Genomic DNA, 72,089 nt, shown 5'->3' with positions numbered 1-72,089 from the left:
CAATTCCTAAACACATAATACATGGAACTTTATGGCACATGCAATAGTTTTGGTAATGTGTAATGTGAATCCAGGCTGGATCTCTTTTTGAAGTAGTTAACCTTGCATGGAAAACATACTGGCACAATTATGGTGCCCTGTCTACGGATGCCACTAGACACTGACAAGGACCATCCATATAGCAACAGGCCTTACAGTTTTGGTGTGTGTGAAGTTTATTGCATACTAATATGAGCTGTACACTTAGGGGGCTTTCACACTACCTTGTTTGGTTTGGACTATTCAGTTTGATCCGAACCAAAATTGCAGGTTTGAAACCTCCCCCAGACCACGGTTTGAACCAAACAGCCTGAATTTTTGACAAAAAAGAGGTAGTCTCAGTCCGGATCAACCTGAACCATGGTTTGGTTTGTTTCTCGTGAGAAAGAATTTTCTGGATGGTTCAGACTTTCAGACCATTTACAGGAAGTTCTGGTGGTTCCTGTGTAAACGAGAAATAATCAAAAGAAGTCAAGAGTTAGCAGAAGAAAATGAGCACGGGGGGAGAGGAGGAGGAGGCAACCTTTTTAATTGAAATATGGTCAGTAATAAAAATTCAAATTGAAAAAACGCACAAAAATGTCATCACTTTCCAAGTATTTTCAGGGAGGATGAGAGCGAGGGGAGAATGAAAGGACAGGAGAGCAATACCACCCAAAGATTAAGAAACTGCAGCAGCAGTATACAAAGGTGCCCGATGCCATGAGAAAAAGTGGTGCGTCGGCAAATGTGAAGGACAAATGTCTTTTTTATGACGACCTGGATAGCATTCTGGGCACTCGCCCAACAAGCTCACCTATTAAGGTGGTGGAGTCTTCCCCAACTGCCTCAACTTCAAGTGAATCTTCTGGTGTGCCAGAGAAAACACTTGGCAACATTAGCTAACTACTCGACTGAGTACCTGTGCTTCTCATTTCTACTGTCATAAAGCATGTGACCTGTTTCAAAATGATACAGATTGAACCATGTAAGGAGAAGCAGAATTTTGTAATTTATCTTTAGTTATGCAGTTTTAATTTATTTTACTGAAGAGCACCCAACACTTTTAACTTGGATGCTGTATTTAGAATGTTGTGGTTTTACTTTTCATTTGACCTCCTATTAAGTATCGATTATCTTTTATATGGCCAAGTCTGTTTGGAGCTGAAAAGAAAAACATTTATACATATCTTGTTCTGCCATGTGTCTCTGGTGCTAAGGTTGATTACTGAAAGTGTCATTTAACATTCTGAAAGTTATTTTATTTTTCTATTATACATGTTGACCAAATATAACAGTGTATCATATCTCTCTCACAATCAAACAACATACTGAAGTGAGATCTAATCACAAACAAGATAAACACAACTTACCAAGTAGATCAGTGAAATAATGATTATTTACTATAGTCTGTTGCAAAACATAACAGGCAATAATGATTGTGTTTCACAACAGAACAAGCATTAATGCAACAGAGTGCTGTTTTCCCCGTCTGCTCCTTCAACTGGACTCATTTGTCACCCCACTGAACTCTACCAATACAGACTATTATCAATGCGGTTCTTGCCCCCCGTTTGAAACACTGCCATACAGTAAATGCAATGAATCTCGTCCCTGTCAACCCTGCTGTTTCACCCAATGCCTCCCTGGCCAGCCCTGCTTCATCTCCATCTCTTGTGTTTGGGTTGTTGAATATTAGATCACTAGCAAGTGAGTCTCTCTTCTGTACTAATTTCATAATGTCTAAGCTGTTAGATCTGTTCATGCTAACAGAGACTTGGCTAAACGCAAATGACTGTGTTGCCCTGAATGAGGCTTTCCCTCCTGGTTTAAAACCCTTCCAAGAGTGTAGGGTTTCAGGTCACAGTGGTAGATTGGCTGTGATGCATAGAGTCAATTTTAAATGTTCTTTTTCATTTTATGGTAAATGGCAAGGCCCACTATTTTTGTGTATTGGATCCCCAAAATCTTTTTATTATCTCTTTTATTATGCCCCGCTTCGACAGAGTTTTGATTTTAGGTGATTTTACAGTTTTTTACAGATGCTTACACACAAAATCGTTACATGTCACACAATTTTTGAAACCTCAAAGAGCAAGATTACACACCAAATCTACAAAACCATAAGCTATTTCTTAGCCTTTCACTCAGTTTTCAATTGCATAAATAACTTTTTTCAAAACACTACATACAATTCTCTACATAGGACACTGCCGCTGGCTGCCGTTTAGTGGGTATTAATTGTGTTCTTCCCATTAGAGATTCTGCTGTTCATGCAAACCTAGCTGTGTGACTGTGAACCAGTGATCAGTCCGTCTCGCTGTTGGGTTTCATATCATCGTGTTTAGTATAGAGTGTTTAGAGTGTTTGTATTTTCTAGTGTAGCCCTGTCTGTTGCCTGTCAGAGTGGCTTCAGTCAGTGCAAAGATCCGTTTGTGATTCATGTTGTTGTGTGATAGTGCACCAGGTGTTGGACACTCTTAGTTTGAGTCAATTCCTTAAACACAAACTTAAGACCGGAAGTGCTACTAGCGTTTACAGTTAGGGGTTTAGGAGGCAATTTTTGTTTTGTTCTTTAGTGTAACAAGAGTATTTCTGAGCGAAAAGCTATTTAAATCTTTGGATAAGACCATCTTTTGTTTTATTTGTTTAATGGCTGTTTGTCAGCACCTGTACAGCTCTTCTATTGTTGTATTTCTTGTGCAAGTGCTCCCACGATTAATTAAAACACATAACATTCACCAGATCCATTCCAGTTGTCTTTTCCATTTCAGGAAGTGACATGCTTTCCTTTTCCGAACACAGACAATCAAAATTGTCTTGCTACACTTCTTCACCAGGTCACACACCCACTCCTCACATGTGCAAACACTAATTGCTTAAACTGATCACTAACCAATCACTGGTTTAGTATAGGTAATTGAAAATAGTGTAAAGGCCAGATAATCTGTTTTGAACAATGGATGCTAAGAATGGACAGAGAGCAAGGGGAGTAGGAAGGAGAGGCAGTGGACGACAACGAGGACAAGTCCAAGGAGGAAGAGTTGCAATAAGAGGATGAGGAAGAGGAGGATGGGGAAGATAAGGAAGAGGACTAGAGCAAAGAAGAGAAGGAAGGAGAGCCATCTCTGATGAGATCAGAACCACGCTTATTGATGATGTGAGAGAAGCTGGACTGAGAATCCAGCCCAACTTGAGTGGCTTTACAGTGGTTTCCATAATTCGAACCTTCAGTAATGAGAACAGGTATGCAACTATCTAATGATTATTTCAGCATTACAGTATTGTTCTGTAAAATGTGTATTACTGCATAGTTTTGCAGAAAGATTTGTAGCTCTAAGCCGTCCATTTACTGCACTGCATCGTATGAATGAGGTTCGTTATCATGTTGTACTACAATATTTTCACATTTTTTTACAGTAACTTTACTGCACACATTCGCACTGATTTAGAAAAAGCAATCATGGAGGACGAGGACACATGTTTACAGATCTTCAAGAGACTGCAATTACAAATATGGTTTAGCGAAGTAATAAAAGATCATATCTCGAATAATGAAACCATATTCAACAACATCAATGCTGTAGGCCTGTTGAGCACATCCTCCAAGGTCACCGATGACAACCCTTCTCAGCAGAGAGTCCTTGTATCCGCCTCCACCTCCCTCAGTGACTAGCCAACAGTTTTCAAAAAGCCTTTACCACTGCATCTTTCCGTAACAATACCAACAAAGAGAACTTGCATACAGAGGAATTATCTAACGATTTCAACTATACATGTATGGCTATTCTTGATTCCATAGCGCCCGTAAAAACTGGAAGTGAAATCAATCCGTAGCACCCCTTGGCTAAATAACAGTATTAGAGACATAAAGATGCAACAATGTAGACAAGCTGAACAAAAATGGAAAACAGAAAGATTGGTGGTTTCAATTGAAATTATAAAAGAATTCATGTCTGCTTTTCAAAAAGCAGTTGAACAAGCCAGGTCCTTTTATTTCTCCAACATCATTGCAACAAACCACCTAATCTCAAAATTATTTTGAAAACCATTTAATCTATAATAAACTCTCCTAGCCAGCAATATGAAGCCACCCCCATGATATGTGAGCACTTCCTAGTTTTCTTTTCAAAGAAAATAAATGATATAAAATGACAGATTGGCTGTTGTCACTGGGGAACAGGGCCGGCCCTGAGAGTTATGGAGCCCTAGGCAAGATTTGAAATTGCCCCTTCCTCCCCATGCCCAATGACAAAAAATCAAACAGTGGTTGGGGTCATCACTTCTCAATCCTCAGGAATTGTTTAAAAAGTTCAGCAGCCAAACTCACAATTATAGCATTATAGATGCCGAATCACTAATCATGGTCCATAATGAAGAAGTGTGATCAGCCTCCACAAAGACTTGTCACACTACACATCATAAAAAATTGGGAGACCAAACCTAACCTGGGATCTGGGAATGTGTCCACCCATAAACTGTGTGCCAACCCAGATACTATTTTCTTGCATTGTAGTAAATTTATGGAGTAATTTTCTTGAAATGCAAGAGCATTGGTTTAGTTTAAATGGTGGAGGGGACAGAGGAGGGTCTGGGTGTCCTCCCCCAGGAAATTTTAAGCATTTGTTACCTCATTAAGTACGTGGGCCTCAATCCAACCCCCCTTCTGACATTAGCTTCTGACATTTCAAAGGAGACCAGCATAATTCTCGTCTCCTTTAGGAGTTATTCCTGATTAATTTTGGGTATGTTCATTTTCCTGGAAACGGGGGCAAATAGCTGGTAGTTTCCAACAGTTTGAGATCCTTTCTATGTGCAATTTAAAGGATATAATAATAAAATTAAAGCCCTCATGGAGTACTGCAGATGTTCTACCTGCCAGATTCCTTAAAGATGTTTTTAACAGCGTTGGTCCCCACAATATTATCTACTGTAAATAGTTTCAACACATTCTGGTCACACATCTCAATGCGGCATAACTGACGCTTTCAGACAGTGTGACAAAGCGTAAGGATTTTACGCTAAAGGTACCCTTCAGCGGCCATATGAAACACCCCTGTTTCCTACGTTGCAGCAACACAAGGGAGGCTAACCCTACCTAGTGCAGGTCACAGCACTGAAACTGCGCTCATCAAAGTTACAAATTACCTTTCACTTCCTGCAGATGCTGGCGATTGCTCCTTATTGATTTAAGTTCAGCATTTGACATGGTTGACCATTCTATTTTGTTGAATCGTCTTGAAAAGTGGGTTGGAATCAAGGACACGGCTCATATCCTATGTTCAAGGCTCCATCCTTGGCCCCTTGTTGTTTTGGGTGTATGCACTGCCACTGGACCAAATCATTCACAATCACAGGATCCAATACCATTGTTATGCTGATGATACTCAGATCTATGTCCCCATAAAAGCAGCAGGTGAAGTCGATTTTAACCACCTTTCATCCTGAATGGGTGATAGTCCTGGACGTCCCAAAAACCTTCTCCAGCTTAATGACAATATAACAGAAGTCATTATTTTTGGCCCCCCAAAGTCAGTCAATGTTTAACAAAAACATCTTGGATCCCTAGCGACAAACATCAAACCTGCAGCCAGAAAGCTGGGTGTAATGTTTGACCGTGACCCTTCTTTTGAAAAACATGTTGCAAATGTTGTTCAGTCTTGTTTTTACCAGTTAAGAAACAACTCAAAAATCAGGTCTTTTCCCTTTCGATCTTATCTCGAGAAAGTAATCCATGCGTTTATTTCAGAAAGGTTGGATAATTGTAATTCATTGTATTCAGGGCTAAGCAAAAAAAAACGATCTCACGACTTCAACTATTACAAAACGCAGATGCTCAACTTCTAACTCCTCCCTTCACTGGTTACCTGGTAGTTTTAGAATAGATTTTAAGATTTTATTGATTACCTTTTAAGCACTTCATTGTTCTGCTCCCAGCAGCTACATTGCTGAAATGCTGCTCCCCTATGAGCCCGAGCGCAGGGCTCTGTTAGCTCTTCCAAAGTCCCTAGACTAAAGTTGCCCGGAGTTTTGCAGTCAGAGCCCCTCAACTCTGGACTGCTCTGCCTGAGAACCTGAGGCTTACAGAATCGATGAACTCTTTTAAATCACTTCTCAAGATATACTTATATAAAACGGCCTTTTATTAATTTTAGTGCATCCTTCCATTTCTATATTCTATTAGTCCATTTTAATTGAATTACTGTTGTAATTTTAAATTACTTTATTTAATTTGCCTTTTAAATGTTGCCAAAATAATGTCCATAGCTATAGATTTAAAAAAAAATGAGCACATAATGCATTCCTAACTCTCACTACCAATGATACGGTCTGCAGGGTCTGGTCTTGCATCACAATCTTAAACTTCATTTTTAATATATTATTAATTTTGACCCTGACAAAAATTGTGAAGGGCACAGCAGGCGAGGATGATGTCACTGATTAAGGCGACACGACAATCACATTATTTCAATAAGCACCTTCCTTTTCAAGCGTCCAAAAGCCCTCTCCACAGTCATTCTGGCTTGACTAAAGCAATGATTGAAAGCAGATTATTCCGATATTTGTCCCCCTGCCTTCCGGTTACGGCTTTATTAGCCATGGTAGGAGTGGTAACGAGGCATCTCCTAGTATCACAAGAGGTACCTTCACATCCTAAATGGTTTCTTGCCATCCTTCCAAGGAAGAGTGTTCCATTCTGCCCTCGTTCGCAAAGGGATGACTTTGAGAACACATGGGCATCATGAACCCTCCAGGCCAGCCAATGTTGACATCCCAAAATGTCATACTGTGGTCCACAACACCAGGATTACTGAGTTGAAGCCTTTGCGGTTGTAGCGGTCAGCTGGGTCGGGAGGTGGTGCCGGGATGCAAATATGGGTGCCATCCACAGCTTCTGCACACTGCAGGAACCCCCACCTGTCACTGAATCCCCTGACTATTTCTCTGACTTCTGCAGCTGAAGCCATTTCTAGATACTGTGTCTTTAGTGTGTCATCGGTGACAGTGACAACTAGCTAGGTAAAGACACAAGCACTTCCCATTCCCACACAAAAGAGGTGAGCGTTTGAATGAATACTGTCACAGAGATGATGGGAGGTGTTTCTCATAGAATGAGGTTAAAGTATTTAAAAGAAATCACTGTGAGCTAAAACCTCTGATTTCCTCCTGTTCTCAACGCTCTGTTTTGAACTGCTTTGGTTTCCAGTGTTTCTTTTTTTAATATAGGTGTTTTCTTGTTTTCTTCCTTTTTGGAAAGCATGTTCTCAGATACATATATACATACCTAGATAGATAGACTGCAGAGTTCTAATGGGGGCTTTTACCAAAGATAGTTATGTTTAAACAAAACTATATTTTGATTTTCATAAATATCAACATTTATGTATGAATATATTTTTAGCAGTGAGGCAGTCAACACAAATGATAGTTTATCCTCAGCGTTTCTGCTTAATAGTTGTTAAAATACCTACATTTGTCTTTTATTGATATTTTGTTCTCCTAAGCCACCTTTGTACGCATTCATTCATTGATTAAACCACATTATGTGCACTTAAGTCATACCATATATTGTTGCTGCTCAAACACATATACTAGATTAAGATGTACACAGAAGGCTTACTTCTCTCAAATATTGCTCACAAATCTTTCAAAATCTGTGTTAGTGAGCACTTCTCCTTTGCTGAGATAATCCATCTGAACGTAGTCTTAGATCTTTGAGTTCAGCTTATGATGAATGGGGGCAAAAACAAAAGTGTTACGTTTATAATTCTGTTCAGTGTATATATACATATATAAGAGAACAGTGGCTCACAAGCCCCTTAGCTGGCTTCAGGGTAGCTGGCCAATCTGAAGAGGGTGGGATTTTAGGGAGGGAGGGCAAATGGCTTGTTTGAGACAGAGGATGAACTGAGGGCTGCATAAAGGAGCAATGCAAACTATTTCAAGATACAATCACCACAGCGGGTACAATCATCACCTCTGTCAGACCACCCAGTATAATCAAAATTGACGCGACTCACCTATGAAGCCTCATAGTAATCCACGATCGATTATATTCCAACAAAAATGGTCTTGTTACGTTGTCAAAGGTCCAGACAATCCAATACAGTAAAAATATTTAGTCCAAAATACATTATTCCATCAGTAAATCCCCAGGGACTGCTGCCGCATCGTTTCACATTTGCCGGCAGATGTGGCTCGTATGTGCGTATACCCGTAAACAACTATGATAGCTTGTATTCAAATTAGCCGCTGAACTCTGACCTTTCCACTGACACCGAATCCGACCCAATAGGAGCTCACATGTCCGTTTCACAGCCTACAATAGCCAACGAGAGCCCGCGCTGTAAGGAAGGGCCAGCCCCAATTATTTCGTGGGTAGGCCGAGCCAATTGCAAGCAATCATGCCAATGACTGGCACTTCATGTAGCCAATAAAATTCTGACAATAAAGATATCCAGCTTTAAGTAGGAAGTTCATGATCTACCAGCAAAAAACACATCTGCGTCGAGCTACCGGCTGATATGGAGCGATGCAGCAGCAGAAAAAAATTGTTATAAGACATAACAAACCTGTGTAAAATAATAATGTTTCATGCTATTGGTATGAAATTTAAATCAGGACTAGGTAAGGCTTTATCCTGTGGCCCTACAGTGTTTTCAGGTTAACAAGTCCCAGCTATAGTTGTCTGCATGCATTTGTTAGCAAGCATTTTCAAGAGGAAATGAAAATTATATTAGTTTTAGTGTGTTTAAACGTATATTAATCAGTTCCAGTAACACTTACAGTCATTCTTTAGGTTAGACACTCCAGAGTGTTATCTTTCGGAGCCCAAAACCATGCATATACTCCCAATAGTTCAAGAACTACATTCAATTTACTTTGGATATGCCTTGAATAGGCATTTTGCATGAATTTTACAGGAATGTAAAGAAGCTAACTAAAGGTGTGTTTTCATGTAGGTTAAAAGTAAACGTCCCTGATGGTGGAGAAGTTGGTGAGCAATGGAAACCGCGTGCATTAACTGTAATTTACTTGACCACTAAGCCTTCCGCTCCACTGAAGAAACTAAAAATAGCAGCAGTGTAGATCCGTGTAGAGCCATGAGGAGACTGAAACTCAAATTAATAGATGAAACCAACATAAACGCCATAGTTCCATCGGAATGTCCACAGTTTTATTTATTTTTTTGGATGGAAACCTGGTTGTGGTTGTTTTATTGTTTGTCAATCAAGAGTTTAAATGACAGCATGCACCATTCACAACATCCTAAACAAAGTGAACCAAGTGGGAAAAAGAACCAGAGTTTGAGTGAACACACATTACACAAGTTAGATATGAATGCACAATCACACTCAGTGAGGAGCAGGGGAAGTTAGTGCCACAGTCTGTGAGCAGCTGGCCTCTAACCATCTGCCCTCTTGTCCTTTCATTAAAATTAACATTTAATTCCTTTCATAATCAAAATTACAGGTCTGCACAGTCTGTCTATGCATTCAAGCAGGGGCAATAGTGATTGCATTCATAAGCCAGAATTTGATTAGATAACCGAGTTGGGTAATTAGACCAAGAGAGACCTGACTTGGTTGTAAAACTTTCTTTTCTGACCACTTTGTTGTGTTTTGTTAACAACATTTGTTGGATTGGAAACACATTAGGGAACTGGTGGTGGAGGATGTATTAAAGAGGTCATATTATGCTCATTTTCAGGTTCATAATTTTATATAGGGGTTGTACCAGAACAGGTTTACCTGGTTTCATTTTCAAAAAACACCATATTTTTGTCATACTGCACATTGCTGCAGCTCCTCTTTTCACCGTGTGTTGAATGCTTTGTTTTAGCAATGGAGTGATACATCTTGCCTCTACATGATCTTTGTTGGGAGTTGCACATGCACAGTTCCAAGGTAAAGACAACTAGCCAATCAGAAGCAGAGTAGGGCGGGTTGTGAGAAGCCGGTAGACGGCTTCAGTTCAGCTGTACATGTTCCTCTTACCAGCTTAGCAACTTGGACTGGAGCAAGAGTTTCAGAGTGGTGAGTTATTAATCTAAACATCTTTCATCCATAAAGTTTTAACTGAGCTCTGTCTCTACATCACAGGAACAACTTTCTGTCCATTGACTGCCTGGAGGGCAGCTAGTGTTTGGAAGGGAGAGGAGAGCTGTGTGCTGCAGCTCAGAGTGTATTTCCACTGATGTTTTTGAGGGTGTGTTGGACTAGCCGATTGGCGAGCATTATGACGCACATTTTGTTGTGACATCACAGGCATTAAAGGGAAGTGGCTAGACAAAAAAACGAGCTGTTTTCAGTCAGTTCAGAGCAGAGTTTTCTGTGGGAGATGGGAACTCCCTTTGGGCTGGACTTTGGGCTTTTTCACTTTGCAAACCTATTACATGCACAAAAAAGAGATGTAACTCAATAAAGGAGAGGGAAAAAGCCAAAAGAAAGAGTATAAAAATAATATTCTTAAGTAAAAGTACTATTACTTTGATTAACTTTTACTTAAGTACAAGTAAAGTTAACGGTATTAAAATCTACTCAAGTAAAAAGTGACTAATTTAAGTTTGAGAATGTTTGACAGAACCGATTAGACTCTGGAGGGCCGCACTGGACTGTATGAAGTCATATCTCTATTTACATTGTGGTAATTTTAATGGGATATCATAAGTGTTCGTATAGTTGCTCCAGAGGCCTGAGACCTCTGACATATGTAACAATTGTAAGTCGCTTTGGATAAAAACGTCAGCTAAATGAATGATGTATATGCAAATGTAGTATAGTAAATAAGTAGTTGCTAATGCCAAACAACATTGTCGTGCACCAATGACTTTTTGGCTATTTGGAGCAAAGCATCTTACCAAACTATGAAAACTTATTTTTAACCACCAATGGAAAAGTAGGCTATTATTTAACTGACCTCTACATCAGGGGTCCTCAACTAGAATTTGCTCAAGGGCACAAATTTTTCTAAGCAGACACTTTCTTAAATAATTGCCATATTACTGTTTAGTATTTTCAAGTTTTGCTAAATGAACGTTTTTATTAGCTTATATCATCACTTTATGCTGCACACAACTTGAGTCTGTGAACAGCAAAAGTGAAAGGAGTCGGTTACCTGGCTGAGAAGGTGGAGGTGTGCAGCCTGTCGCCTGCAGCTTTTCATCTAACAGCTCACTGTGTCTTGTGCCTGTTGCATCACTCACTGCAATATGTCAAACTGGTCTGCTGCAAGAAAACTGATGGTTGCATTTTTGATGAATGAGAGTGGTCATCGCTAATCTAATTTACAAAACAGATTGCATTTCCTGTGACTACTTCAAAATAAATAACTTGTGAAATGTTCAGTTTGCATTAGCAGTAACTTAACACAGCATTTCTTCAGCTTACACTGCATGATAAAGAAGAAAAACACTCAATTACAGTAAAGTCAGTAATTGTAATGTGTTACTTTCCACCTCTGCGCTTGTCAACCTTGCCACTCGCCAGGTTGAAAAGTACGAAAGTTACCCCTTAAAGCCCCTAAAAACTTTAATAAATGAACAATCCCTTAATCCTCTATGGTACGGTGTTGCCTCTGGGCAACATACCCTTTTTGCCCTAGTACACCTCCACCAAACATCCCAAAAGATGATGCATTACTTTAAAAGAGTTGCAGGGCCTTAAGGAAAAAATAGCAGTGTTAAAATTTGTGACGTGATTCTCTGGCGCCCATTAAGAATCCTTTTACTGCTGCTTTTGACATATGGCTCAGCTCCATATACTCTCTGCACTAAACTGCCCTCAAAACATATTTTTATGACACTTTTTGACCCAGAAAAATGATATTCATAATAATAGGTAAGTAAAGTTTCATTGTTAGTTGTTTAATATAATTTATTTGATAATTATATAATGGAAAATAGTTGAAATGCAAATGTTGCCTTGAAGCAACATCATACCATTATGGAATCCTGCCATGCAATTTTTTCATTAGGTTTATGTACTGAAGCATAACAGTTAACATAATTTTATTTTACCTTAATTAATTCATTAATTATACATTTGATAATGTTGGTTGTAATAACACTGTAATAAAGTATTACACTGGATATTTTAATCTTAAGCTTTGTTATCCTGCCTGCAGAGCACATGTTTATTTTAACACATTGTCCTTCCATTTAGAGGATGAACACAAAGTTTTTCTATGGTTCATTAAAGAAAAGGGCACTTCCAGTTGATGGTAGTGAGGATGAATAAGGATTCAGTAGTGAGGAAAACAGTGAGTTTCTGGAAATCCTGTTAGAAAAGTAAGAGTGATTGTGAGGATGAGTCTAAGAACGCACATGAGGAAAAGAGTGAAGAAGAGCAGTGAGGATAAAAGTGCAGTGACAGGTATGAGTATAAGACAGGGAGGAAACCTATGTAATAGCTTCTTTTCACTTATTGATAATGTGATGCATTTTGTTGACTTTCTGTGTTTTGTCAACTACAAAAACTTGTCAAAACAAGTATTGAGCCAAATGGCACCAGAAAACTGAAGAGACACATTTAAACAAATTATGACAAATTATGAATTGATAGAAGGAAGCTCTGTCTTGATTTTAGTTTTTGATGTTTAGATTTAAAGATTTTTATTGTAAACTTTGTTGAAATATGTGTACGCTCTTTTTTGCATTCATTCCTATAGGCGGTTCCATAATGGTACAATGTTGCCTGAGGGTAACGTTGTGACAAACAAACCTATGTAAAGAGTTTATTTTTTATATTTACACATTTAAATTGATTGTATTTTAAACTGGTAAAGCCACTGAACATTTTCCATTTTCATTGATTATTTTAAGAAATTTTATTCAAACTTTAAATAATAACTCTCTTTTTCTATTCTTTACCATTATGGTACAGTGTTGCTTTAAGGCAACGTACACCAAATTTACCCCCAAAATATATATATTTTAAATTTCTGGTCCATTTAATGACAAAAAACACAACAATAATTTTATGCGTGCCATAGAGGGTTAAACAAGTTAAACTTTGAAAACCAACATCGTTAAGTAAAATACATGAATAGGCTACTTTAACACTCATAAATGCTTATTTGCTTCATCTGGACTTTGTGCGTGTAATCTGACATTGAAAGTGCTAGCAACATAAACAATTAAACAACCCCACACATGATTAAAACGTTGCTGAATCCTAACAGGTGCAAGTCATGGTCACAGTTCTGCTGTAAGGAGCAGCCCCGTTGAGTTCAGGTGGGAATCAACCGGATTAGGTAAGGTTTATTTTGAAAGAGAAGACCGGAAGTTGTGAATCGTTTTGCTCCCCTGTGTCGATTGACTATATATAACAGAATTATTACTTAAGCCGGGATGATTGACTTGATGCTGCACACCGACGTAGGCTCGGACAGGTTGAGGCTGAAGCACAGGAGTATTTTAGAAACTCGCTCTGTTCATCATCAGGACCCCAACAGATTGCTCAACTGGAACAGATTAATTGTGGGAAATGCGCTCAGCATGTTTCAGGATGACTAATGACCGATGATAAAAAGGTGAGTAATGAACCAAATCTTTGTTTCATTAGGAAAATCTGTAATATAAAACAAAACTGTTTAGAAGCGTTATTTCCCCCACTTTTCCAAATGTTTTCCGTCTTACTTTAGCAGTTTATGTTAGATTGATTCGCTAAAATGTCCCTTACTGTATTCTTATTGTCTAGTTTAGCCTATATATACATTTAAAGTTGATATAAACTAGGTAATAGGGTGACCAGACGTTCTGAAAATTTCGGGACAGTCCCAAATAACGAGCAATTATCCCGATTCCTGTCTGGTTTGTCCCGAAAATTAGACTTAACATGAGTTTTGATTATAGCCTAATTAAACATTAAATAGGCTACTGATCATTGTGTGGTTCTCAGGCTCCAGCGGGGTTGCAGGTTATCTGTACATTGTGTTATAGCCATAAAGAAACACTCGTGCTCTTTTCCCCTTTTTGTTTTCTTGTGGTTTGTGGAAGTTACAGTCGCGAGGACAGGGAAAGTCTAGCTTCAGGCAGCCGCGGCGGAGAGATCTGACACGCGCGTTGCGCAAACAGCTGTGACAGACACCCCTTATGAAATGAATAAAATAATAAACTAGGTAAAAGATCATGGTTTACCCATGTTATACCCACAGTTGTTGTGTTTTTCCTAATGACAGACAGGCGACCTCATGAACTAAAGTAATTCATTTAATTTTAGCGTTGTGTTTTGATTCTCACGTGTTTTAATGGTCATTGACACTGAACATAGCCACGCCCCCCTCTCACTCCCTATCCGCAACATGCAGCAGGGCAAGGATGGCGATTACATTATGGCCTATCTTTTGTTTTGTTCTCGAGTTTCACCTCTGGGGTACAAACAGGTAGCCTACTCAGTCAGAGAGGAAGATCTGCAAACAGCGGTTGAAATGACATTAAACACATTTTTCGGGGGAAAAAAATAGTTTTGTCAAATGTTCATGCACGGATGAAACCTTATAAAGTTATGAACGCTTGCGTTTTTTTCGGGTTGACTTTATTTCCTTATTGTTTGGGGTCCCACTAGGGTGACAAGACGAGAATAGGTGAAATTCGGGACAGGGTCGGGGTGGGCGTGGCACCCAGTAGGCTACATTACATTCAGTCTCATCGAACAGTAAAACCGTAACACCTCAAAATCTCTCGAAAATGTATTATTTTGTTCATGAAGTCATTTTGTAATTTAATTCATTTCATCAGTGCGGTGCCTCACATCGCATCTGTCTGCGCAACGCGCCTATCAGATCTCTCCCTCTCCGTGGCTGCCTGCACTTCCCCAGTCCTTGCGACTGTAACTTTCACTATGTTTATCTACAATACAATACAAAAAGAAAGGCGAAAGAGCATACTTTGTGGCTATAACAACTCTGGTGTCACGATGTCCCTTGCAGTCCCTGCTGTAGCCAATGGACAGCCTGAACAGTGTCCAACACCAAAAGAATGCTTCATAATGACCAGTAGGTTATATAATGTTTTATTATGCTATTACAGGTTTAGTTTGCTTTTAATTTGGGACTGTCTCGAATTTTCTGGAGTTGTGAAAATCTAAGATAATAATAAAATACAAAATAAAAAAAAATCCTTTTAAATACGCAGGAGGCCCCCTGTGCAAAAGTTTTAGGCAGGCGTGGAAGAAATGTTTTAGGTTTTAAAAATAGGCATGTGAATAGATTGTATTTATTTATATTTATCTGACGCTTTTGTCTAAAGCGACTTACAATTGCTATACATGTCAGAGGTCGCATGCCTCCGGAGCAGCTAGGGGTTAAGTGTCTTGCTTAAGGACACATTGGTGTCACTGTGGATTCAAACCCAGGTCTCTCACACCAAAGGCATGTGTCTTATTCACTACGCCACCACCATTTAGTTACCATTTATCAATTAACAAAATGCAAAGTGAGTGTACAGAAGAAAAATATAACTCAAATCAATATCTGTGACCACCCTTTGCCTTTAAAACTGCATGAATTCTTCTAGGTACACTTGCACAAAGTCAGGGATTTTGTAGGCATACAAACACATCAGGTGTATGATTAAACAATTATACCAAACGTGCTAATGATGGCCACTACAATATGTAAGTTGAAACACAAAAGTGATGGTGTGGCCCCCACAGAGCCCTGACCTCAACATCATGTCTGTCTGGGATTACCTGAAGGGAGAGAAGCAAGTGAGGCTGCCAAAATCCACAGAGGCAAGATGTTTGGGCGATAAGTCAATGTTGACTATTGATTTCACAAGTGAATCAGCAGCCTCCTGGGTGAAAGTTCTCTATGTCGTCCCTTTATACTTTGAGCGCTTGTGCCAGTTCCAGGCTGATAGACAGATGAGTGCAGCACACACCGCTGCACACATAGTTATTTTGTGTAACTGACTTGATTTGCTGTTAACGAGGCTCGCCACGACACAATGTTTTTTACCCAAAGAAAGAAAGAACTTTTAAATTTAACAAATAACATCTGCCAAATTTACAAGAAGGCACAAATAATAAAGAATTTGTTGTAGAAAGCTACTCTAATGCCTGAGCCACTAGCCAACCTATTAGCCCAAGCAGGTGCAAATAGAAACATTTCACTGCTGCTGTTTATACAATCACTCAATAAATAAAGCCTACTGGTAGTTGGGTTATGAGTATTGCAGAGTTTTGGGGAACTGTGTCTAAAAACTCCCAATGGCTGGGAAATGGTTCCAATTCAGCTGGCAACTGAAAAACCACTTAATGTCTGCTTTTATGTGTGGTAAAAGATGTTTTGCTTTTTGGCAATTCTGAGAGATTATCATCAAAGATAGACTCGAAATAAAATCAAACTCTTTTTGTTTGAATGTTGAAAATAACATAAGAAAATGAAAAATGAAAATGCCAATCAGGTCAGTTTCAAGCATGAAATGTCAAATATCATCAATGTTTGGATTTAGCAAAGATAAACGTGAGGAATGCTTGAATCTGAGCAGAGATAGTCTCTGATGTATATTCAGAAACTGAAAGGATCATTTTTAGGCCTGATTGTCCCGAAACATGTCACCAAGCCCAAAAGGTGCACAAATAACCAGCAACCAGACAAAGTGCAGATTGTGCGTTAACACAGTTTAGTCTTGCTCCTTGTTTTATTGCCTTTGTTAATCTTCAATTCATCCCTAAGAACCAACAATAACATTATAATAATTAACATTTATCATTGCCCAAGTCATAATATTAAAGTAGCACAAGTTATGTTGTTGCCTATAAAATAAAATGTCCATAATCACAGTATTTCAGCCATGAACACCATGTTTTCTGGGTGAAAAGCATATTATTTGTATTTTTCTTAAAGCTGCAATCTTTCAAACTAAAGCAAAGTTGGATGAGAAAAAGGCGTTTGGAAAGTGTGCTGTTGGTTTAAGCTAGGGTAGACAATTTATTTCAGAAGGAGTTTTTGTTCTATTTGTTGAAATTCTCTTTATATCCTGACAGCAATCAATAAATCAAATTCTCTGGCACAAAAATGAAGAGAATCTGTGGCTGTCACAGAACTGTAATAAGCATGGCCAGTCATTTTATTCCGTGTGAAAGGCATACCTTGCCTTTCGCCCGATGTCAGCTGGGATTGGCCCCAGCCCCCCCGCGACCCTGTACGCAGGATAAGTGGTTGACGATGGATGGATGGATGGATGGATGTATAGCACATGCTTTCTTTTTTCTCCTTTCTTTTTTATATCTCACGTGTGTGATTTTTGGTGTATTAGTAATTTAAGATATACTCTCGCCAATCATGCAAGGTGAAAGAGTTTTGGTCTGGTTATTAGAATTTGCTCCTTTCATTGAGAAAGAGGGAATTTCGGAAGTGTAGTTTAATGTGCTTCATGGAGACTTGGCTACACCCGGATATTTATGACCAGTGTCTCCATCGACGGCTTTCAGAGAGCGGGAAGCGTAAAGGCGGGGGGCTTGCCGTTCTAGTTTACAACAGATGGTGTAATCCCGGTCACATTATGGTTAAACAACTTATCTGCAGCCCGGACACTGAACTGCTTGCTGTGGGACTCCGGCCATATTATTTACCACGGGAAATCTCACATGCCTTTTACATTCCGCCCTCTGCCAACCCGATGTCAGCGTGTATTGTCATCCTACTACTCCCTCCTCCTCCTCCTCCTCACTGTCCCCCACCCTCCTGGGAGACCCCTGTTCCCCCGTCCTCTGGCTCTCAGGTTAACTGCCTCCTCCAGCCTGACGACTCCTCCCCTCCCCCATCTGTGTCCTCTGTGTGCCTCACTGCTGACCAGGTGAGAAGACAGCTGAGGAGACTCCACTCCAACAAGGCTGCAGGCCCTGATGGTATCCGCCCCGGGGTGCTCAAAGCCTGTGCCCCCCAGCTATGTGGAGTCCTTCACCATGTCTTCAACCTGAGCCTGTGTCTTCAAAGAGGCCCTGTGCTGTGGAAGACATCTTGCCTCGTGCCTGTACCAAATACACCACGTCCTAGTGGCTCCTAGTCAGACTTCTCCAGTGCTTTCAACACCATCCGGCCGGCCCTGCTGGGTGAGAAGCTGACAGCGATGCAGGTGGATACCCCCCTCGTGTCCTGGATGGTTGACTACCTGACTGGCAGACCACAGTATGTGCGCCTGCAACACTGTGTGTCAGACAGCGTGTTCAGCAACACCGGGGCCCCGCAGGGGACGGCCCTCTCTCCCGTCCTCTTCACCATCTACACCACGGACTTCAACTACCACACAGAGTCCTGTCACCTTCAGAAGTTTTCTGATGACTCTGCTGTGGTTGGATGTATCAGCAGGGTGAGTACAGAGCTGTGGTGGGGGACTTTGTCACATGGTGTGAACTGAACCATCTGCAGCTCAACGTGACAAAGACTAAAGAGCTGGTTGTGGATCTAAGGAGAGCCAAGGCACCAGTGACCCCTGTTTCCATCCAGAGGGTCCCTGTGGACACTGTGGAGGATTACAAATACCTGGGAGTGCACATGGACAATAAACTGGACTGGGCCAAGAACACTCAAGCTCTCTACAGGAAGGGCCAAAGCCGTCGCTATTTTCTGAGGAGGCTGAGATCCTTCAACATCTGCCGGAAAACGCTGAGGATGTTTCATGAATCTGTGGTGGCCAGTGATATCCTGTTTGCTGTTGCATGCTGGGGCAGCAGGTTGAGGGTAGCAGATGCTAACAGGCTCAACAAACTGATCCGCAAGGCCAGTGATGTTGTTGGGGTGGAGCTGGACTCTGTCAGTGGTGTCAGAGAGGAGGACGCTGTCCAAGCTACATGTCATCTTGGGCAATGTCTCCCACCCACTCCATGACGTGCTGCTCAAACACAGGAGCATTTTCAGTGCAAGACTCATTCCCCCAAAATGCACCACAGAGCACCACAGGAAGTCATTCCTGCCTGTAAACATCAAACTCTATAACTCCTCCCTCTCAGTGGCTGACACACGGGCCCTTAGTTAGTTATTAAACTGGACATTATAACCTGCTTCGTGCAATATAACAATAATTCTTTAATACCATAACAATTCTTTAATAATGTAAATATTGTAAATACCCACACATTTTTATCTTATATTTATACTCATATTTATACTCTTGATTCTACCTATTTTCCATAATGTTTTTCTATTCCTGATGCCTTGATAAGTGTGCAACTGTGACAAAAGAATTTCCCCTTGTGGATCAATAAAGTATTTCTGATTCCGATCCTGATATTGTGTTAGTCAGTGTATTTGGTTGAGCTGCATATTAACAAGAGAATAACATAAGCCAAAGGGCGGACTTGTAGTCTGTTAACTACTAGAAGATAAGGTCCTCTGGTAGAAAAAAAAAGGATTTTGAGATAAATGAAAAGGTGTAATATTTTGAGAATAAATTCATAGTACAATAGGTTGTAACGAGTCGTGCATGTTTAAGTATTTCCTGGCAGTCTCCAGTTATTTAGACTCAGACTAAAAAGATGGAATGGAGTGTGTCATGTTTTCTCTGACCGCTAACTCTGTGTCGATGCTGTCTCTGCGTCCCCCTCGCTTAGAGACACCTTTGCTCTGGGACTGTCTCAATGCACCTGGATGCTTCCCACTGAAGCAGCTGTAAGCTGCATTTCATTGGAGGCGGTGAAGTTAACATTTGTGTCAGTATCAGTACAGTCCCAAACTGTTCTGTGTCTGACGGTCTGAAGGTGATAATACAATATCAGCACAGCAGCACTTAGGCTAATGCACAGCAGAGGATGAGGCAGGTCAACTTTATAAACAAAATTATGACTTATGATGATTTATTCACATTAAATTCCAACTTTAGTTAATTAAAATTATAATTTTTTTCTCAAAATATTATGACATTATTCTCAAAATGTCAAAGAACACACATATGGGGGGTGGAGTTTGAATGTGTAGAAAGTTTTAAACATGAGCAGAAACACAGAAGGTATTAAAGTCCAAGGTCTTATAAATTAATTCAAATGAATCCGTTTATCATTGACATGGACATACTTGTGTGTTGAATTGTCACCTGCAACCTGAATTTTTCTTTCTTCTCATAAATTAAGACATTTCCATCATAAACAGATACAGAAAATGGTACAGAAAAATTCCACAATGCAGGAAACAAAGTTCAAGTCCAAAATTTCATCAGAAAGCACACTAGATCCATCATCTAATGCGTCCCCTCTAACGTTGAAACAAAACCTACGCCCTTGAGACTGATGAGGTGATGAGAACATTTCCTCTATATATTAAGTAAGGACAGCTCGAGGCTGCAGGTAGGTTTTTAGAAATTGAAGTCTTGAACCCAAGCCACATAAACCTCCCCAAAAAGTGGACTGGAACCAAAAAACAGTCCAGTAAAGAAGTATTATAAGTACTGACTAAAAGACTGAGAAAGTGACTCTGGGGTTGGGATGATCGCAAACATTATTTATGCAGAAACTTACACTTCAAGGGACAATATACTGGCAGGACTGAGTTGCTAGAGTTGATAGATCTCTCCAGGGAAGCATTGCCCTTTTCTGGCCAGGAGGATCCTTTCCTGATTAGTCAGAAAGCTTAGCTCGTGTGAGGTTGCCATCTGCTGGTCAGGAGGACCAACTGCAACCTTTTCCCTCCATAACCAGCTAAGCTCCAGGCAACAGCAGATTACTAACGCCTCGACAAGGGAATGAAAAACACATAACAAATTTATCTTTGGACATGGATCTCTCTGGAGATGGAACGCTTTCTCCGTTACTGTTAAAGTCTCTGGGTACGCCTTGGCTGATCTGCAAAAAGGCCATAATGATATGAGCTACATTATTCATCAGTGGAAAGCTTAACAGCAACATGACACATGAAAATGCTGGATATCCTGTCTGCCCTTAAACATGTCTTTACTGGGATGCAGGGACAAAGACAGCAAGAAATAAAGATCTGCTTAAAACAGCATACAGAGTATCTCAGGGTGCAGTTCATAGACACTCCAGTGGAGGTTTCATTATCACCACATTGAGATGAGAAGGACATTAGAGATGTAACAACTCTGCTGGCAGCTACTGTCACACAAGCAGGAAGAAATGACAACATTTAATGAACAACTACACAGGTTAGCACCATTAAGGAACAACATCTTTTTGTCTCCGGTAGTCTGGATAGGGGATATCCAGGGAGACCTGAGGGGAAGGTTAATGGAGAAATCTAAAATACAGTTTCCTTGTTTTGGCAGAACGGGAAATTGCACTGACCCTCTTATGTACCTGGAACCATGTCAGAACTATCTGGCTTTAAACACCCCACTAATGATGGCCTTCTCACTACTCTTCGCAATGGCGTTTTTGGCACAACCCGTGACTGCTAGGATGTGGTCAGGTTGGAAACAATGGATACCCTGGAAGGAAGCTCAGCCAACAGCTGGAAAAAGACAAAGAGAGAAGTAATCACAGCAGGAAACACGCCGGAAATACCCCTGGCCACCAATAGAACTCAGACTGCATTGACATCCACCAATCTGAACTACAAATTTCCCACTCCTGTAGCAGCTAAACAGGCTTAACCTTTCTGTTGGCAGTGTAAAAGATCCCATTCACCATACAATTGTACAAAGTTGTGATGGAAATACATTGTAGAGAAGCTGCAGGATTGTACCTGTACTCTCCCAGTGGTAGTGCTTCCCCGCGGACCTGGTCTGGATTTCCCATGCCTCAGTGAGCTGCAAATAGATGTTGAACAGAATTTGTACACTGGAAAAAAATATTACTTTGAAAAGGACACTAACAACTTTACCAAGTGCACTGGGATGGGCTTGTTGTCCTTTCACTCTGCTAGTGACCCTCAGTGGGCTGTCCATCCTGCCTTCAGCAGCCTGGATGCAGAGCTGTTGCACAAAGCAGTGGAGGGAGCTCAGTTGGGTGAAGAAGGAAAGAGTCAGTTATGCAATCTGCTACTGACAAATTCACCTCCTCCTTTGAAGCGGTTTACTCATTTCACGCTGGGATGTCTCGTGGCAAAAACCATCATCTTAACGGGAAAGATTAAGGGTGAGAGACAGAGCATGAAAGCTGCTGTCTCACTGCAAAACAATAGGCGACCAAATTTTAAATTTCTACCCAAATATTTGGGCCACATTGCATGCATCAGTGTTCAGCATGAGGCAATACAGTATTGATGCAACATAGCTGAAAACACACTGAAAGCATGAGACCATTGCTTGTAGTATTGAATTTACTCCTTTTGTTTCTGTCTAATTATTGATGTTTTCTTTGTGAGTTACGAAAGGAAATGCTTAAAAGGCTTTGGATCACAGCCTTTTAAGCTTACTTACTCAAAGCTCACTCTTTATTAGGGGTGTACATCTTCACTGGTCTCATGGTTTCGATTCCTCGATGCATCACCTCAAAGGTGGGAATTTCTAGGTACCTCAATATGATTATGAGTGCTACGATGCGATTGTAAAACGAACAGGATAAAGATGTATTTTTGTCACTGTTTGACTATTTGGTACTTTTAAAGCAAAGTATTTGTAACAATCCAAAGAAATAGGTAGTAACGAAATGCAGCTATTTAATATTACATCATTTAAATATAGCGAACATTGCATAGCATTATTACTGGCCTCTGCTGCTGCTATTTTTATTTCTGAGCCTGCTGTTATTAGTATGGAGTCAGATATGTGTTGAACTACGCACTTTACAATGCTCCCGACAAACCACGTTCACTCCACCTAAACATATCTGTTCCTTTTTTTGGTCTCGTATAGTGTAGTAATATGTTTGTGTCTTGTCCTGTAAGTTCATTATTGTCATCTTGTATTGAGCAGCATGTGCCTTGAGAAACGGCATTTCGTTCATTTGTGTACTCGATTTGTGGATGAATGACAACAAACCAACTTTACAGCAGCCAAATAACATCCTGCTCAGCTTCCAGGAGTCTTTAGAGGAGAGGTTTGCTAGCGCTAACTGCCTGTTGTTTTCCTCTAGTAGTTGGGAAACAACAGACAGACTTTAATAAATGGACACGCTGTGACCTACACTGTACATTTACAGCCAGACTGAAACATAGCGCTCATGTTTTCCTCTGCTCGTTTTCACCGTCAGCTACTGCCGCCTGTCACGTAGTTGTTCTTTGAAGAATGAGCAGAGGACCCTTGCCAAGCGTTACCGCACTGCACAGTGTGCGGGTGAAAATCATTAACGTGAGTTACGCATTGACTTTACTGATCATGTGAAAGTTTAGTAGCAGCAGTCACTCAATCTATAGCTGCTAAACAGGGAGAACTACACGTCTCCGTTGTGTGCACCGCACAGATGGTCCGGAGCTGCATTTCTTTTCAAGCCTTTTTCGTTCTGTCAACATTACGTTATCAATTAACCTATTTGTCCAAAATTTACATTTTATTCATTTAGCTGACGCTTTTATCCAAAGCAACTTACAATTGCTATACACGTCAGAGGTCGCACGCCTCTAGAGCAACTAGTGGTTAAGTGTCCTGCTCAGGGACATTGGTGGATGTGTCACAGTGGGGAGTTGAACCTGCTCTTCTGAAAACACCTAGCTGGGAGCGCTAGGGTGCGTTCTGATGGCGCAGTGTTTTTTTTCAAGATGCTGTGGTTGCTGTGATACATAATTTCTGTGGAGGTGATGTGCTGCGGGTAGGGTAGCCTACTTAATTTTACTGAATGTAAAAATGTCACCACAAAGCATGTAGGCCATGAAGAGAAGGATGAAACATGAGAGCACAGACTGTCCGAACGTGGATTCAAGAGATTTTGCGGGCGAGGAAACACCTCGTCGAGTAGGCACATTGTTTCATTGAAGATCGGATGTGCTCTGTGTGGTGTCGGTCCCGCCTCTCCTGCACTGTGATTGGACGGCTGGGTAAAAAGTGACAGTGACGAGCGCAGCATTTTTCCCAAAGTTGAACATTTTTCAACTCTTGACAACCGGAAATATACGCTCTGCGCTCTGTCCTCAGCGCCCAGCGCGAAAAAAACGCTCAGCGCCTTGTCACGCTCCTGGTGTTTTTACTAGCTGGCGCTCCCATTGGAATGAATTGAAAAAAGACGCTGGCTTCAGAAAAAAACGCTTTGGTGGACACGGGCCCTTATCCACTGCTCCATCACTACTACTACTACCACTATTATTGACATTTGTTAATCGATTCATAATCGTCCAAGTCTGCATTGCGATACATCTAAAAATCAATTATTTTCCACACCCCTACTCTACACCTCATGTGACTTTAACCACCATGAAGACTGTCATTACAACAGCCAGGAGCACTAACAAACCAAGCGATATCCATCACCTTGACAACGATCAAGCATTGGTAAAGTACCTGGGAATCCTTTCAAGTCCGTTAGAACTGAAGAAGTCTCTTAGTTGAGAGATGAAAAGTCTTCCAGTACCTTTAACCAAAAGGATGACCTGGACGCAGAAGTGTCACATAATTGTGATTGGCCCCGGTGCAAATATTTTTCTTGTGCCCCGTGCCCCTTGCCCCAAAAAGCATGTTCGTGTACACTGGGGCGCACAGACACACAACAACTTCACGCAATTGCAAAGTTGCAGACTTTGATCAGCACCATGGACAGCAGCCAAAGTGCCCAATTACAAATCTTACAGCCGGCCCTCAACTCCTGTCAAACAACTGAAATAACTTTAGCCAGCCTACAGTTCTAAATCAACACAAAGTAGCTGACACAGTGTGTAAATAACAACAGAACAAATGTACAATGTACAGAACAATGAAGAAAAGCACAGCCTACCCATTATGCCAACACAGTATGAATGAATGAATGACAGCATCTGCTCACAGACCATTTGCCAATTTTTGCTCTCAAGGGCCCTTGTAATCAGCTCGGCTCAGTGCAACTGATATTTACGGAACTGCCTGGATGATTGAGAACCCTTACAGAGTATATGGAAATGGAGTTTAGCGACATGCATTTCATGCATGTGTGAGAGATTATATAGTGAAAAAGAAAGGAGTATAGTGGTAACGGAAGCGTGAGCGTGATTTACATGTGCATACAGATTGTCATGGCTTTTGTGACTTAACCAGGGACTCTGAAACAAGTAGCGCTAACATTTGCTAATACATAACAGCTAATGTTAGGCTCTGTGTGATGAATCGACGGCTGAGAGAAACAGACAATTGTAGTTTGGAAGTTCCAGGTCAACTTGTGAAAGCACTGCTAGTTTGACAAGCAGTGAACAGCTTGTCATAGGTGTAATACAATTGAAATGAAACTGTCATCGCTGCGCTCCATTGACACAGTCGTTTTCTAGCTTTCTTTTGCTGTATTTTTCCAAGATCTGGTCAAACACTGTTCCAGCGGTTAAAAGAAACAGTACAATTTATTCTCTTTCCAAAACCTAAAACAAATCCAGAAAAATGTAGCTATGGATTGTTCCTAATGTAATGTTAGTTAGCTATCAAACTTACTAGTGAATGTAACATTGTAAAGTTCTACTGTTCTGCCTTGTAATGATTGCAATAGTGAATAGAGACCTACCCAGCTGTAGAGACGCAGTGAAGATCCTGAATATCGTTATCGTTTGTCTCAATCGTCAGGTGATGCGTTGGTTTACTTTTACTCTGTGATCAATTGGTCAGTTTGAGTCAGTCTGACAGCCTGAATACAACCTTCAAATGAACAATGGAACTGCAAAACTGTCTGCTTCTTTCTGATATCACTTTTTCCAGAAATGAGACAATATTTCTCCAGGGAGTGCAGTAATAGACTGTGGCAGCGCCTTGCTAAAAGTCCGACAGGTCGGACAGTTTGTCGGACTTAGCAACAGTAATTAAGGTGGGCCTGGCTTAGCGAAGGGTCAAGTATCAATACTTTATTGCAAATATGTTTATGTATCCTTTATGTAAAACCTATGTTTCGAAGTAACTAAAATCAAAGTTAAACCTGAACGCTAGGAAGGTTTGTATGAGAAACAATGATGCTGGATGTGGGATGAGAGTGGATATTAATTAGCAGTGATTATAAACACTAACATTCATAAATCCTACAGTTTCATGTCCTGTTCAAAGGCACTCTAAAATGAATTTGCTAATTTTAGATGTTTTATACATGAAAAGAGTATTTTGGTAAATTCAGCATTGATAATTGCCAACAAAACACTGCTTAATGTTGACTATGAGGCAGTCTATTAAAAAAGCTGCAGACAGAATAGAAATGACAGGAAGTGATGAGAGAGAGAGAGAGGGATGTGAGACTCTGTCTCTCTCTCTCTAACAGGGGGTGATTCTGTATTTTACGGGACTCTAGGCAACCCTAGCTGTTACTGAAGCCAAGAGGAGTAACTTGGACCAAAACACAGACACTTCACTTTGATTTGCGTTATAGGTTTACAGTGTTGTATTTCCTATGTTATAATCAATGAGTGGATTATTGACCTTTTTTACAGCAGACATTTTGACTTGCCATTGTAGGAAATGCACAGGTCTCACTACTAACATTAGTGATGGCTCCGTTATATTTAGTTGTCCCAGTGAGTCATGACAGTGATAGTGAGCCAGCATGCACAGGGCTAGGACCCTGAAACTGAAGCAGCTAAATGGAATTTAGCCATTTTTAGTTTTTTTTTTTTTGCATTTCCTACTGTGACATGTCAAAATATCACCCATGAAAAATATGCACGATGGGTTTCCTTTGTTCTTTTCTTGAACCTGCACAAGTGAGATAAACCTAAACCTGAGACCATGTCCTCACTGTAGCGATAAAAGGCTTAAAGGCTTTAAAATAATAGCAGCAAATGACCTTAATTTGGTAAGAAGTAGTGAATTCACACTCACTTCCAGCTATCAAAAAGTTTCAGTATATCATAACAGAATTAAACTTGGATGTTTTATTACGGGGCACCACCCTATACAGGGAAACTAATTTAATTGCTTATCAATTAATCATATAGTAATTAAAGTTTCAACTACTTTAATGTAGATCTGAAGGTTGCTACAGAGCTCTTGGCTTGGTGTACAGTGACCCAATACTTCATACACACATACCCCACAAATTCATTAGAAACAAAAGGTTTATTAAACCATACACTTGACACAACACATAACTACTAAGCATAAACATTTGTTAAGCAATACAACCATGAACAAATATGGATAAAGGCAATGAATATGCACATAACTATTGACTACTGAACAGAAGAGTAGCCCATGATCATACAAAGGCAACCAATACAGCCATTAAAACATGCACTGAATACCACATGAACAATGAATTAATTGATAGATGCTTGAATTAACAAGCCATTAATATGGTGATGGACAAAATCTATGACTAAGCAAACATAATATCTAAGTCAAATACATTAAAATGCATTAATAAGTGGAAACAGGAGACGAGTAGAAGGAACCATTAAGGTGAGCCTAAAGACTGAAATCTAAGGCACAGCTGAGAGGTTATTGGTAAGCACAAGTGAAATACTTTACAGCTCCCTATCATGATTAGGCCTATATTGAAGAGAGATCCGACTCTTGTAGCATCAGTTCCAATATCACGGAGAAAGTTTTTTGTTGTACTTGAGTTTTTAGTTGACCATGGAAGAAATTGTTCTGGAGGAGGAAGGAAGAGTAGTGGCATATTGCTGTAGGGGGCTCTGAGGCGTTCTCAGATGCTTTTGGTCCCACAGAGAATTTTGATTAGCTTTTGATTTGTCCCTAGTCGGCTGTCTCTGCTCCTCTTGCTCTCAGCGGGCCGCGGAGATTCTCTTAACAACTGCCTGGTGATGGCATTACACACACAGCGTCTGCCAGATAATAACTTGTTTGTAAAATACGCTCTGGTCAAAACGGTGGTATTGTTAGGATGCAGGTGCGGAAGCAGCCGCTTAGGAAGGGTATGGGAGGAAAACTGACAACATGTGCAGCTCAGTGGTCTGCAGGCTTTTTGTGAGGTTGACCAGTTAATACGCCGTGGCCAAAACAAGAGGACAAGAGCCTGAGCAAGAGGCTGCCTCTTGTTTTTGTAGTTTTGTGGAAAAGAGCAGTGGTGTCTATTATCATGTCATGGCGTAAAGATTTCATTCCTCCCATTCTGTACCCTTTCTTATTTCAATCCTTACTTTTTTTTACTTAAAGAATCAATAAAGTTTATTACATTTAGTTCTCCTAATGTCGCACTCTCAGTTGCTGATAGCAAATACATTATGAATGTGGTTAATCTGGCATCATGTATAGCCTCTTTTATAGATATTATATGTTGTGCATCATTGTCTCATCGATTATTTACATGATGAAGAGTAAAATCAATAGTTAGTTAAACAAGTGTACACACACACACACAGGGTATGTGACTTTGTGGCATTCAAACCAATTTTCTGGTTAGACATGCAAACATTTAGCTGTTTTACTTTATCTACTCAAAGAGTCTAAAGACACCATCTAGGCTACAACCAGTACCGTAAGGACAGAATGACGCAAAGGTTAATACAAAATATCAGCTAACCTTAGACATACTGAACAGTAAGAAAACAGTTGAGATCTGTTTAAAATAATCTTTGAAATATTGTTTAAGGAAGCAAGTATGAAACGGTGTGTCCCAAACAGGCATGCTAGTAAACAATAGTTTTAGGTCCTTATATCAAATAGAGAGCCATATATTATAAAAGGTATCATGCCCATCATTCTTTCACATAAAGAAACACTTTCTGTTAGTCCAGGGTAAATGTGATGAAGCACACTAAATATATCAATTAATGTACATTTCAAGTCTGCATTGAAGTCAGTATTTCTGTCCCTTTTCTTCTTTTTTTCACCTTCTCTCTTTGCCTAAATCTAACCAAATTGCAACATCAACGATGTTTCTGTTTCACAACGCTAACCACTAGTTTTATTTTGAAAGTCTAACTGGACGTTGCACTTTTTTTTTTTTTGCTAACTTTACTGTTGAGCCCTTCACGTGAAAAACAACAAATGAAAAGGGCTTCCCAGGACTTTAAAAAGTGACGCGAAGGGGTCTACTTTTTCAGCTCACTAAAGAAATCGCAATAATATATTATTGTGAAATAAGTATTGTGATAATATAGTATCATGGGGCTTCTGGTGATTCCCACCCCTAGTGACAAGTGGGAGTGAGAATGTTTTTGCTAAGATCATGGGACAGCCAAGGTTCCAGGGGAAAGGTTTATCATCTCTCTGGGCAGACTTATATCCTCCATTATCACATCATCACCATCTTGATCATGTTGCATCACATTCATCATTTTATCAATAGGGAAAGTTGCAAAATGTGTCCCTTTTCTGCTAGAGTGATGTAAGGGAATCTCTTGTTAACACCTTTCACATTTGTTTTTGATTGCTGGTTTGGGTGATGTCATGATGTAGAGCATACCATCCATCCATCATTCCATGGGCTCACGCCCGTTGGTGTCCAATGCATTCCCGACAGTCCACCTCCATGTATCACAGTGTTGTGCCATCCACCTGAGTGTGTGGATATCTGTCAGGCACCATTCCTTGATAGTGTCCAGCCACTCTCTGTTTAGTCTTGATGATCCATTTATTGTGCCAAACACCATATTTTTCACCAGTCGATTCTGTTCGTCAGGTCATGATATAGAGCATGCAGGTTTGTTAAATTTGAGATATTTGGGCTAATGAATTATTCTATACCTGTTTGTAAGCCTATGTGTTTGCATTTATACAGTGCCTGTCTAGGTCCATTTAATTTTATTTATATAGTGCTAGTTCACAACAGAAGTTGTCTCATTGCACTCTTTGTAATACATAAATTAGGGCGGCTGTGGCTCAGGAGGTAGCGCAGCTTGGTTGTTAATCGGAAGGCCGGCGGTTCAATCTTGGCTCCCCCAGGCTGCATATTGAAGGGTCCTTGGGCAAGATACTGAAACCCAAATTGCCCCTGTGTGTGGATGTAGTGTAAAAGCATTTACATTTAGTAGCTTACCTGATGCCTCCGTGTGGGAAGTGTTTGCTGTTTGACAAAGCAGCTTCACTGACTCAGTCTTTTCCTGCACTTCACAGGACCTTCCCCGCTGATGGCAGTGATGGAGAATGAGACGTGGCCGCACCCGTCCTACATCCCTCATTATCTTCTCCGTGGTGACCCTTTCGCCTCAAGACTCTCCAGAGAGGCGGATATCATTGCAGCTTTTTACATCTGTGTCATAGGTCAGTCCCTTATTGTGACGGATGCTGTCTCTTCATCTCTTCATAAATTTCCTCATTTCCCTGAAAGTGACATCAAGTGTTGCTACAATCAGGCTCAATCATGCCAGTGTTCGAGACAGTGTCAGCAACATCTCACCGCCTCTTGAACAATACTGTGTCATCACTCACATCCCTTAAACATATGATAAAATGTAACTTAAGGTTATTTTCTGTGAATTTGGGCAAATCAATTATATATTCAAGAACTCAAATTAAGTCATTTGAGAGCACAATTTAGCTGTCTTCATCCATGAAACCAACTGGTCCCCTACAAAGAGAAAGTGGTAGGATCTTCCTTCAACTGGTTACAATCAACCTGTAACAAAAACAAGAAGAAACTTCTCTATATCTGCTAAATTAATGGCAAAAATTCCTACTGCAAGAGGAACTAGAGAAGCTTTTATATCAACCAGTCCTACCCACAGAGAGAAGAGTCTGAAGTAAGCATATATTTTTCTTTTTGTCAGGGCTGAGTGCTGATGCAGGTGAGGTGGATGTGTGGACCCAAATGCAGACACCGACATAACAGGATGCAGTTATTGTGATTTATTTAAAATGAAACTTAAACAGGCTTACGTGGAAGCAAGGCAGATGTCCAACAAAGGCTGAATCCAAAAGTAACATATTCCAGAAACAGGGTAGAGTAATCCAAAATACAGCGGCAGGACAGAACCCTCAACATACAGCAAGGACACAACAGAAGTGAGGGCTTAAAACTGACAGAGCAAATGAGCAGGGAGGAAGCGAACAGGTGAAAGACACGAGGGACTAATCAGACACAACAGGAACAAAGCTAGACATGAGCACCGGATACTGACGATTACAAAATAAACCAGGAAGTAAAACTCACAACGACACACAAGGGTGATGTACCATAATAAGACAGCACAGAAACAACTGACAAAACATCAAGAGCAGGCACAAGAACACAGAGGCAGTTATTGATAAGCAGTGGTGGAAGGAGTACTCAATTTTCATACCTAAGTACAAGTACAGATACCACACAAAAAATGTTACTCAAGTAAAAATAATAAAGTACCTGGTTTTAAAAATACTTCAGTAATCAAAAGTAAAAAGTACTACACATTCAAATCTATTGATCTTACAAAACGCAATCTGTCTTTTTAAATGCACTCAGACAGACTGGAATATAGCATTATAAGTTGTAGCGAATCACAATAAGGAAAACTGAATCAAAAGAGGAACAATGAATATTTCCTATATGTAGGGGGGTTAATCTGCGTTATTGCTCTGCTGTTGTGGTGGTATCCCCTTCAGCCCATCTGACAGACACAGAACCCCCTTTGGGAGTTTGGGTATGTAAGAATGAGACAAGGAAGTGGAAACCAAAAAGTAACTGAAACACTTATGTTCAGGCAGAAATCTCACCACAAATCGACAAAGATGTTAACTTCAGCACCTCTGATAAAGTGCACCTCACAGTCCCAAACAGAGCAAGGCTAGCTTCAGTTTTTAGATGTTCATATAGCCAAACTCTACCAGCTACATAACCACTCTGTCACAAACTGGCTGCGACTCACAGCCCCAAAACAGAGCCCAGTCTGCTGCACAGTCACACCTGACACCACAATGCTCTCAATGCTACTTTCCTCCCAATGTAAGAAGCCTGAATAGAAACCTCTTCAAGAAAAATCTTGTGCCGGTTTGAACAGACTACACTAACTCAGACCTCATGAAGTCTGGGGGCCAATCTGCTGGGTCATTTGGTGGAGCAGCAACTGTTCCTTTAGGGTCAGAGCTTCTTGATTTCTATCACTGCGGATGCCAGTGTCGCATCAGCTGGGCGAAGTTGATTCAAGCCAAGACGGCTTTATCAGTTTTACATTTGTTTTTCACTGCTGCTCCATTCTGGTGCGCTGCATGCTAATACTGATGTAACGAGGTCTGGTGCAGAATGTTAAGTGAAAGTAAAAAGTTGCACCAACTACAAATACTCAAGTAAAGTACAGATACTGAAAAAAAACTACTTAAGGACAGTTATGAAGTACTTGTACTTTGTTTCTTTCCACCACTGGTGATAAGTAGCCTACAAGAAGAAATAGCCATAACCATGACACTTTATATAAGCATTTAGTGACTGTGCTAAAGTATGCTTCTTCTTAGTGCCTTCTTGGAAAGTATGCGGGCTGATATATCAGTATGAAATGTATCATATTTGCTTTTAATATCTTTTGGCGTTTGGACTAGTATGATCCAAAAGAACATTTTCTTATTATGCAGTTTACTGACGTCAGTTATTGACTGCAATTATAGTTCAACAGACAAATCAAATTTGTCCTTGACCTTTCCTGGAAATTAAATCCAACTGGAGACAGCTTCACGTAGGCAGGGCTACAAAGGGGGTAATTGTTGAGAATACGCTTGGTAACAGTTGAAGTTTGGAACTGACAGTTACGAAAGTGACACCATCACCTTACTGGCTTGAACAGTAAAGTTAGTAAAGCAACATTAGTATTAACACCTTTACAACCTCAAACCTCCAAAGTGTGGGAGCATTTAACTCTTCCGTCAGCCAAAAAAGTTGGCTGGCTTTGCAAACTGCAGCATTTGCAATGCTGGAGCATCCAAAGAAGAGGCATGCTGGCTAGACTCGTATAGTTAGCTGACTAGCTAGTTTAATGTTAAAAGCCATGCGGGCAGAGTGAGCTAATCTGACCAGTGGCTGCACAGCTAACAGAGCAAATAAAAGCAGTTAGCTAGCTGTTTACTAATTTCAGCAAGTAAAGCTATCTGTCCATCAGGAAACTCACAGAGTTGAGGCAGAGCAGCAGAGGACATCAGAGAGAAAACTGGAATATATTTTCTCTATATTTCTAATATTTCTCCATCAAATATGAACCAGTTTCACCAAAATCAGGGGGAAAAGTTGTGTTTTTGTACAGTAACCAGTGGGGCCCGGTCCCAGAAACACTGTGCTTCAGCAGCTTCACACTGAGATGAAACGCTGAATTAATACAAGTGCAGAATGAGTGACATTTTAAAATAGTTTTCCAAATGACAAACCTAAATATCATCAAGAATACCTACAAAACTTTGATGGGCCAGGTGCTGCCATATTGGTGACAGTGCAAATCATATCATATAAAAACATTCAAACATGGATTTTGCAAATCTATGTTTCTCTAAAGATACACTGCTCTGACAACGCATACTTATCCTGTCTTTATTTTCCTAATTGGCATTGAAGTAATTAAAAAGTAACTAAAAGTAATCAGGATACATTACTTTTATTTACTGGTACTTGTATTACATGACATTTTTAAACAAGTAATTAGCAATTGTACCAGATTACATTTTTAAATTAATCCTCTCAACCCTGTGATCACCGCACCCACCGTGGCACCTGGTCCTGTTGTTTGGACGGGGTGAATCGTGGTCCGTCACTCATCAATCCAAAAAACCTGTCTTCATTTTCCAATGAATGTATTTATATCAGATGTAACACATGTTACCAGTGATGAGCAAGTTACACAGAAAATGTAACAAGTTACTAGTTATGTATTACTTCTTTAAAAAGTATAATAAGTAATAATTTAATGAATAAATACCCTTCCCCCCAAACAAAGCAGTCTCTCACGACTTTTTAACTAATATCATATTCATAACAGCAGCAAGGAGTGTGGTTTTTACAAAACATATAACGTTTCTTGATGCCGCCAGCTGAAATAAAAAAACATGGCAAGTAAATCCCAACTTTTGAGATACTGTCTGCACATTTATAAGAGCAGTATTTAGCGGGTCACACAGAGTTTACAACACTAATGCATCTTAGACTGTGATACAATAATACAGATGTGGAAAGAATGCCTCTCTCCCTCGTTGTGCCATCTTTCTTTAGCTTTTTGGCTAACATCAGGTCCGGTGCCACTGACCTGCTGAGCAGTCGCGCATTCACTTTAAGGACGGTGTGTACAGTAACGCAGTAACACAACATTACTTTGATTACTGGCTGTAGCACTGTAACACTGAGAAAAGTAATTACTGGCCAACGCCTACCAATACAGAGGAGTATCTGTGTGGAGTATCTCGATGCGAGTTACCGTTTTTGCTGGTAGATCATGAACTTCCTACTTAAAGCTGGATATCGTTATTTTCAGAATTTTATTGGCTACACAAAGTGCCAGTCATCGGCACAATTTGTTGCAATTGGCTTGGCCTACCCACGAAATAATAGGGGCCGGCATTTCCTTACAGTGCGGGCTCTTGTTGGCTATTGTAGGCTGTAAAAGGGACATATGAGCTCCTATTGGGTCAGATTTGGTGTCACTCGAAAGGTCAGAGTTCAGAGGCTAATTTGAATACAAGATATCGTAGTATGTGTCATTTAGGGCTAAATATTTTTATTAGATTGGATCGATACTATGAGGCTTCAATGGTGTCAATTTTGACAGTCTGACAGAGGCGCTGATTGTACCCACTGTGGTGGTTATATCTTCAAATGGTTTGCATTGGTCGAATCATGTGGATTTTAGCTTTCAAACGGTGTATCATATGAGTATGAAGTTAACATAGCAGCTGTGTGCGCAAACCGAAAGCTGCCGCCAGGACCTGACGGCCCGTGAGCTGGCCGTTGGAATGTTAAGAGATTAACAAATGACTGCATAGGACCACTGTGACAAGTCTCTTTTGGACAACGTTAGTCACATACCTCAGAACGACTGAGCACTGGTCTTGTGCCATTAAGTCCTGTGTCCTGCATCCAGCTGGACAGTAAAACATTACAGCTTTTTTCTGGATGTTGTTGACACATGCAACTTTTTGCTCTTCTCAGTCACGTTACTGAGATGCTCTTTCAAGCACACATCATACTTTTCCAACAGAATTATTAGTTCCAAAAAATTCCGTGGTCGAGGCTTTGGTTGTCCAAGGTATATGCAACCTCGTTCTTATTTCCTCTGTAGCTTCGGCCCCTACTGTCTATAAATCGTAAGACCTCCACCACCTGTTCGAAACGCCTCTTCTTGACCATTATCTCTGTCCGTTCTCCAGCGCCAATGTCTCCAGTCTGACGTTCCAGTCACGAAAATACAACTGAGTCAGTTGCCTTGCAAAGACCAGGCTGTCTGTGTGGGACAAGTGTGACGTTCATTACGCCAGCTACTTCCTGTTTGCGCCACCTCTATCGGTAAAAACCTTCTTCACCAAAGGGTTTTTGCATCTTGTTTGGGGTGTTAATTAAAAAAACGCCTGCGTCATAGCAGGAGGGTAAAAAAGTCTACAACTTCTTCTTCCTCCCTGTCTCTCTCCTCCGCTGCTACTTCAACACCCTGGCTTGACTAGACAATGACATAAGGAGAGATGATTACAGTTAATTGGGTGGGGTATTCAAACGATTATATTCCTTGACAAAGATGTGCAAAAAGCTAAAATTTTAACAACAGCATACTGGTAATGAGCAAATAGATATTTATTCAATTGATGCATGGAGCTGTTCCATCTTATTTCATTGGATACTAACTATTCAGCTCATACAGATATCAAGTATCCGAATATTGATTAAGACTGCTGAATGAAAGCTGAATATAGGTTTAATGATTAATAGGTAGCCTTTTTGTTTTATAGCGATGTTGAGAGAGGTGGAATAGACCTGTGTATGTGATAGGGCAATGAAATCAAGGGTGTGTTGGTTTGTTTGGGGAGTTTGAATTACAGTGGACCTCTCTCGCCTGTTCATGTGCCAACCATGTGACTGTGAATGCATAATGGACAGTAGCATCAAACAGTTTGAACATGCTGTAGGCGAAGAAAGGTCTGGAGTAGGCTACATGTTGGTCTTTGTTACAGTAATTCTCAAGATATAACGATATGATAATAGTCGTAAATAAACCTTAAAATAAACACTTTGTTGCCTGTTGCTTTTTCCAGTTAACCCTAACTTAATAACTTTATTAATATTATGATATATGATGTGGACCTTGGTCACTCACTGCTAAGCTAACACTAACGTTAGTTAACATTAGATTAGCCAGTCAAAGTTGTTGCCAGCATTAGGGAACTATGGTAGGCTACAATAACAATGCCAAATACCATTCTGGCGTCATTCACACTTCATTGTATCTGAATTGGAGATACGGTTGTATATATAGACTTTATCTCACCAGTAAAACTATTTGAAGATGTGTTTGGCCATACTGTTATAATACAGCTAGCATATTTTCTATTTGCTTGAAAACAGTAATTAATCTTTACTTATGGTCTCCTTACAAGCCTTTTTCCAGAGCTTTGACCTTCATCTCACCGTCTTCCTCAGCAGACAGTATTGTGTGTTTTAATCTCAATGCAATTTTAAACACTTTTTTTATTCCATCTAAGCATCTTCAGTAGGTCTAAATCTCAGTGCTGGTGCTGTAACAGGTATCGTTTGAAAGTCTTAATGTCATTCGCTTCAAACCTCCCATCTCATCAACACGTGCACACACGCACAAACACACGAGCACACTCCTACACATACACTGACTCACATGAAGTGCTTGTAAGGAGCAGGATAATCCCATAGAGACCTCATGAAATCAAAGGCCTGACAAGAGCATTTTAATCTTTGTATTGGTTTGTGTGAACACAGATCCCACGCAAACACACGTTCACAGCGGAGGTCTGCTCACATGATTCATATCAGCTGTGGAATGTAAATGCACTGAATGTGAGCAATCTTAGGCTTATGTGCTTCTGCTTTCAGTTTTTGTTATCATCTAGCTTCTTCTGTTGTGTTGTACCCCTGGTATAAATAGGCTGTTATCTCTGTTTCTCTTTCCTCTGTTTAGCTATTTAACCAATACCATTTTTATTGTGAAAAACAATAGGCAGCAGTATTATGCGCACAGATACGCATGTGGCATGCCCCCCCCCCCCCCCCCCTTCTGTGGGAAACACTGTGTCATAACAGGGTCTCCTAGCAACCCTGGTTGGTGCCTTCATGGAGACACCAAATCAACCCACTGGGAATTTAAAGCCTTGATTTAACAGCAGGGCTGGAAGAAGAGAGGTTATGAAGAATTGTTGTCTGGGTATAGGTCAGTCTCAGTCACGTTATATTGACAGTAATGAGAACAGTTAAGCAATCAGAAGGCTAAATCAGTTATGCAGCTATGTGAAACTGGTCATGGTTTGACTTTCCTTCTTGGTGTGAAAACTATTTTCTACAACTTAATGTCTCTAAAACAAAATATTTGTGGATAGACATCAGAGTTCCTTCAAAAGGTAATATTTAAATGTTCTGCAAGAAGGACCAGTAACGCCTTTCTTGCTTAAGGAAACTTCTATCTAATGACATTGTTCTATAGAGCTTTTCCTGAGTTTGTCATCTCATTTTCTATTATCTGCTGGTATGACAACGTTGGGACTAAAGAGAGACATGCCCTGGCTAAGATTGTTGAGGTGGCAAGTAAAATACCTGGGCAACACAGTCTCACTCCCTACTCGTCAAATGTCTGACGTATGGTCAAGGCCCTTTGTCATCGCTTTTTAAAGACTTGGGTAGCCCTTTTGCATCAATTATTGACGTTTAGGGATCCACAGTCATGTTAGCAACGCTTAGCAACAATAAATATGCAATATCCGGTTACACTTTCAAGATAAAACGTAACGTCCGGGTTCTGGCCCTCTATCCACCCCAATCACCTCCTTACTTCGTCTTTTCTCTTAAATATCATACTTGCCTTTACCATCAAAAACTGACACAACAGGGCTTCCCTCAATACGTCGAACTATGACGTCAAAAGGATCCCTAGTGCGTCACAAACTGACGGTTATGGCTCTTGACCAAGCGTCCATATGTGACGACTTGGGAGTGAGACCAGGTTGACCTGGGGTGATATATATTGTGCCCATCCTCCCAATCCTAATTCAGAGTATAAACTGTTACCTTATGGCCTACACCTAAAGGTCTCTATTGCCATGAAAAACAGTTATAGGAATTCCTTCATCCATGTCTCCATTCAAGCCTTGAATACTAATGGCAGGAGGAGGTAACTGCTGTTGACTTTACCTTGGTGACTGGGAAGGGGAATGGTGGATATGCTGAAGGTGATGATGATAGTGGTGTTGGTAAATGTAAACGCTCTGTATTTGTATAGCGCCTAAGTGTTCAAACAGAAACTAACATTCACACACATTCTAGCCCAAGAACACTTCGACATTCAGCCTGGAGGAGCGGGGGATTGAACCGCCAATCTTTTGATTAAGAAGCAACCCGCTCTACCTCCTGAGATGACAATATTTATGTTTTTTAATATTGAAGTGCAGACTTATATAGATATGTCATGTTTTGTTATTGTTTGATAGATATTCCATGAGATTGAGAACTTAATAATAGTTGCAAACGTAAAAAAATGAAGCATCTCCCAGAAAACTGCAGATCTGCTGATACTATGTTCTTTTACATCAAGGTTTATCTTGTTGCTACTGCATTTGAGTAAAGCAAATTTTAGGCTTTTGATTAATATCTTACACTTCACTGTAACTTTTACTTTTCTGTTTTATGTTGTTTTTATGTTCTGTGCCCTTTTACTTTTTTAATTATATTTTCGTCTTTTTTTATATTGCCCTTTTCTGCTTTGTTTTATGTAAAGCACTTTGTGAAATGTGCCCTACCATTCACCTTGCCTAATTTTAATCAATTAATTAACTAATACATTATTTTTCAGTATGTGTGGACTGCACAGTAAAAATTTCATGTAAATCAAATGATGATTGTCACACAAGGTTTACTTCTTGCTGCCAATAGGTGGCACAATGACTCTAACTCAGACTCAGACCAGGACTCTTGTCAAGCACATAAAATTTGGAAGGAGTCAAGTTACCACAGTTACTGTCAAACCAGTTAGCACTTAGAAAAATCTAAATTTGCAACATATAAAAGCCATGTGTCTTTATTTATCTTTTGGCACTGACCAAAGTTTGTGAAAGTACAGAATGTTTAAATGGCGAAAAATTTCATATTCAAATCACAATGGCGACTTCTGGTTGGGTTCAGGGTATAGCTCCAAGAGGCTTAGAAGTCAAGAGATGAAACATCTGCCTCACAAATATTGTAAATCTAGTTAAAATTTTGTACTGAGTGCTTTTGAACCTTTTTTTCACAGCCATGCCCAGAACCATATCACACAACAAAATCCACCCTTTTGACGTGTATGCCAAGTTTCGTAAGTTTTTGAGCATCCCTAGCTGTTTAAAGGCTAAGATGTCATTAGGGAGCACTGTGGAGCTGACGTGCCACCGTCAAGCCCAAATGTGACATCAAATCGTAATATTAACTAGTTCAACTAATGATGATCCTAAAGGCCTCAAACACTTGTATAACAACAGTTTACACAGGAAATCCAAAATGGCCGCAGTTCTGTTAGATAAAAAATGTGTCTTTTATGAGTGTAAGACCTTAGGGTTTAGGTCGATCATCTTCATCAACAGTTTACCGAATTCTGTTGGCCTCTCAGGTTCTGGCCTAAACTGGTTCAGGACTTATTCATCTGACAGAGAATTTATTGTCACCATTTTACCATTCCTCTGATAAAATGAGAAGATCTTATAGGGTTCCTCAAGTCTCCATTCTGGACTGCTCAATCCGGGATACATCATCAGAGAGTATTGGATTGATTTCCATAGCTATGCTGATGACACGCAACAGTATGCTTCTTTATCCCCTAATGACAGCAGTGCTAGTGATACGTTGCTTTCATGCATTGATCACATCAAACTGTGGATGTCTCATAATTTCCTACAGCTGAACAAAGGTAAGACTTTTATTGCTTTAATTAAGGACCAAAGATAGCTACTGTACTTGAACTTTAAATCCCTGACACAAAATAACAAGCCCCTAATAAAAAATCTTGGTGTGCTTCTGGACCCAGATCTAAAGCTTAAATTTCATATAAGGTATGTAGTAAAATGCCTTTTCCACCTCGGAAATATGGTAAAGTACGCTGAGAGACTTATCCATGCTTTTACTACCAGCAGACTCGACTTTTGCAATGTGTAGTAGCCCAAATGTCATTGCTAGTTTCCAACTGACACAGATGTCATTTTCACTTCTAGTGCCCACATTGTGGAAGTAGCACCCATAGGAGTGTTGGTCTTAGAATGAGGTGTTGTCAGGGATTGCTATCTTGAGGTAGCAGAAAGTGATTGCTCTAATGACCAACAAAAACCTGGTCTAAAGTATTTCCCTGCTTTTTAAAGGGCACATTATTCAGATAGTAAGATGGGCCTGCATAGGTGGGTTCTAGTGATGTGCACATCACAGTTATATCCTCGGATCAAGTGATTAATAGCGGGTTGGTTGTGGATGGGTGAGTCCTCCTCTTATTAGGAAAAATGCTGTGCACATTTATGCACAAGGTACAGCAACGTACCTTCATGGATTATTTAAATCTCCCGAAATACCAACAGGATCGGTCAGGATGCACTGACAGCAGCCTCTCTAATTTAAAGTAAATCGTTAAAGAAAACAATCACACGTCAATACAACACCCAATAAAGAAATCCCCTGGAAGAGAGAGATGTGACCCATGAACAATTTCTCGTGGTCTATAATAATGCGGCAGAGTAAGGAGACCTTTTATAGAGGAGATAAGCGTATTTAATGTGGATCTATCTATCAGTCTGTCACTGCTGTTGGAGACTCCAGCCTGCAGTGTAATTCCTACACTTCACATATAAACCACAGAACTGTGGTTCACATCAGGCTTCATGATCAAAAAAAGTTTTATATCACGTCAACACTCACACACTGACTTTCTCGCTTGTTCACATGAGCTTTATCTATTTCTCTGCTGCGAGTCTACATCACACTTTTTTTATTTATTTGTATTTTCTTATGATTTTGATAATGTGCTATTCATGCAACATTTAAATAGCAATGCACCAAGGTACAAGCACACCTGGCTTTTAAAGGGAATGGCAGATGACATTCTGATTGGTTTATTGCATCGGTTTATCTTCTTTGGTTTTCCCAAAACACATCCATGACTAATCAGAATAAGAATCAGAATCAGAATCAGCTTTATGTGCCAGGTATGTGTACACATACAAGGTATACAGTATAATAATACAGGCATACAATAATAAAATTAGACACAGGCTACAGTATAAAGAACACAATATATACACACTATAAACAAAAACAATATAGATAGATTGAGACAATAGTGCACATTCACATACATGTGAATAGTGCAATAGAGCATAGTGCAAACTATTATGTGCAGGAGTTATGAACTTGAGGTAGGTGGATTTGGTATACAGTATATAACATATACAATATTAATGAACAGCTCTGAAATAGCGAATGAAGAATAAATAATAAGTTGTAACCAGTAAACAGGTGGCTGATTAGAGACATTATTACTGGGTCATTGACTAATTTGCAGACTTAAGTACAACCCTTTTGAACCACGTGCCTGGTGCACTGACCATTTTTGCCACCGTTAAACTACCAAAATTAGATTTAGAAATGCCCTAAATGCAACTGCGGCATGTGCTTTACACCAATAAATAAGCTACAAATCAATCAGAATGCTGCAGCACAGGTATTGAACAACCTATGAAACTATCAGACTTATATAATCTTAACAAATATCTATCAGACTTGCTCTTATTATATGTTACCAATAGAGGAAAGGAGGAGACAGGCTTGGTCAGAGACACATCGGGGTAAATCTTCATAGAAGCAAGTCTCACCGCCATTGGGGTTTATAACACTGTCAATAACAAAGGGACCTACAAAACGAGGTGCCAACTTGGTTGGTTGCGAGCTGCTGCGTGGATCAAATATACCCAGGCTTTCCTCCAAATCCGAAGGCACCTATGCATTTTTGCATGTACAGTCAGAACTGCAACTTTGACCTCCTGGATGGGAAACAGGGTAGGATGAAAACCAGGTACAGTGTTAGTGGCAGAGCTGGTAAGGGAGTTGTGGGGATAATCTACCCAGCGCAGATATTTGCTCCAGAAGGAGAGGTGACAAGCCGAAATGCAGTGCCATCTCCATGTCCATCTGCCTGTTGTGGATGGTACCCCAAACAAAGGCTGGAGGTGGCTCCCAAAGCCTGACAAAATGCCTTCCACACTTATACCCTAGTTGGACACAATGTCTTGAGGTATGCTGTGGATCCGGACGTTGGCGAGAGCTTTGTGAAATAAAAGGCTGGAAGACAGACACCAAGCTGGCATTTTTTTTGTTGGACTATTAAGTAACAATTCAATTTTTCAAATCTCTGATCATAAGTAATGCAATCATAACAAATGCATGTGCAGAGCTTCTCAGCAAATCCTGTATTCTTAACCATAGCTTTATTCAATGAACATATTACACTAAATCTTGACCCATGTGTTGCCATTGAGAAAAACAAAGGTTTTGAGAACTGTGTAAGATAAAAAAGTAGGCTAAATTATTTGAAATTAAAGCATTTCAGTTAGAATAACATTTGTTATTTTATCTAGAGGAAAAGGCTATGCTTATAATTTTAACATATACTCTTTTTCAGTCAGTGTGTAAAAATGAACTAATCAGAGCAGCAGCAACAACGAGATAAGTTAAGTGGCAATCAAAACACAATAGATAATATTATCAAATATAAAAGCAGCTTCATAAAATACGGGGAGAGAAACAGATTGACAGAGGAAGAGCCAGCATGATATGCAATTCATTTTTTGTCAATTGAAATTCCTTGCGTGGTCTCTTTTCCCACATGGCTTCATGTGGGAATGTGCCAACAGTCCAATCTTGGCTGAGGGTCTATATTTGTGGTTGGGGTTTTTTTCTGGTGCAGTGCATCATATGAGTGCATGGAAATGAGGAGTGGTACAGTACACTCATTGTGTTATTTATGAATTGAATTTGCCTTTTTACTTCAAGTGCCCTGTAAAAAAGATATTTGCGCAAAACAAACGAATGGGAAGCAGCTGATAGGACAGCAGGTTTTTGACTGAAAGGATAATTACGTTATTACTCCGGGCCAAGAGTCATTTTTTAGAAAAGTGTAAAGGAAGAAAATGAGAACGGATGTTTTTACCTTTCTGTTAATGAGCTGGTCAGCGGTCAGATTGTGGTAGTGATAGTGGTGTTATACAGAAGCTGTCAAATAAGAGAATGCACCTGCATTCATTTGTATGCTGAAGAAGGACATGAGAACTAGAGAACACATTAAGATGATGAAGTGTATCTTTAGCCTTGCTCTATTGCTCATTTTACAATAATAAATGTAGGTTGTGCTGGTTTAAATTGCTAAATAATATTGTGTGTAAGATAGTGGTAGTCAACCTAAATTCAAGCATGCTTTACATGCTCTGTACCAAACTCCTCAAGTTTAGTTAAAACTGGCATTCATCAAATACACTCACCACACTATGAGGTTCACCTTGCTAGTCCCAGGTTGGACCCCCTTTTGCCTTCAGAACTGCCTTAATTCTTTGTGGCGCACTTTAAATAAAGTGTTGGAAACATTCTTCAGAGACTTTTGTCCATATTGACATAATAGCATCCCGCAGTTGCTGCAGATTTGTCGGCTGCACATCCATGATGAGAATCTTCTGTTCCACTACATCCCAAAGGTGCTCTATTGGATTGAGATCTGGTGGCTGTGAAGGCCAGTGGCATACAGTGAACTCATTATCATGTTCAAGAAGCCAGTTTTTCAGGCGTTAAGGGGTTCCTTAACGCCTGAATTTTTTAAATTTTTTTAATTTAACGCCTAACCTATACAAGTACGGAGCATTTTACAATCAAAAAACAAAAAAAATTATTTGTTTTCATTTGCTTTCAAGCTGATGTTAAATTAAGTGAAGATTGTTAATTTGTCTATAGAATAATAGACAAGATATAAATTCAGGTATGTGTAGGTATGATGCAAATTAGCGACAACAGGCATAAACGAGAAACCAGGGCTTTCAAAAGGTTGAGGATGCAAGGATGTATCCTGCAAGGATGAGGTATGATGCGAATTCGCGACAATTGGCGTCAAGGGGTTAAGATGATTTGAGCTGTGTGACATGGTGCATTATCCTGTTGGAAGTAGCCATCAGAAGATGGGTACACTGTGAACATAAAGGGATGGACATGGTCAGCAACAATACTCAGGTAGGCTGTCGTGTTTACGCGATGCTCAGTTGGTACTAACGGGCCCAAAGTGTGCCAAGAAAATATCCCCCACACCATTACACCACCAGCCTGAACCGTTGATACAAGGCAGGATGGATCCATGCTTTCATGGTCTGCCCATTCTCCTCTGACATCAACAAGGCCTTTTCAGCCACACAACTGCTGCTCACTGGATATTTTCTCTTGTTCGGACCATTCTCTGTGAACCCTAGAGATGGTTGTGCTGAAAATCCCAGTAGATCAGTAGTTTCTGAAATACTCAGACCACGTCTACATGCCTAAATGCATTGAGTTGCTGTCATGTGATTGGCTGATTAGTTATTTGCATTAACAAGCAATTGAACAGGTGGGCCTAATAAAGTGGCCGGTGAGTGTGCTACACATACTGTACTTACAGCTGTGCACAATCAACACTATGTATTGTACAATTAGTGAAATTTTTTGGATATTTTACAACTGAATGGTTTATGAAAATATAACATGCTGGATTCAAGCATTTCCCAATGAGGTATATCTATTTAATCATCTATGATATTTTATAAAGTGTTTATAGTACATAGGCACTTATATGGTGGCTCTGTTGCAGGTCTGAACAGTAGAAAAATATACGTACAACAAACAACAGCATTTAAGAGGTGTGGTTCACCTGCAAAATATCATCAACACATGCAAAACAATGCTCTGCTTGCATCATTCACTGCTGCTCCTTGCCATTCCATTATGTGAAAGAACCGGGTGCTTGTCATAGAAATTGCGTATTTCACAGTGGAGAATTGAATAAATAAATGCATTTTATCAAACAGTTGTCTTTTGGTATTTATTAAAGTAGAGAAAGAAACAGAGTACTCAAAAATAATTCAGCTGGGCCAGAGGTCCCACATCCTAGACAATGTGGAGCATCTAGCCCCGAGCAGAGCAGTGCATAAACATTTAAGACAGTAGAATATTTGTGTTGTCTACAGAGGAGCCTTTCTCAGTCTTGAAAGTCAGATTCACAGTGTGTAAGTGACAAAATAATAACATGATTCATACACAGCTGTGTGAGAAAATGCATTTTAGGGCCACAAAATAGGAGTGGAGAGCAGTTTCAACAATGATGACGCCAGGGGCAGATTGGCCATTAGGGCGATTGGGAATCGGGAATGTCCATTTCAGGCCAAACCGACCAGGGGGTCAGGAGTTTTTATATTTCAGTTTATAATGTATTACTTTATGATCCGCGCCAGCCGGTTCAGCTGCAGAGAACGCTGCCTGTGTGTCTATCAGACTGGTCCAAACCAGTAGCCTATACTCGGACTGAAATCCTCGTATTTGCTGAAATCAAAGGAGTTTACTTTCCATCTGGGGAGAGTTCAATCTCAAAATGTTTTGTCGGGCTGAACTCAGTCCTGGGTTGTGTGATAAGCACAACAGAGACAGTAAATGAGATGAAAAGATAGAAAGAGGGAAAAAAATGCGTTGGGCCCAAAAAAGAAGAATTAAGAAGAAAAAATATTGGCACACCAGACAGGTGATACAGGACCCTGCACAGCCAGAAACAGGTGCATGATTAGGAGGCTAATGCTTTTATTTTATAGGCTACTGAAATTATTTAGCTATGCATTTATGGCTATATCTTTATATATCCTATATTATAAACAACAGTTTGCAATGGGTTATCACACAAAGACAACATCCTTCTATAGGCAAGGAATCTCTATGTTTTTTAGCTCTTAAGGTCAGTGGAGGTGATGCAGAGAGACAGGGGGAGGATGACCTGTCAATGAGTAGGAGGAGGAGGAAGAGAAGGAGAGAGGAGGAGCAGTAGGATGAAGAGGTCAATGGGACCAGACAAAACAGTGACAGGTACAGGGGCAGTGTGCATGGTGGGTAGGCAAAAATATTATGCATAGATAGAATTCATTCAATTTATATTTATTACTGATGTTCTTCTCATACATATGTACACTGTACAATCAGTAAAGCAGAGTGGGGTGCAGCACAACGGAAGCTGAGCCAGGGATAGGCCTACTCAGAGCTGTAGATGAGAGATTTGATTTTTATGCACACACACACACACACACACACACACACACACACACACAACCACAGCTCTATTTTATGGGAATGAATTGTAGTTTTTGAGTATATTTAAGTATTTTAGCAGTCTGACTGACCACCTGGTCTTGTTCAGTGCAGAGCTGCCTTGCTTATACAAGCTGAAGAGGCAGGTGTCCTCCTGAAGTTTCTTGAAGGTCTTCAGCGTAATCTGATTGACTGTATACAACAAAAAAACTAACATGTATATATAATCATTGCAAATAAATATTTCTGCATGCCCCCAAAGGTCGCTCGCATAAAAGGCCTCTCCACCTCAAAGTCCCGGGCTGAATTTCAGTCCCACTACACCCCTGGATGATGCCTTATAGAATCTGTATGCAGATTCCTGCATGGGAATCAGGTGCTTAGTACAGCTTGTTTATTCAGTAATATAATGTGCACATTGGACATCCGTGTGACAAACCTTTCAAAGTACAGTGGGCATCTGAAGTCAATTAAAAAAAAAACCTCTTCATCCTGTTTAGCACCCCTCCAGCTGTCTCCATCCTTGTTCTCCTATGCCTAAAAACAGCCCTGTATATGGCTTTGCTCATCAGAAATCAGCCCTATACTGTTATCAACTTCCCTTTTAAAGGCCTTGTTAGCACAATTGTTGTAGACAATGTGGAGCAGGTAAAAAAGGCGAAGGTGAAGAACTGTCCACCTGTTTGATGTCTAAATGAGAAAACTGCCTCTACATCAACCAGAGGAATCATTTATGAAGGTGATGCTAAAAACAACTATGACCTGGATGACACAAGAGTCTTACCTTATAATGAAGACAAATAATTAAATTATTAAGCAAGATGAATAATCTAATATTTATATGGGTGGTGAAGGCCCCTGAGGCTATATTCTGGTTTATTCTGTCTGAATCTGTCTGAAGCTTGTTTGTGTCAATTTAATGGAGTTTTATAGTGTGTTTGTCTTTGTTCAACTGCTTGAATTGTTTAACTGCTTGCACAAGAACAAGCACACTGTCACAGCAAAAAAATTATACATTAGCTGTCAAGAATTGACACTGTTGGTCAGAGGCGTCGCACTAAAATTTGGACCCTGTAGATAAGCTTTCTCTATGGGCCCCTCCCTGCATCCATGGCTATTAGTTCTAGTATCAGTCACCTCGCCCCCTCTTAAAAAGGAGAGAGACTGAAGTGAAATTTTGAACTCAAACACATATACCACAGTACCACAGTCATGGTCAGACTTGTTAGCTCCTTACAGGTAATGTACAGTTGGTCGACTGAATGTTTGCTTGCTTCAAAGAACCGTGGCCAGTCATGACCCTGTTTCTGGTTCACCACTTTTCCTTCCTTGGACCACCAGCTGATTTTTTCCCCACTTTTCTGTTGTCATCAGTGGAATTATTGGCGGACCTGGACTCCTTCTTATTATGTTATTGTACTCTGTGACTTTAACAAAGGTAATCTCAGCCACGAACTCCCCAAATACAGTTTATTAAATGTCTGACCAGAGAGGAGAATATTCTGGATCACTGTTACACTACAGTAAACAGTGACTTAAACAACATCCGTGCTGCCCTGGGACACTGTAACCACCTTGTGGTCCACCTGAAATTAAAGCTCTGTGCTCAGAGCTGCTACCAACAGTCTAGATGAACATGCAGAGGCTATGACGTCCTACATCAGCTTCTGTGAGAAGTGCTGTATACCATCGCGCACCAGGGGGAGTTATGACAATGACAAACCCTGGTTGACAGCTAAACTTACTCCCTTGACAGCTAAGGTTGGAAAAGGACAAGAAGTGTTTAGGGCCAGGTTTAGGGAGTCCAAGTACAGGTTTAGCAAGGCGGTGTGAGAACACCAGTTCTAAGCTAATGATTCTGCTTCTGTCTGGAGGGGGCTCAGACAGATCATGAACTACAAACCTAAAGCCCCCCCACTCCATTAACTTGGGACTGGCCAGCTAACTGAATGAATTCTACTGTCACTTTGAAGAAAATGACTCCATCAGTCAGCTCTAGTCCACCAGCTCCACCTTCCCCACCTCAGCAGAGACCTGTGGCATTTCAGAGGCTGCATCCTAACCTACCTCCTCCATCCCGGAGAGGGATGTCAACAGACTGGTCAGGAAGCAGGACCTCCTCAAAGCAGTTGGGCAATTGGACTCTTTCTCTCCATCCAGTCTGAAGCACTGTGCTGATCAGCTGTCTCCGGTGTTCACCTTTTTAAAACCTCACTGGAGACATGCCATGCACCAGCCTGCTTCAAATCCTCCACCATCATCCTTGTCCCCAAAAAACCAAGGACCACTGGACTTAATGACTGGAGAACCGACCTCTGCGGTAGGTAATTCATTTGAGCGCCTTTTGTTGTACCACCTCTGATCCATACTGGGCCAATAGGTCTGTAGGCGAACTGACTTCCTATCTGACAGGAGGCAGCATGAGGAAGTTCAATCTGCCCAAAGATAATGATGGTGCACTTCTACACCGCCATCATTCAGTCCATCCTCACCTCTGCATCATCACCTGGTGTGCTGCTGCTACTGCCAAGGACAAGGACAGACTGCATTTGCTCTGCAGAGAAGGTGATTGGCTGCAATCTACCATCCCTCCAGGACCTGTATGCCTCCAGGACAGTGAGGCGAGCAGGAAAGATTGTGACTGACCCCTTCCACCCCATTTCCAAATAAGGGCTGCTTACTTTGAGACAAATTTCCTGATACAAACCAACCAGGCACACTAATATTCTTGTGACATATCTTTCATGTATAGTATTTTGTTAATAGTTTAATTTAGCCCAAGAACTAATGCTGCATTCATGTCATGTGGGACAAAAGAAACACTGACAGGTAAAGTGATGGGGGACGTTTGTATGGTCACAAATTGCAAGCTTTCAGGCCATTAAATCAATAGCTATTGTTACTGAGATTGCAGATCTAAGCAACAATTTACTCACTAAATAAATACTAAATTAGTTGTCTGACGTCAGAGTTGGTGTGAGTGTAAAACCAATGTGCATGATGAAAATAGCATTATATTAGGATTATTTACTGAGATTTATTAGCTTTAAGAATGTTTGCTTTTCACACACTTAAATTTTTTTTACTACTGAGTCTGACATGATCATGTAAATGAACAATAAACTTTTCAACATGCTTCAATGCATTACATTATCAAAACGATTATAACTGTAATAGACTGTAATTTAAATAAATGAAAGTAGTGAATTAAGAAAATGGTCATTAAAACAATTTCAAATAACTGGGAGAATGCATTTACATAGAAATTTGTTTTAAGGCCCCTCAATAAAGACTTAACTAACTTAACGAGAGGAGATTTAACCACTAGCCAGAGGATTTTAAGCAGTCATCAAGCTGATACCAAAGCTTTAACTACCAGCAGTAACATTTTGGAACAATACTGACTGTAGTCAGTTCATAGCTCACTTGCTAAGACCAGAACCTAGTTGTTGCAGTAATGAAGCCTGGAGGAGATAAAAGCTCCAACTACCCTCTCTAGCTCTGTGTAAATCAAAGAATAGACCCGGTCTTACATATATCATATCTTATTTGAATAAAACATGATTGCACCACTTTAGTTCATTGAGCATCCTAGGACTTCCTGTTTCACATGTCACACAGCTGAATGGCTACCCAGACTAGACATCAAATCAGTGAACTGCTGAAAATCTTTCAACATGCAACACTTAATATCAGAAACTCATGATCTAATACTACATTGTAGTACCAAGCTATATTGAGACATAGTCCTCTTATCCCGGTGTTTAAGTCAGATGAGCTATTCCATGAGTCGAATGCCTGCACTCCCACAGAGAATGATTTCCCAGCTGGACAACAGCTTTATAGATTATCATTTTTGTTTTGTGGTCATCAAATGTGCTGTGCACAGTCTCACAGCTCTCATTAACTTCTCAGTAGTTTCCGGCAGCAGCAGGCAAAACTGCTCTGACAACACATTGTGTGCTACCTGCCCAGCACCAAATGCAGCCAGACAGAGTTAGAAAATAGCTGGTGAAAAACATTGAACATGTAAAAAGTAATGCTAAAGAGCCACATTTTTTTTGGAAAGAGGTAATGGAGACCAAAACAGATGAAGGAGACTAAATATTACATTTGTTAGGTAAATAGGTAAATGCTAACACATTAGCTATACAACAACGTCAGACCTGCTCACAAAAATGGCTGGTGATCTTTCACCTACATAAACACAAACATGTAACCTGAGAAAGAATTACTCAGGAACGGAGCCTACTTAGGCATAAGTAGAACTCCACCTAGAACTGTGTAGCTAGCTATCCTCAGCAAATGTAGTCTGAAAATAGCGAGCCAATTAATGTTTTGTATCTAACCAATGCTGAAGCATGGTCACACTAGGTATGAAAATAAAGTTACATTAATGTTACTACAAATGTAAGATGCTGGTTTGGTCACAGAGAAAACATATCCCCCATTGTCAGACTCAACAGTCACCCAGACTTTATTCTCTTCTCATGTGTGCCATTCTGTGGGATGGTAGAAGTTTATTATGCTAGGATTATTGCACTGACGGTATGCTTCCTGTTCCTGCCCCACTTCCATCTGCACTTAACTCATTTTTTGTTCTCAGTTTGATATCCTTGAATTACTATTTTGCCAAGTTTTTATTTGTATGCCTCCTTTATCTATTTAAACATGCCATAATCCATTTTTACCCCTCTATAAATTCAAATTCATTTGGTTTTTGCCCCTGAAACCTCACAGTAAGCTTGTACAATGTACTGGGCTTTTTAAGGAATATACTCACTTTTGTTGCCAGCAGTTTAGACATTAATGGTTGTATGATGTGTTATTTTGAGGGGACAGCAAATTTACACTGTTATACAAGCTGTACACTCACTACTTTACATTGTAGCAAAGTGTCATTTCTTCAGTGTTGTCACATGAAAAGATATAATCAAATACTTACAGAAATGTGAGGGGTGTACTCACTTTTGTGAGATACTGTATAATTGTGCGGATATAGGATACAGACCATAGAAAGAAGGTATTCCCTGTCTAATTAGCCACATGATAAAATGCACCTGTGTCTGCAAGGTAGCTATAAAAGATTTTAGTCTCTTTCTGTGTTTGCTGTTTTTTAGTTTTACAGTTTATCTACAGACACAGACAGTTATTTTAGTTAAATTAGCCACATGAATAAATACACTTGTGTTTGTAGCCTACCTGCACTGTTCACTGACTTCTGTGTAGTATGTCTCTGCTAAATTACATTGTGCTTAAAGACAACAGTATTTACATATATCACTCAAACAAAAAAGTAACTAATAAATCTTATGCATATAAATAGAAAGTGTAGTACCTGTGATTGGGAAAGTATTACTGACTTTAACTACCAGCTGAAGCACCCACAATGCATTCAAAGTTATGCAGAAACATGTGTGACTAGTATCTCAGAAGTGCAAATAGAATGTTTCTCAAACTCTCTCTTTCCCTCCCTCCCTCTCTCTCTCTCTCTTACAGGAATCATGTCTGCAACAGGGAATGGCTATGTCATTTATATGACCATCAAACGCAAGACCAAGTTAAAGCCTCCTGAGCTCATGACTGTTAATTTAGCCATCTTCGATTTTGGCATATCAGGTACCGGTTTATGTGTGCACTTACTGTATAGTTGACCAACAAGGTTCATTACACAAAATTCTGACTAAAGCTTTACTGCATCTACAAACATTGCTAACTGATAGAGCTATTTATCGCATTGTAAATAAGCCTAAAGTTAGTAAATAAAAATGATTGAGGTTTGTGATTGACAAAAGAACAATTTATGATGACCTAATATTGTAAATGAGATTGTCGCCACACTTTATGACATTTAGACCTCTGTAGTGAATGGGTCTTCACTGTGATGTTTTCCTGCGCCGTTATGTGGGTCACGTAAGTTACATCGACAGACTGGGGAGACACTGACTACCAGAGTATGGGTAACACAACAAGAAATCCAAATTGAACATTACGAAGCCAATAGTGGCATATCCATACTAAAGTAGCTAGCTGCTACCTTGCACCACTACAGGCTAGTATGAACATATCGCTCCACATTTGCTTTCTACCGTTTAATCGTTTCTTGCGGTGTAAATTATTATTGACATAATAACGGTGGTACACGGGATGGTAATATGGATCGCGTTAGCTGGTGACCCATATGGGTCTGGCCACTGAGAGGCTGCGCTTAGAGGGGCTTGGTCTCTCACAAGAGGAGATCACCATCCAGGGAGAGAGAGCGGCACCTGCTGTGCATACACTGCTGTGTTTCAGCTCTGGTGCGTGCCCCCTGCCCTGTGTTCTTATATTCCTGCAGCTTCTATTGGACAGAAGGCTGGCTTTCCGTACGGTGAAAACCTGCGCTGCCGCCATTTCTCCCTGCCACGAAGGTTTCGATGACAGGAAGGGCGTGTGCAGGCACAGGCCTGTTGCACGTCCAACAGCTTGGCAGTGGTATCTGGCGCTGGTTTTACGCGCCCTGTCCAAGACTCCCTTCAAGCCCCTGGAGTTTTCTCCGTCTGCTTTTGGCACTGACAGCTGCCAAGTGAGTCAGCGATCTGGCTTCCCTCTCTGTGGCTCCCTCATGTCTTAGAATCCAAGGGGACGGCAGCTTGGCTGTCCTGCGCCCTAACCCTGCCTTCATGCCCCAGAGCATCACAAGCTCCTTCAGGTAAAGGGTGATTACTCTTCTTCCCTCCTCCTCACAGGTCAGAGGAGGTAGCTGCATCCCTTCTCCTCTGTCCGGTGCGCGCACTGTGATGTTATATTGCACGCATGGCTGCCTGGTGCCGTTCCCAGCGCCTGTTTGTGCACTACATAGAATAGTCTCTGGGTCTCCCGCATTCAGCACAGCGCTGTCTCATTGGCTTAGTACTCTTGCAGAGGTTTTAAGGGCCATTTCACTAGCAAGGACCATAATCAACGGGTATGATTAAATGATTTATTGAGTAACGAACAGAAGATGTATGAAGCCTGCAGTAGCTGAATAGACATTAGAAAGCGTTGTGGGGAAGCTACGATAGGGAAATCCGCCGTAGCACCCGGGCACGACGGACCCCCTATAAACCTATGGAGAGGAGGAAGGAGATCAGGAGGCAGGACAGAGAAAGGGGTGGGTGGGAGGGATGCAGGATACGAGGGCGAAGGGGAGGACCTAGGACATGTGGGTATTTATGGAAATGCTGGCGATGACGCGCTTGATGTGTGGTCCCGCTCCTGAAACTCTGCTAATTAGCACCAGTTCATGATTAACTGTAAATTTAGCAATGTGAGAAGGAAATTTGTCAATTAGCCATACTTAAATCTGGTCTCACCCTGCCTCATGACATTGCTCATGAACCCTAACTACTCACAATACAGGTGGTCAGGTTTTTAAAGTAATGTTGACATAAATATGTCGACTAATGAAAACCCCAAAATCAGTATCTCAGAAAATTTGAATATTGTGAAAAGGTTCAATATTGAAGACACCTGGTGCCTAATTAACTCAAAACACCTGCAAAGGCCTTTAAATGGCCTCTTAGTCTAGTTCTGTAGGCTACACAATCACGGTCCAAAAGACGACCATTAATACCTTGCACAAGGAGGGCAAGACACAAAAGGTCATTGCTAAAGAGGCTGCTGTTCACAGAGCTCTGTGTCCAAGCACATTAATAGAGAGGCGAAGGGAAGGAAAAGATGTGGTAGAAAAAAGTGTACAAGCAATAGGGATAACCGCACCCTGGAGAGGATTGTGAAACAAAACCCATTCAAAAATGTGGGGGAGATTCACAAAGAGTGGACTGCAGCTGGAGTCAGTGCTTCAAGAACCACCATGCACAGACGCAGGGCCGGCCCTGGCCAATTTGCTGCCCTAGGCAAGATTTCACCTGATGCCCCTGGATTTTTGTTCATAAACTTACACAGAAACAAACTGCACAGGTTTGTCTTGTTTTTCTTTATTTTGAAAATATTTTGGAAACACAAACACACAACGTATTATAGATACAATATAAATATGTATATTATATTATGTTATTGCAGAAAAAACTATATTACAGAAACCTTGCTTTCCTTTGCTTTCCTTGCCTTTCTTACAGCATATGTAACATTCCAAAAATTATAAATAAGACCATTGCACAAAAAATAAATAACTATTCTATTCTTGAGCTATTGTAGATCTCAGGTAGTTTTTAATCAGTTTGAGCTTAGAGAAGCTCCTTTCAGCAGCAGCGACTGTCACAGGTAGAGTGGCAGAGATTCTCAGAGCGACCCACATATTGGGGAAAATGTCCATCAGCTTCTTCTCGTGCAGGAAAGTCAGGAGCTCAATGTTTGTCATAATTTTTGATGCATTTCTAATACAAGTTTCAATTCAAATTAGCGAACGTTACAGGCATTGTGATCGAACTGACTTAATGCAACACAGATAAACTGATCACACATCATTACCTACCTCTGTCTTTTTCGCGTTTTTCTTCCTCTTCTCTTCTTTTTTTTTCTTCCCTGGGCACCAGATGGTTTCGGTCTTTTTGACATAATGACAACTTATCAGTGTCAGTGAATTAGGCCATCTGTCACTCACAATCACACACAGGTAACGGATGGGGTTTTTTTCAGCAGGGCTGGGGCGATGGAGATTGATGCATCACTCAGTCGGACCGGGGTGATCGGGGATTCAGGATTCCCCCGGGATTCAGGATTCCCCCGGGATTCACGATCGCTTTTTTTAATCCATAATATTTAAGTTGTATTAGTAATAAAAAAAATTATTAAAAAAATAATTTGGGCGCTCGGGTGCCCCAAGGGGTGGGCGGCGCCCTTAGCATTTGCCTATTCTGCCTATGCCCAGGGCCGGCCCTGCACAGACGTATGCAAGACATGGTTTCAGCTGTCGCATTCCTTGTGTCAAGCCACTCTTGAACAATACACAGCGTCAGAAGCGTCTCGCCTGGGCTAAAGACAAAAAGGACTGGACTGCTGCTGAGTGGTCCGAAGTTATGTTCTCTGATGAAAGTAAATTTTGCATTTCCTTTGGAAATCAAGGTCCCAGAGTCTGGAGGAAGAGAGGAGAGGCACAGAATCCACGTTGCTTGAAGTCCAGTGTAAAGTTTCCACAGTCAGTGATGGTTTGGGGTGCCATGTCATCTGCTGGTGTTGGTCCACTGTGTTTTCTGAGGTCCAAGGTCAACGCAGCCGTCTACCAGGAAGTTTTAGAGCACTTCATGCTTCCTGCTGCTGACCAACTTTATGGAGATGCAGATTTCATTTTCCAACAGGACTTGGCACCTGCACACAGTGCCAAAGCTACCAGGACCTGGTTTAAGGACCATGGTATCCCTGTTCTTAATTGGCCAGCAAACTCGCCTGACCTTAACCCTGTAGAAAATCTATGGGGTGTTGTGAAGAGGAAGATGCGATACGCCAGACCCAGCAATGCAGAAGAGCTGAAGGCCACTATCAGAGCAACCTGGGCTCTCATAACACCTGAGCAGTGCCACAGACTGATCGACTCCAAGCCACGCTGCATTGCTGCAGTAATTCAGGCAAAAGGAGCCCCAACTAAGTATTAAGTGCTGTACATGCTCATACTTTTCATGTTCTACACTTTTTGAATGGAATTACTGAAATAAATCAACTTTTTGATGATATTCTAATTATATGACCAGCACCTGTATTCTCCATGTAATAACTGTGATCGTCAGTACCAGGCTAGACAAGCTATTGCCATGACTCAGAACATGTAAATGCTATTGAGCCTCCAAACATGTGAGCGACCATGTGCAAGCATGTGTACATGCCCTGCAGGGTTTTCAGTGATTCTAAGAAAATATTTGGCTCATCATGTCTCATGCAATCTTGCCTCGAGAGGTTCTGATGTTTATCCCTTTTATGCTTCTCAGGCTTGGCTTGTCACACGGCTCTTGGCCTGTCCAGCTCTTTCTAAGAAGGCCCACATCTGACACACACCACAATAATCAGGGGTTCACTGTGGTTTCCTTCCTTTAGAGTACACAGGAGCCATGTGCCTTGCTCGTTAACCCTTTTTGGCAGGCACGATTCCAGTAAAATACCATAGCCACCATAGCACACTTTCATAAGACAAGACCTTTACCTTTTAAGGTTAATTGACTACAAGAATTACTAATTACTACTACATTGCTTTGTGGTAATTCCAACAATCAGCAGTCCTTTCCTACTCCTTTGTCCGTTTATGATTTTCAATAATGAGGCACTTGTGACAAATAAGAAGAGCTATCACATGTATGTCAGCTTTTTAGTCATTCAATCTGAAATACTGGGAAAGGAGAAAGGATATTTTGTCATCAGCACTACAAAATACTGGCTCGGATTTTTCCGAACTGTGGCTTACGCTTGCAGCACTCACGTCTGTATTAATGCAGATGCAGTTTTAGGTTTCGATTCACGTAACAAAACCTTTATGTATGTCTCTACATACAGAGAGAGACAGAGAGAGAGAGAGAGAGAGAGAGAGAGAGAGAGCATTGCTCACACCTTCAGGGCTTGTCAGTGACTAATGATTTGTCCCTTGCAAAATATTAATTAAATTCAATTCAATTCAATTTTATTTATATAGCGCCAAATCACAACAACAGTTATCTCACAGCGCTTTTCATAAAAGAGCAGGTCTAGACCGTACTCTGTGGTGTTATTTACAGAAGCCCAACAGTTCCCACCAAGAGCAGCACTAGGCGACAGAGGCAAGGAAAAACTTCCTTTTAAGAGGCAGAAACCTCGATCAGAACCATGGCTCAGGGTGGGCGGCCATCTGCCTCGACCGGTTGGGGTGAAGGAGAGAGAGAGAGAGAGAGAGACAGAGAGAGAGAGCAGGAGAGGAACAGAGAGAAAAAGATAGGGATGGAAGGAGAGAGAGAGGGGAGGGAGGCAGCCTACACAATATACACACAGAGGTACAGACAGTAAAGGTGATGCTGCTATAGACTAAATGAAAAATGGTACAGATATTTAAAGTAGTGTTAATGATAACAATTGTATTGTTAATGATTATAATAACAATAATAGGACTAGTAACAATAGTTGTTGGTAGCAGAGGGTGTCGAGCAGGAACACGGGGGCAGCAGGTGACCCGCAACCACAGATCCAGACTCCACAGCTCCAGAGCCAGAAACACCTGCAGGAAGTGATAGGAGGAGAGAGGAGAGGGACGAGAAAGCACAAGACTACCAGAAAGGGGAGAAGTTGTGTTAGTAACATGCAATAATGGGATGAGGTTGCGTAGAGAGGGAGAGAAAGTAGAGGAGAGAGGAGCTCAGTGCATCATGGGAAATCCCCCGGCAGTCTAGGCCTATAGCAGCATAACTAAGGGATGGTTCAGGACTACCTGAGCCAGCCCTAACTATAAGCTTTATCAAAGAGGAAAGTCTTAAGCCTACTCTTAAATGTGGAGATGGTGTCTGCCTCCTGAACCCAAACTGGAACCTGGTTCCACAGGAGAGGAGCTTGATAGCTGAACGCTCTGGCTCCTAGTCTACTTTTGGAGACTCTAGGAACCACAAGTAACCCTGCATTCTGGGAGCGCAGTGCTCTGGTGGGGTAGTAAGGTACTATGAGCTCTTTAAGATAAGATGGTGCCTGACCATTAAGAGCTTTGTAGGTAAGAAGAATGATTTTAAATTCTATTTTACTGGAAGCCAATGCAGAGAAGCTAAAACAGGAGAAATGTGATCTCTTTTCCTGGTTCCTGTCAGAACACGTGCTGCAGCATTCTGGATCAGCTGAAGAGTCTTAATGGACTTTTTCGAGCAGCCTGATAATAAGGAATTGCAGTAATCCAGCCTAGAAGTAACAAATGGATGGACTAGTTTTTCTGCATCATTTTTAGACAGGATGTTCCTGATTTTCGCAATATTACGTAGGTGAACAAAGGCGGTCCTTGAAATTTGCTTAATGTGAGACTTAAACGACATGTCCTGATCAAAGATAACTCCAAGATCCCTCACAGTGGTGCTGGAGGCCAGAGCGATGCCATGAAGGGAAACTATATCTTTAGATAATGCGTCACGGAGGTGCTTAATCTGCTATAATCTGCATAACAGTGAAAGCTTATGGAATATTTCCTGATAATATTGCCTAAAGGAAGCATATATAAAGTGAAGAGGATTGGTCCGAGGACAGATCCTTGTGGAACTCCATGACTAACTTTGGCGTGCATGGAGGACTCATCGTTAACATGTACAAACTGAAATCAATTTGATAAATAGGACTTAAACCAGCTTAGAGCGGTTCCTTTAATGCCAATGAAATGTTCCAGTCTCTGCAATAGGATCTGATGGTCAATGGTATCAAATGCAGCACTAAGATCTAATAAAACCAGTACAGAGACAAGTCCTTTGTCTGATGCAATAAGGAGGTCGTTAGTAATTTTCACCAGTGCTGTCTCTGTGCTATGATGAGCTCTAAATCCTGACTGAAAATCCTCAAATAAACTATTGCTCTGTAGAAAGTCACACAGCTGTTTAGCAACTGCTTTCTCCAGAACCTTAGAGAGAAATGGAAGGTTAGATATAGGTCTATAGTTGGCTAAAACATCCGGATCAAGTTTGGGCTTTTTCAGAAGAGGTTTAATTACAGCTGCTTTAAAGTACTGTGGTACATAGCCTGTTGATAAAGATAGATTGATCATATCTAGTATAGAAGTGCTGACTAAGGGTAAAACTTCTTTAAGCAGCCTAGTCGGGATGGGGTCTAAGAGGCAGGTTGATGGTTTAGATTATTATTAAGAAGATTATTGAAATTAGTTGGTAAAGATTGAGGGAAGTAAAGCAGTCTAAACATATATCTGGTTCTACAGCTGTTTCTAAGGTTCCTGAGTTTAGAGATAAGTCGGTGCCAGTTGAGGGCAGGTCTTGGTGAATTTTGTCTCTAATAGCTAGAATTTTATCATTAAAGAAGCTCATGAAGTCGTAACTACTGAGAGCTATGGGAATACTTGGCTCAATAGAGCTGTGACTCTCTGTCAGTCTGGTTACAGTGCTGAAAAGAAACCTGGGGTTGCTTGTAAAGAAATTTTTGCCCAATGGCATGTAGTTCAATACAAACTCAAAAGTTATCAAACAGTGGTCAGATAAAGAGGGATTCTGTGGGAACACAATTAAATGTTCAATTTCAATACCATACACCAAAACAAGGTCGAGGGTGTGGTTAAAACAGTGAGTCGGTTCTTGAACGCTCTGAGAGAAGCCAATGGAATCTAACAGAGAGATAAACGCAGTACTGAAGCTGTCATTCTCAACGTCCACATGAATATTAAAATCCCCTACAATAATAACCTCTGATGATGAGCTCGTCTCGTCTCATCGAGTACAGTACCAGATGGGCTATGTGTCTGTCAGATGGTCTGAAGGGGGTAGCCTATATCAGCAGAGCAATAACGCAGGGTAATGCACAGCAGAGGGGGCGGGTTTTGTTAAAATATTATGACTTCATTCTCATTAGATTGCGATTGTATTCTCATAATATTACGTCTTTTGTCTCTAAATATTCTTCTCCAAATGTCAGAGAACACAGATATGTGGGAGAGATTCTGACTGTGCAGAAAGTTTTGAACATGAGCCGAAAACGTGCTGAAACAGAGGAGCAAGAGTTTATTTAATGACTTTATCATTGAGGTGTGAATGTGCCACGTATACATTTAAAGACTTCAGTCATGCCTGCATGTGTGTTGACTCAGCAGGGATGAAATTAAATTAGAAAAGTGGATCTACAGGAGAAACATATCTGACAACACAGAATACCTGAGAGCTGCACTGCATGATATTACATTATCTTTTTACCTCACCTGTCACCTGCATTTTGTATTTCATTTTTTATAAATAAAGAAATTTCCTCAATAAATTGCTGCAGAAAAATTAAGTCTAATATGATATAAATATCAATATATAATAGTGTAAAGAGAAATGTGGAAAGAATAAAAGCTTTTAATAAATCTTTTTAAAGTAAATGTAAATATCCCTAACCCCAAAGGTTTAGAGAAGCAGTAAGAGAGTGAGAGTGTATGAGAGCGTTGTGAACCTGGTTGAACTTATGCTGAGCCTCATTTGGTGTTGAAAGCCACAACATTCTTACATTGGGCAACAGAATATATTTTCGATAACAACAATTTTTTATTTTAAATGTGTTGTTGAAGAAAACCTCTAAATATACATAGCTGATCAAAAGAAAAGAAATTATCCTTTTAAAAACAAAAATTAAAGACGCTTATGTTTATTGAAGAAAATGATGGACAAATGTTACATCTCACTTTGTATACAAGCCAAAGATATTTAGTTGAACTGTTGGGGACTGGTATTCTTCCTGAGGCCACTGAGGTTTGCAGATTAAAAAATATTCAGGAAGAAAACAGATTCTCCGAGCTATGTGATTTGGAGGGTTTTTTCGGGTGAGCAGGGACCTGTAAACAGGAATTAGCACCACAGAGAGATAGTCTGAGGTGCCAAGGTAGGGGCGGGCAACTGCCTTGAATGCCTTCTTAATGTTTGTTTAGGCTAGGGCCAATGTGTTAATCCCCCTTGTAGCAAATTCCACATGCTGGTAGTAGTGTGGAGGAGGACTTTCTTCCTGGCATAGTCTCCAGCAACAATTAACACTCTAGAGATGGATGGTTTGCAGATAACTGATGGAGCACTGATGGAGTGATAGAGCATCCAGGACCTCATTAGTGTCTCCACTGGGGGGAAAGCACGGCTATGGTTGGTGTAACAGAAAATTCCCAAGGCAGATAGTAGTCTCTATGTCTAAGATCAATGATTGAGACCACTGTGATGTTACTACACCAGTTGTTATTAGAGTAAATGCACACAACTCCTCCTTAACATTTACCACTGGGAGTGCACTCATAAGTCACAGTGAGTATCCTACTCTCACATCTATGTCTCTCTTCAGTGCCTTTTTAGCTGCCACATCAGCTTTCTGTTTAGTTTAACCAGAGATGGTTCACAGTGGTTGGCACCCATAAATGTTACATTACCGCCATCTATTGGAAAAGCTTGGTCTTCCCTGCACTTGGGAATTTTTTGTGTGACATAAATGGAAGTCAAAAGGACACATGGTGGAGATAAGGTGGATAGGTGGAGATTTACAAATATATTTCCACTGAAAAATGCTCGATGTAGTTGCTGTAGAAATGATTGAATACAGTACATAGTTGTAAATCTGTCGCAAAGGTGTGGTGATGGCGCATAGATAAGATGCTTGCCTTTGGTTTTGGAGACCTGGGTTCAATTCCCATTGTGTCCCAGAGCAAGACACTTAACCCCTAGTTGCTCCAGAGGCATGCAACCTCTGACATGTATATGACAATTGTAAGTTGCTTTGGATAAAAGTGTCAGCTAAATAAATAAATGCAAATTGAGATCCAGAAATACAAATCACTCTGGCACAGATATAGATTTGCAGATTCAAATTACTCTGCACTTATTTGTGAATTGTGTTTTACAGATATGAGTCAAGTCTGAGTGTATATGCACACCATTTTGCATCTGGCTTATATGAATTTGTGTTCTTTCAGAAGTTACAGGCATGACACAATAAAAAAACAAAACATCATTCATTCATTCTGAAACCTGCAATGTGGAATATTTGTCTCCCCTTCTGGCAGTGAGAGTAATTACACAAACACTGTCAACTCAAGCTTATGATGTACTGTATGCCTACAGGTGAGCTAGCCTGAGGCTCGTGTTCAGAAATAGTTACAAAAATGCTGAGGCATTTCCACAGATCCAAGACAATAATAAATTATTTAGGTAGAGTAAAGTAACAGCTACATAGCCTATTTTACAAATACCAACCTTTCCAAGAGCAGCAATGCATCATCCGTGTCTGCCCTCAGTTCCATCTCTATTCTCAGAGCTCTTTAAGAAGGAAAAGCTACACCAATAATGATCCGTCAATCACTTTCTTTTTTTTGACTCTGAATGCAGAGTTTCTTTTTTACCTGGAGCATCATAAACTTTTCTTGGATGCCTCTTAGGTTTTCCTTGCTAACACAAACAAACAATCATTATAATAAACAGAATCAATAATCAGCATTTCTCAGTAATAAACCTTCTCTCCAATGGACCTTTTTTTTCACAGCAATGACAGACCATGGATCTACATGGCCTTCGTTACTGGTTGACGTAAAATGGATCATAACTGGTGCGCCAGTACATTAATATCTTCACGAACACCAGATTTTAAATCTGTTGATAGGCTTAATAAACATTGTTTGAACTTGTTTGGTAAGGGCTTGAATGTAACAGATGTTCATTTATATGAAGAAGTCTCACACTTCAGGTTTAAGTAGTATTCTTACTAGCTGCATATACATAGCAAAGTAAATGCTAGTTGTGTTTGTAATCTAAGGTGGAGTAATGGTTGTGGAGATGGTGAGAGGTAGAGAATAAGCAGGTAATCTTTGTATAAAACCATTAGTTTACTTATTAATTTAGCAATAGTTACAGTTTATTGAAAAGTTTCACTTTACTAAATTTGCTATTTAATACAATTTACTGTGTCTGGTGTGAGTCAATAGTCACATCAGGGCTGTGTGTGGCTGATTTCAAGTGTTTTCATGATTCAAATGAAAGTTTTCTGAAAAACCTTTTAACCTAAAGATTTGAATCTAATGTATACCTATTCTCCTTATTTTCTTTTCTTTTCAACCCATTTTTTTTTCTCTGTCTACCCCTTCCAATCTTTCTCCATCCCAACTTCCCCTCACTCCCATCCTCGTTTTCCTTCCCATTCCCATTTTGTGTGTCTCGTTCTTTTATCCTCCTCCTCCTCATCATCTTGGTCATTCCTTTTCTCTATCATTGCAGTGACAGGAAAGCCCTTCTTCATTGTATCTAGTTTCTCCCACCGCTGGTTGTTCGGGTGGGAGGGTTGTCGCTTCTACGGCTGGGCAGGTTTCTTCTTTGGTTGCGGGAGCCTCATCACAATGACTGTGGTCAGTCTGGACCGATACCTCAAGATCTGCCATCTCAGATATGGTACGTCAGGACTCCTTTTACATGGTGTTCAGAACAGGGGTTGGACTTTTGATTTGAATAAAACTTATTAGTAATTGTTATACTCCCTAATAAAATCAATTGTAAAAAAAATAATGAAATTAATCCTAAATCTCCCTCAAGGACCCCTTGGGTTCTTCTGACTCTTCTATGAGTGGACCTGGACACAAATTATGGGTTGCAAGTGTTAGACCTATGTTAATCAGGGCATGTTTTGCGCACATATCCATCAGCATCGTCCACTGCAGATGTTCTGTTACATTTGTTTGTCCCACATTATAGAAAAGAGTTTTTCAGCTAATGTTTTGTGTCCTTTTTTTGTGTCCAGTTGTGGTGACAAACTCACAGCAGCAAGTAAAACTGTAACCTCAGCACTCCTTACGTTTAAAACTGAAATGATATTTTGCACAAGAATGAGTAACCCCCCACCATTAATAAGTTAACTGAAATTGTTCACAGTTGAGAGACCCACTTTGTTCATGCAACTGCACGTGCAGAAAACAGGCACACTCAACTTAAACCCCTTCTGGGTTAATTTCTTTGAAACCTTCTTTAAACTCTCTTTCAATATTGTCAGAAATGGTTGTCAACTTAGCTGAGCTTTACTTAGAGTGGAAAATACGTTATTTTAGTACTGCTCTGATGCGATGTCTGGCTTTTGCTGTCAGGGTCTGATAGAGTTTTGGGTAACTGTCACTTTATTATGAGAGCAAAAAAATTGTTTTGAAGTCAGGATTTCTATGATCCACACACTGAGGCTGAGGTCAAAGTTCAAAGGCTGGAGTTAGAGAGTTTGGATTAAGTTTAATTTAAAGTTTTTTAATTAAACTTTTCCATCATGTTGCTGTCTTTCTCTTCACCCTTAGGGACGTGGTTAAAACGCGAGCATGCCTTCCTGTGCCTGGCCTTTGTGTGGATGTATGCAGCTTTCTGGGCCACCATGCCCCTGATTGGCTGGGGAAACTATGCCCCGGAGCCCTTTGGGACCTCCTGCACACTGGACTGGTGGTTGGCACAGGCCTCTGTGTCCGGTCAGAGCTTCGTCATGGCCATCCTGTTCTTCTGTCTCATCCTTCCCACAGGCATCATAGTCTTCTCCTACGTCATGATTATCTTCAAGGTCAAGTCCTCTGCAAAGGAGATTTCACACTTTGACGCCCGCATCAGCAACAGCCACGCGCTTGAGATGAAACTCACAAAGGTGGGCGAGAAGTTGAACGGAAGTTGAGGGGAATGAAAAAGGGCAGGACGAAGCAAGAACAGTAGAGAGAAGAAGATAGTTCAGTATTGCTCATAATGGAATTGTGTAAAGGACAAGTCTATGACCTGAATATTGCTTTGTCTCCTCCCCCAGGTGGCAATGCTGATCTGTGCAGGCTTCTTGATAGCCTGGATCCCTTATGCAGTGGTGTCAGTGGTGTCAGCATTTGGTGAGCCAGATTCGGTTCCCATCCCTGTGTCTGTCATTCCCACGCTGCTGGCCAAGTCCTCAGCCATGTACAACCCCATCATCTACCAGGTTGTGGACCTGAAGAATTCCTGCATGAATCTCACCTGTTCAAAGGTCCTGAAGAAACGTGGGCATTTTAGAAAGTCAAGGTAAAAAAGGTCTTTCTGTTTCTGTTCTTTGTTTCTGGGAAATTGTTGATAAAGCACAGCCTTACTTCAGGCAGAGCACTGGAGTTGCGCTTGCATGAGCTGATTGGCATCAACTGTTTTATTTATGCTTCATAATCAATGGCTCCCCAGTTCCCTAGTATATGGATACGGTCAAAGATCGATCAGGCACTTCCCAGGGTTTCCCTTAAGAGCGTCTCTGGTCATACACCAGTAGCTTAGAAATTTATAGGCCCTGTTCTGTCACAGGTATGGAGATCTATGTCCCCATCCCCACCTCAGAGTTCAGTTTAAGATCTACCTAGGGATGTTACATGCTTATACAAATGTCTGAAAAACATAGGACATAACATACTGATAGATGATACATTGGGTAAATGATACATTCTGGATAAATGAAATGTATTAAGTTGGATAAATAATACATTCTTTCTCAACAGAAGCAATAAAAAAGGACTTGTTAAAATCAATTTGAAATGATCAAAATCAGAGGGGTAAGGCATTGTATGAAGAAAGGTAAATCGACAAGCAATAGGATAACATCGTACGAGGGAGACACTGATACCATTAGGACAACGCGTTCTCACTTCCAACTTGTCACATAAGAACACATGATAAGCACCCTTTGGTTTCAGTTTGTAATGCATTGGGGATCCCCTTTCTCCCCATCATAGCTAGGTAGGTGTATGATATATATAACAGAAAAGTGTAATGCTAAAGGGGTAACCAGGGCATTAAAAAGCGACGCCAAGGGGCCTTGACCAAGCATCCATGTGTGACGAGTTGGGATTATGAAAAGTGCTGTAAGTAAGGAAACAAAACAGAAAGCAAGTAATAATTAAATCTGCAAGCATGGTTGAATAGGCCCTCGCCTCCTCGGGGGAAGCTACAGCCAAGGCCTCGTCACTGGAGGGCAGGAATGGCGCAGTAGATAAGACACATGCCCTTGGTGTGGGAGACCTGAGATCTGTTTGATTCACTCTGCAACACGTATCCACCAATGTGTCCCTGCGCAAGACCTTAACCCCTAGTTGCTCCAGAGGCGTGCAACCTCTGACATGTATAGCAATTGTAAGCTGCTTTGAATAAAAGAGTCAGCTACAATGAATAAAAATGTAAAAATAAAATGGAAGCAGGTTAACATGGCTCTGACTATTAAAGACTGCGCTTATCAAACATGATAAATTAACCAACTTGTGTGTTTGCTGTTGAGGTAGCACGGTTACTTATTTTGAAACATTGGACATATTAACATGTTTACTTGAATCAGACAAAGCAGCCTTAACAGTACACAAGTCATCATAAGGAAACATCCAATAGGTCTTTGCAGTCTATGCCATGAAGCTGAGACAGTCAAGCATATACTTAAATAACATAGAAATTGACACAGTACCGTTTGGGGAATACAAATCTAAAGAACAGAAGTGTAAATTTGTAAATTCACTTATCAATAACTAAAAATGTGAACTAGAATTAAATTTACAGCTTGTGTAGCTTAAACCAAGCCTTAAGTGTACTTTAAAGATCAACTTACACACAGTGTAGAAACAACAAATACAACAATATCAAATAAACCCGAATGAATGCTGTCGGTCTTTTATTCTGCTGTTGTCACTATGAAACACCAAACAGAACGTGTGTTTGTTATATTGTATCTAGCCGTGGCAATCAGGACTTTACAAATTTTGCTCTGTGTGCTTTTTTTCTTTCCTCATACTAACATACACACACTCATTACCTTTACTCGCACCTACACACATATACATCTGGAGCCCACAGTGTGTAGCCTGGACTCCAGCTGTGCCCCCACACCATTTGTCTATCAGCCATTTTGGTTCCTAACCTGCTTGATTGTTGTATGCTTTTATTTTTGCTAAGAATAAATGACAGCGATTTGTTGGCTAAAGCTGTGTGTGTCCAAAGTTTGTTGCATTTAAGATACACTATAGGTAGCGAAGATGATAATGACAGAGTGACTTCAGACACAGCTAATGTCTTGTAAGATTTTTGTATCGTTATGTGTGAGAATGTTTTATGTTACGATGGAATTTACTTAAAATTGTCACACTTTTTATTACTGTTTTTTCATTTTTATAGTTTGGCTCACAGTATATCTGCTTGTTAAGACTAAGATGTTTCTTACTGATGTCCTTGTATTCTCTTGTTTTCATGTCTGTGCAGGTTCTACACCATCTCTGGCCCATTAAGAAACACTCCACCAGCCAAAGATGCTCAGATCGAAATGTGAGACAGACACTTTAGACTGTGTGAGCCTCTCACCTCGTCTTCTTTGGACAGTTTGCCTTTCTCCCTGCCCTCCGTGCCCAGTCACATGCTGCCTGTCACCTGCTATGACATTATTACCCGCACAGCTTTTTTGCCCCTGGTTCCGGAGTCTGGCTTGTTTATGCACCCAGGCTGGATCTCTGTGTGTTTCCCCCAGTTCCCTGAACTACAACTTGAAACAGAAAAATGATCATCCTGGCATGAGCTATGTCCAATCAGGGTTGTACCTGGGTGTAGCGAGGCTGTTGCCTTTTTTACTCATACACCTGTGGCTTGTATACAGTAAATATATCTCAAAAGCACTGAATCATGTTACCTTATGTTCTCATCAGTTGTTTAACTGCACAAAAGGAGACGTTCTGTCACTGTAACCAGCAAGACGGACAAATTTGCTGTCGTGTCTGTGGTGTGAACATGAGCTACTGCTACTACTACTATTTTTATGCTGTGATGTACTACTCCTGGTTCACCACATCCACTTCAAAACTGTCTCAGAAAAGGCTAAAGACATTGATGATGCTATGATGCTTGTGGAGCTTGCTAGTTTTCATTAAACGGATTGTCTGTGCCAGGGTAGAGAGCTCTCTCTGACCTATATGAAATTCCACTCAAATGTCCATGAGCTTCTTCAGAGGAGTCGAGACATGGGGACTGACCGCGACAGACTTCTCCTGATCAACTCTCTCTATCCTCTTGCCCTTGTCCGTATTTCTCAGGTTGATTCCAATGAAGCGCCTGAAAAATACAGCAGTCTGAGGTTTGAGGCTGGATAGAAATAGTCTGCTACTATTTGAAGTAGATGCGCATTATGAACGTGAAAAGAAAAAAACAGAGAGACTTATCAGAAAAATGTAAAAGAAAAATCACCGCATTTGGCGATACATGATTTTCACTGGACAGGAAAGGTATGAAAATTTGTAATCTAAACAGTAACTAGTAATTAAAGCTGTCAGACAAATGTAGTGGAGGAAAAAAGGACAATATTTTCCCCTGAGATGTAGTGCAGTAGAAGTATAAAGCAGCATAAAAATGGAAATACTAAAGTAAAGTACAAATACATCAAAATTGTAAGTTAGTACAGTACTTAAGTGAATGTAACATTCCACCACTGCTGAAAACAGAGCAGCAAGCCCCATCACAAAGATGCCCTCACCTATGACACGACCCTCTGTTATGGTTTGTGGGTTCCATGTCTTGTGTTGTACTGTTTTGCCTTGTTTATTCTTATGATGATTTTATGTTTGGTCTAGTTCTGGTTTCATCATCCCAGCGCATTTCATCACATCCCAGTTGTCTTAGTGTGTAGTCCTGCTTCTGCGTTTTAGGTATTTTTCTTTAGATCTACTTTGTTGTTTCTCTGTTTAGGTTTTACATGTGTTCTGTTTGATTCTACTTTAAAGGTTGAGTGTGTAAGTTTTAGTGACATCTAGTGGTGAGAGTGGAGAATTGCACCCCCCTCCCCTATCCAAGCGAGTAGTATAGCTACGGTGCCTGAGACAGGACAAAGATGTCATCTATGAGATAGAAGAGTTTGCCAGTCAAGAAATGAGGTTTCTTTAGATAGATATACTAAGAAATTACATTTACTTATATTTATTCAGTAAATCCATATGTTTTTTTTATATATTATTGTTACTTGCTCATTAATAATTAAGTGTTAAATGATGTCTCATGCTCCTGTAATACAGGATTTTACAACTTTGGAGGGTTGGCTCATCTGGACTTACATACCAACGTAAATGAAGAACATCTCAAACATCTAGTGCATCAAGTATGACCACTGACAGATAACAGGAAAATGTAAGCCTCACTGTTTCTGCACCACAGCCCATTATAAACCACATAATTTATGAAGTTTACATTGGCTGGGGAGGATCAAGGCTCCTCTCACTTTGCTTAATTAGATCTACAAATCTTACCAAAATGTCTTTTTTATTTTTTTGAAATGCAATAGAAACACAAAGTAGTATTGACAGCCATAATTTTAGAAATGGTGCAACGTTTTTAATGGGCATTTAGTATGTGAAAGTACAAATTACACATTTGTGTGCACAGTGGCGAAGCACCGTGCACACTATCCAATAATAATAAAATGCATATTCGGAAAGTATTCATTATTGGTCACTTTATAGGCAAACGTTCTTGTTATATATCACCATTAGCGGTAAAGAAATACAGTACATGTTTTCAACCAGGCCAGTAAAATGTGAAGCTGCTGATCTGGGCTTCCTTGCTGTTACCATTTTATTAACAATAATATTCACCAGCTGTTTGACTCACGAAGGTAAGGGCACATTTCTGTCCACATAACAAAGCCTGGAGAATAACTACATGAAATTACAATCTAACAACATATTTATTCTACCTGGGCAGTAAAAGTTTAGCTGGCTGATCTGAGCTTCAGTGCTGGAAACTGTCTTTTATTGCCAATTAGTTATCAGCTGATTGTCTCAGGAATGTAAAGACAAAGCCAAAACAGAGCGCTGGAGAGAGAGTAACTACATGAAATTAATCCAACTACATATTTTACACCACAAACCAAAGCACAGCGCTGGAGAATAAACCAATCCAATTAACCTTACATGATTTTTCTCAGTCAGTAAAAGTTTAGCTGGCTGATGCTCCCATGCTCTAAGCTAAAGTTACGGTTTTATTGCCAATTAACGTTCAGCTGATTGTCTTGCTAACGTAACCGGCAAAGCCTACAGGCTGGAGAGTAGGCGACATGAAATTAATCGAACTAGATGTCTGTGATTATGGCCAGATTCTAGCTAAAGCTATCAAACAACAGTTTTCATTGGCATCGCTAAAGTCTGACAAACTTAAGTTAATTATCTGTCCAGCAGGAAAAAATCTGTCCCACATTATAGCCTTCTATCTGGGATAATCAAAACATCCTTGATTTCTGCTGTCAGCTGTCTGTATCTGTCCCGACTCCATCTGACTTCATGGTATAAAGATGCACAGGCTGTAACACTGAGCTTGTTCATATGTCCAAATGTCACTAATCTTCTTACTTCTAATAAACCAGAGGACTACTCAGAGACTGTATATTATTGTTATTATTATTTCCTCTTCTTCCACTTTGTACATGTTCTATGTTGTGACGGGCGTCTACACTGCTAGAATTATACAAGCCGAAGAAGAACACCGTGATGATGAAACACGCTCTGTAGCGCTGTTTGTTCGTCGTCGGCTATGGTATAAACATGACGACAAACTACGGCAACCTTCATAGAAGGGGGTGCCCACAGTTATGTAGATATAAATGGCTCATTCTAAGGTAATAAAAACAAATGGTTCATTATGTAAGGTCTTTATACACCACTGAAAACATAGTTATGGATCTTATTACACACTGAACCTTTAAGTCCTTTTTTCCCCGATACGTTTGTAGTCTATCTGTATTAGTTTTTTAGTTTGCTCTGTGTTCTGTGCATTGAGTCTGTTTCCTGTCTTGTTTGATTTTGACCTGTGCTTGCCTTAGTTCTTGTTTTATTCTATGGTTATCTGGTATCATGTTCGTGCTTGGTTTCTGTCTGACTATCAGTTAAGGATCGATTTTGTGTTCAGTTTCCAGGTCCCTGTTCTCTCTGATTACACCTGTTTACTTTTTGTCTTGCTTTGGCCTGTTATGCAGTGACTTTGGTTTTCTGGTGTAGGTTCTGGTGTGTGTTGTGCTTTGTTGTGTATATAAGCCCTCTGTTCTGTTCAGTCTTTGTTGCGTTGTCGTCTTATGTTGAGTGTTGTGTTCTGCCTTTTTCTGCATACTTGGATTACTGTTGGATCATCTGCCTTGTTTGGACTGAGTTTTTTTGATGGTATGTTACTTTTGTTTGGACTTTCAGTCAGTCAGTAAATCTCCTGAATCACATCCTCCTCGCCTTTGTCTGCATTTGTGCCCACAACTCCACTTTACCTGCCTACCTGCCACTGCACTCAGCCAAACCCTGACACCATCTAAACTGATCATTCAGTGTCCAGCAGTAACACAGTAGCACTGTTCCACCTGAAATTTTAGATTTGAATAATTTCAGAAGCATCTTGACTTGTGTAAATGTCTCTACTTGAAGAATGTCAATGTTTTGATGGATTACAGCAACAATTTAATGCAATATCAATGAAAAAAGAAGAAAGCAAACATACATCTGCAAGAAGGATGAGCCCATCTGTGGCCTCTGTGAAGGGGACCATTAGCAGTTGGACAACATGGAGTGCCACCTCAGCATCCTGGACCTGGGAGACAACAGTCTGGGCATTTTTGTTGGTAGGATTGCTCCGGAAGTATTCAGTGATTGCTCGCCCACGTTCTTCCATGGCAAATAAAACAACAATAAAAAATGCCAATACAAAAACACAAAGGTTCAAGCTCACTTTGTCATATGACTCAAAAGTATCAATACTATCGAGCAGACTGATATTGTAAGCATTAATGTTAACTAAAATATGCATGTAATATGTTCTTTGTACCTTAATTGCTACTGCCTGGACTGGCTCTGTTTTATTGGAAATGGCAAATATTATATAATATATATTATAATAATATATATTGCCCAAAATGCTTTCAAATTAATCATGCAGTATCTCACAAAAGTGAGTACACCCCTCACATTTTAGTAAATATTTGATTATATCTTTCATGTGACAACACTCGGAGCGCCGTACAGAGTGGTAGCCCCCTCACTCTGACATGTGACTGTGTGTAAATACTAACATAATAATAACCCAGTGAAAACATTGAGTTTCCCCTTGCGGGATTAATAAAGTTTATCTT

General features: G+C 40.4%; 1 protein-coding gene across 1 annotated transcript; it reads left to right on the top strand.

The window, feature by feature from the left end:
- Positions 1 to 13,385: 13,385 nt before the first annotated feature.
- Positions 13,386 to 68,770, top strand: opn5 (opsin 5). The gene is made up of 7 exons (XM_038726080.1): positions 13,386 to 13,551; positions 30,020 to 30,166; positions 51,882 to 52,001; positions 63,224 to 63,394; positions 64,279 to 64,613; positions 64,767 to 65,011; positions 67,211 to 68,770. The coding sequence occupies exons 2-7, from the start codon at positions 30,034 to 30,036 to the stop codon at positions 67,275 to 67,277; spliced, it is 1,071 nt and encodes a 356-aa protein (XP_038582008.1). The 5' UTR covers positions 13,386 to 13,551; positions 30,020 to 30,033; the 3' UTR covers positions 67,278 to 68,770.
- Positions 68,771 to 72,089: the final 3,319 nt, after the last annotated feature.

Source organism: Micropterus salmoides, unplaced genomic scaffold (genome assembly GCF_014851395.1).
Source record: "Micropterus salmoides isolate LMB-PRFRI ecotype aquatic unplaced genomic scaffold, ASM1485139v1 Ms_hic_scaffold_18, whole genome shotgun sequence".
In the NCBI taxonomy this organism is placed as follows: Eukaryota; Metazoa; Chordata; class Actinopteri; order Centrarchiformes; family Centrarchidae; genus Micropterus; species Micropterus salmoides.
This window is presented reverse-complemented; position numbering and strand designations above follow the sequence as displayed.

Bases quoted from the DNA above. Each gene is read 5' to 3' on its own strand.
- opn5 (XM_038726080.1), top strand. From the start codon at position 30,034: ATGGCAGTGATGGAGAATGAGACGTGGCCGCACCCGTCCTACATCCCT. The intron at 30,167-51,881 runs GTCAGTCCCTTA...TCTCTCTTACAG, and splicing joins TTTTTACATCTGTGTCATAG to GAATCATGTCTGCAACAGGG. The intron at 63,395-64,278 runs GTACGTCAGGAC...CTTCACCCTTAG, and splicing joins GATCTGCCATCTCAGATATG to GGACGTGGTTAAAACGCGAG.